This window comes from Ziziphus jujuba, chromosome 2 (assembly GCF_031755915.1).
Source record: "Ziziphus jujuba cultivar Dongzao chromosome 2, ASM3175591v1".
Classification (NCBI taxonomy): Eukaryota; Viridiplantae; Streptophyta; class Magnoliopsida; order Rosales; family Rhamnaceae; genus Ziziphus; species Ziziphus jujuba.
Window position 1 is genome coordinate 16,276,939 of NC_083380.1, and position 63,809 is coordinate 16,340,747.

A 63,809-nucleotide genomic window follows, 5' to 3' on the forward strand; every position below is an offset into this window, starting at 1 on the left:
GTCTGTGGGGGAATCAAAGCTTTGCCACAATACAGCATCCTCAGAATTCTTTAACACCAGGTTACAAGATTCCTTTAGGTGGAAGAAAGCAGATGATATTTAAAAACTCTATAGTCTGATGGGAATCTCAAACTGTAACAGTCAGAATCCTTTTTATTCTGATGGTGGTCTCAAACTATTTACATGACCATTTTAGTGGTGAAAGTGAGGATGCATTGGCCCTCTTTCTAGCATATTAAACATGGTCTATCGTGTTATGTATATGACAAATATTTACAAGAATAGTCAGCATTTTGTTTTAACTGAAAACACCAATTTTATATCTAAAAAACATGCTTGAATAATTGCTTTTACAAATTTTGTTTTTGACACTCCTATGGCTCTCCAATTAAATATTACTACCCACCATTATAATCCGACAGATTAAAAAAAAAAAAAAATATGAATAATGCTAACGGTATATAATAGAATGAAATACGTGACCACTCCTTATAAAACCCACATAGCTTGCTGGGATTTGTAATATTAGAACAAAAGCACCATGAGTGTATTGGAGAACTGGAATTCAAATAAGAGAAGAAAAAGTTTGATTATTAAATGATGGATTGGAAACGACAACAGTTGAGCTAATTAGTGTAGCAAGTAACAAATTTAGATTTGGACCATTTGGTATAATTTTGTGCTATACTGCAACTTTTGGTGATAATTCTGGGACCAAAGGATGTATGGATGTAGAAAGTGGAGGAACCTTTTGCAATAGATTTTCTATCATCAGAAGCTTTCAATTAAATGAATTTTTTTCCTTTTTAATTTTCGTTTCATAGCCAAGTCTCGAATAAGATTCAGCCAATTCACGAATATATTATTTTTAATTAAAAAGGAAAAGAGTTAAAATAAAATAAAATAGCACGTAAAAAAAAATAATATTCTTTTGTGGCCTAACTGCATCAAGTTATTGTTTAGTATCAGGCTGGGTCTCCTACAAGTAGGTCCAAGTTAAAAGCCCAATATTGTATGTAGGTGGAAAAGGCCAAGCCCATCTTGGAACAATAGCTCAGATTTGCCATATGCTGTGCAATCAAGAAAAGTTGATTTGATCCTATCCCAAGACTCAGCCCAAAATGTAAGCCCAGTGGTGAAAGCCCCGCAATCAAGTGATCAAATATAATTCTTTGCAAAAATAATAATAATTATTATTATTATTTTTAACAATAATTATTGTTATTTGTGAGAGTAGTTATATTATTGCTTTTTTTATTTTGTTAAAAAAAGAAAATAATTAATTGTTTAATTTTCAAATTACACAAAAATTCAATTAATGTTTATCATAAAAATCAATTAAATTTGAAAAATTTTGTTGCATAGAAAAAAGTAAAAAGTTTATTCAAATACCTTTTTCTATAATTCCTGCTAAATTTATCTCTATCAATTTAAAAATCTAGTTTATTGACCCAAAAAAGAAAAAAAAAAAAAAAAAAGAAATCTAGCTTTGTACACCATTGTCTATTTAGCACAATACTTTTTTATTCTTGAAATTACAACTAGCATCGTTTTCTGTGCGATGCATGGTATGTGTAACCATAATAGATTATTTAAAAAATAATATATAATAATTAATTATATTCAAATCTAATAATAACATATAAAAAAATTTCATACTAATTATTTTACTATTATATATAATTTAGGTAATATATATAATATTATAAATAATAATTAAATAATAATATTTAAGCTTTGATATTATTATATAATACATACACATTTACGTACTAAAATTTAAATTATATTATATGTATTATTTGTTATAAAAATATTTTAAAATAATCTGAAACAATAAATTGAAAATAAATAGAAATTAGATATACTCAAACAAAATAAGAATAATAATAATAATAATAATATGTAACAAAATTTTAAGGATAAAAATATTCATCGATTAAAACTATTTCAACACTATTAATTTCTGATTTATCATCAAAGCTTGAAACTTTTCAAAATCTTAGCACTTGAACTTTGAATATTCACTGTGTTTTGGTAGCATTGATCTGATTGATAAAATCAACCTATCTAGCCATATTTGAAAATTTATTTAATAGTTTTATTATTACTAAGTATGTTTGGATCTTAATTTGTTTTTAATCTATATTGAAATGTTTGGATCTTAATTTTTTTTTAATCTATATTGTAAAAGTTTGTTAAGAATAAAATGTTTAACTTCTATATTTATTATTATTCAGTTATAGAATTTAAATTCAAAAGTATTTACCTATCTAATTTTTTCTACCTATAAAATTTAAATTCAAATTCAAACGTATTTATATAATGTTTTTCATCTATATAATTCAAATTCAAATGTATTTTTTGATTCATTGTAATAAATAATTTTTTTTATATTAAATACTTATAATATAATTTAATTATATTCATTATTATTATTATTATTATTATTATTATTTGCCTAATGAACACTTTTTTACTTTATGAGATAATTTATTTATGGTTACATATATTTTAATAAGATTAAAATAAAAAGATCAATTTTATCATTGAAAAATATATATTATCCCAAAATGGTTCGAAAGTCACAGCAAACAATAATTTCTTCCCAACCCATTATACCATTTATAACAAAAAAAGAGAATATTATCTCTATTTTTTTTTTATCTAATTTTGGAGGTTGTTTTGTAAAACTTGAAAATTTAAATTAAAAAATTAAAAGAAAAAAGATTAACAATAATTTGGTGCATGAAAATGGTCAAAAAATGGTACACAATTTGAGCAAATTTTTACCAAATTTTAATTTTTTGTGCTAATATAATGCTTGACCGGAGATGCTCGTACCCTTCCATATGAGGAGGGACAACTAGCTTATATCAACATTTACTATGTTAAGACATAATCTATCGCTAATTTTAAGTCTTGCGTTATCCTAATACTGGAGGTTCTAAAATTCACCACCTTTTGATTCACCATATTCTCATGAGTTCTATATGACACATTTAAAGTCCATCAATCAAATAACCCACCCATCCTCATGGTCAATAAACCAATTTTGTCTAACAATGACTTTGATACAATTTGGATGGCCCATCAACCATGGCCCATTAATCTATTAGGTCCCTTCCAAAAGTATTAGCTAAGTTGCTTTTAAGGTCTTAAGCCTACACATCCCAAGGAACCCATATAACACTTTAATCATCCATCAATCTAAAAGCCTATTTACTTATTGGCCTATAAACTATTCCGATTCAACAATGATTTTAATACCATCTAAACAGTCAACCAACTTATTGTGTTGCTTGCCAAATTGTTAGCAAAGTAACTATTTAGCCTTTCCCAAAAGTATTGAGTATACATAGTATATGGTTAGTATAAAAATTTTTATTTCTTGAATTATCCCCATGCAAATTCTATAATCCATCTCCCTTTGCTAGATTGCACATTTATGGATCCTAAATGCACTTTTTTTTTTTATCAATTTAGGAGCTTGTTCACCTCATTTAGCCTACAAATTATTTTGATCTAACAATGGCTTTGATAGTTTGTAACGCCCCACTAGACTATTGGATCTCTTTCAAAGTGTTAGTAAAATTACTTTAAGATCCTAAGTCCACACTTATAAACCATATTAGGGTGTAATCCATGGCTAATATGGGATGTTTTTAAGTTTTGGATTATTCCTATACCCGAAGTTCTTCAAAAGTACTACCACATAAATTGATATTTAAAATTTTAAAAATTTATTGGAAAGGAATAATATTATATGCACCTAGATATTTACCAAATAATATAACAAAATGATGTGTGATTATTTTATTGTAATGGATTGGGATACCATTATCCTTTTAAGGTATCTACTATCATTTGGTAATTTATTAGTTTATACTTCTTTGTATCGATTTTTTTTCTACGTAATTGTGTGGAATCCACTTATATATTGATTTATACTCTCTTGTGTTTAATTTTATGTACGTAATTGTGTGGAATCCACTTATATATTGATTTATACTCTCTTGTGTTTAATTTTATGTACGTAATTGTGTGGGATCCATTTATCCTTTCAGGGGTCATTTGGTAATGTTAAGTTACAATTTGTGGAGTTTATTTATTATATTTTTACCTAATTGTATGTAATTTTTTCCTTTTAATGATTGATGGTAATTAAAGTGTTTTTTTTTTTTCATTTTATCATGTTACAATAATTTATATTCTAAAGTGAAGGAAGCATATCTATAGCTCACGATCTCGTAATGTGGTTGTGAGAGTTTACAACTAAACCAACCTCAAATAACTACAAACTTGAAAGAGAATTTTTTTATTTATTTTGTATATATATATATATATATATATATTTTGTGTCTCTCATCCACCCTCAACACCACTACTGTAACATCCCACATCGGTTGGAAAGGAGAACGAAGCATGCCATATAAGTGGGTGTGGATACCTTTCCCTTGAGACGCGTTTTGTGGACCCACAGTGTTTTCGGGGTCGCAGAGCAAAACCGTGCGGGCCGGGCCCAAAGCGAACAATATCTCATGCGGGTGGTCTGGGCTGTTACAACTACCATTTCCCCTCAGTTTGTAGTTGAATGGGATATCTATTAAACTCTAACACTGACTAGCAGTTGAAGTGAGCAAAATGCACCTAATTATATAAAAATAAATAAAAATAAAAAGCAATGAATTACAAAAGTATGCCTTAGGGTTCACATATTCATATTTAGTTTGTCTTAACTTTTCAATCAAAAAATTAATAATAGTGCTAGAGATAGTAAATTATTTACCAAATGATGTGATAAATTATGTGGCTATATATCAGTGATTAAAAAATTTGTACGACCTATGGATAAGTAAAATATTAAATGGATTAGTGAAACTTAATAATAAACCAATTAAAAATTTCCATATCATTTGGCATGACATTCGGTAAATAAATTTTGTAAACCATTTAGTATATTTATCATTATTGATAAAATAATAACAAACAATTTTTGCCACTTTACTTGTTAACCAATATTGAGGTTAGGGGAGAATGATGAAGCATGGCCTTACTTGAGGTATAGGCTCATTATAATGGTGAAGCATGGCCTCACTTGAAATATAGGCTAACCAAACCAAGACCACTACTCACGTGGACATAAAGACACTCACAAATGAGTGTTCTCATGGCCAGTATATGGAGGGAAGGAGTATAAGTTCACCATTTTTTTTCTATAAACAATGGCAAGGACTTAAGCTAGATTGCAACCAAGAACTCAAGCAAAATGCTGAGAGTTTTGGCAATGGAATTCGAGAAGAGACAAAGAGAAGAAAAGAAAGAAACAAAAAAATAGAGACAAAAAAAAATGATCCTTCTTTAGAAAGAGAAAAAGACAAAAAGATGGTCTTTCTTCTTAGCAAATAGTCATATACAATTGAATCCTCCTTTTGTATTATTATTACTTTCTCTTACTAGAACATACCATTTAAGTGAGAACCACTCTTTGAGTAATGTGTGAGAACCTTTAAAATTATTTATAGAGTTTATTGTACCCTATTAGTTTTAGTAGATGACTTGGACTAAAATCTCGTGGTTTTCTTCCTTTATTTTAAGTGTTTCTATGTAAAATGTTTTAGGGTGTGTTTGGTATGATGTATTAAGCTGTATTGGAATGTATTGTATTAACTAATACAACGTTTGGCATATGAAAACACAAGAAGGGTATTGTATTACATAATACCCTTCCGTGTTTTTTAACAGGGTAAAGGTGTATTATCTAATACACTGCTTTTCCTTTATATAACATAATACCGACCCACAACGCAGCTTTTCTTCTCTCATCTAACAACTACCCACAAGAGTTTAGGTTTCAAATCCTAATATTCCAGTTCTTTTCCTCATCTTATATTCTTTCTCACAAACCAAACAGAGCATAATCAGAGAACCACTAAATCAAAACCAAAAATCCAAATTCAGCTAAAATCTTGATTCCCCCAAGATTCAAAGTAAGAAACCACACACAAATCCACTATTCCAATTCTCTTTTTCTCATTACCAAAATTTTAGTTTTTTTCTAAAAAACCAAATTGGGGCTAAAGCAAAGCATTCCATCCTCCAACCCCACCAAACCCAACCCCCCAAAAAGACCATAAATAAACAACGTACCTGTGATGCTGAGAACGACGATGCCAATTGTGAATAGCAAAAATTGGACCCTTTTCTTCTGATAATCCATTCTTCAAAGTCCCTCGTGATTTATATTCCATTAGAATCTTTAACCCCTTTACTTCTCTACACGGTTTATGAAAAATTATAATAATTATGGCAATGACTAAGGGGGGATGATAATAATTGGATTGGATATTATTTTTTTCACCTTTACAGTATTTTTTGTTTAATTATTTTATTTATGATAAGAAGATTTTGTTGTGTTATGCATTAGTTGTTGGTGAGTTTTGGTAGACTTGGTCAAATTAGGTGGTTCATTTATGAGAAAAGAGTTGAGTGTTAATTGAGGATAATAAAGTGTTAGAACCAAACACATGTTTGGACTTGGAAAAGTGTTAGAAAAAACAAAAAAAGTGTTAATTGCATGTTAATTGAGTATAATATGTTTTTAGCAAAAAAACAAAAAGTATTAGAAACCCGCTAATGGGGCCTAGTATCACTTATGTTTTGGACTTGGAAAAGGCCTAGTATTACTTGGAAAATGCTTGGAAACAAAAAAGTGTTTGGACTTGGAAAATCTTTCTTATTGGGTGCATTGCAGAAGCAATAGTCATGAGCATAGTTACAAAATTATTAAACTAATAATATGTTGTTTGATATATAATATGTATTGGAGATAGTAGTTATTAAATATCAAGAAACACTTTTGTTTTTATTTAATTGCCAATTTAGTACTTTTTTATTTTTTTCAAATTTCTATTTTATTTATTCTAAAATGAAAATAATATGGAAGGAGAAATATAAAATATTTTTATGATGTTTATTTTTTTAATAGCAATAATTTAATAAATAATAAATAATAAATAATAATACAGTACAATACCAAGACATACCAAACACTGTATTATTTTATACAATCCAGCACCAAACACAGCATACGTATAATATAATATATTCCAATAAAATCCAATACAATTCAGTACTGCATACCAAACGAACCTTTAGTGTTATTCTATTCAATTTTATCTATATTATAATTTTGGTTATTGTTTACCCATTTAATTGCAAAAAGAAGGAAACTATATATACATATATATATATATATATACATATATATGTATGTATATATATACATACATATATATATATATATACATACATATATATATATATATACATACATATATATATATATATACATACATATATATATATATATATATATATATATGTATGTATGTATATATTATATTCTACTGCCTTAATTTATTATTGTTATTTATAATATTTTTCATAATAAGTGATATTAGAGCTCTGCTTATCATCCTGATATATTTCTTGTATAAGCTAAATGGAGGAATCAAGTGAATCCCATTTGATGACCAAACTAATTACTTCAAATTATACAATTTGGAAGTCCGAAAAAGAGGATTTATTATTTGAGTATGATTTTTATGAGCTCATAGAAGGAGATGCAGTCAGGCCAAGCTACATTGATAATGTCAAATGGGAAAACTTGAATAGAAATGTAGTCAGAAAAATCAAATAATGGTTTGGCAACAGTGTCTATGCTTCTATTGCACCGAAAAACAATGCCAATAATTTATTAAAATATTTGGAGATGTTTGAGATTAAAACTACTCAAAATAAAGTTGCCCTGATCAAAAAGCTTATAAAGCTAAAATATCAAGATCGAAGTCATAATTTGTGGAGCATCTAAGCAACTTTAAGGATCTGTTGAATTAGCTTGGGACATGGTAAATGACTTTTGATAATGAAATAGAAGCATTAATATTGATACGCATGTTGCCTAATAGATGGGAACCATTTGTTGTTTCATTAAGTAATTCTGCTCTGATGGCAAAATTACCATGAAGATGGTATCTGATAGCATGAGAAATGAAAAAAATAGGAGGAAAGAGCAAAGAATAAATCCATGGTATCAAGTACATGTTTCAAAGAAATAAAGAAGGAGGAAAAGTTGAAGCCTAAAATACCATGACAAACATTATAACAAGTCACAGGGAAGATACAAAATAGTAAGACTTTACATGCTTTCATTGTGGAAAGCCAGACTATAAGAAATATCAATGCAAATAATGGAAAAAGGAACAGAACAAAGAAAGAAGTGATGATAGAAAAGAAGATAATACTATTACAGCAACATCTAATAAAGACATCACTATCCTTTATGATAGCAGTCCTGTAAATCCAACTCATGACAATTCTCAGTGAGTTATTGATCCAGTGCCTCATATCACGTCACATCTTATCGATATTTTCTTCATATCATAGTCTAGCTAATTTGATTACGTGAATGCAAAATGCAACATTGTAAGCATTAGAATTGTATGTTTGGAGACCAACAATATGTACAAGATGCTGTTGAAAAATGTCAAACATGTTCCTAACGTCCCCCTCAGCCTAGTATACTTGATGATGAAGGCTATCAAAGTTTCTTTAGTAAAGGAAAGCAGAAGCTCTTTAGAGAATCTTTGGTGATGGCAAAAGATAGAAAATCTTGCTACTTATATACATTGCAAGCAAAATAACATAGAGGAATTGTGAATGCAATGGATGAATCTTCCACTAACTTATGGTACATGATAGGACCCATCCCTGGAACCTTCCCAGGATCCCCCAGGTGGCCCCGCCTAGTGAAATTCTACTGGACAATCCCTAGAAAATACCCAATGGAACCTCACCTTAAAACGTGGACAACAAACACAAGTGATAACAATAATACCTCAATATGTATATATAAAAATAAATAAATAAATCCACAACAGCGAAAAGTCTACAACCGGTCTACTATACTACAGGCCATAACTACACGCATAAGTACCATGGTCTCTACTGAGTTCCATATCTAAAATCAGAACATTCTAAGAGTATCAATGAAGGCCAGGAGTACAGAAACAATGAAGTCCAGGAGTACAAAAAAGTAGTACATAAATCAAAAAGATAACAGTAGATAAAGGAAAGATAAATACGGCTGCTGTCGTGGAAGGAACAAAACGATAAGCTGTGCACGAGGTAAACTGCTACTAGCTGCCTGGGTCTAGGGGAACGAATTTAAAACAATAAAACTTGAGATAAAGAAATTTCAGTGAGTAGCATAGTTTAATAGAAAAATAATAATTTATTTCTGAAAAATCTTTCTCTCAAGACCTTTCGTTCCACTCGTTTGAAAAGTTCTCCGTTTAAAGATCATTTCACAAAACCCAAACTTGTATCCCGATTTACTATATCATAAAACCGATACTCAAATATAAAATGAACGATGATTGTAATATTATAAAACGTCTCAAATCAAGATATAAATATTTGAGCATAAAATATAATAAATATAGTTCCACCAAATAAATATGAAAATACAGAAATCACCACAATATTTGTAAATCAACAATATGTTCAAACGTACACAATGTACCAAATGCTGTACCAATCTGTAAACCATGGGAGATACCCATCTCATAACCCTTAATATACGAAAGGTGTCGTGGAAATATCAATTAACCGTCGAGACGTACCCAACCTCATGGTCCATGGCAATAATAAACCGTTGGATGAGACCAACCTCACGGCACCATGGTAATAATAATAAACCATCGGATAAACCCGACCTCACAGTCCTTGGTAATAATAGATAACCGTTGGATGAAACCAACCTCACGGCACCGTGGTAATAATAATAATAAACTATCGGATAAACCATACCTCACAGTCCGTGGTAATAATAGATAACCGTTGGATGAAACCAACCTCACGGCATCGTGGTAAACCCAGCGCGCTGTAATATAATACTGAACCAAACTTTGGTACTATACGGTACATCAATTTAAAATAACTGATACAGTATTCTACCGTATCATAAATCATAATTTAATATTCACACTCAAACACTTGTCTAAATATTTCGAAAAAACTTCAAATCATGATTTTTTACTAAAATAAGAAAATACCACAATGAAATATATTCACCGTAAACCGATTTTAAGCATCCAAAAATTTATAAAATATTTGAACATCCCTAAAATCATATAATTTTTAATAAGCTTTCTCAAATCGATTAATTTCCAAAGTGATTTAAAATCTCAATTCAAATACCAAAATATTTAAATACCACAAGTTCATTCATCAACTCATTAGAATTGCCAAACGTTTAAAATATTAACAAAAGTCATATAAAATGATAACACATATATGTAAAAGCAGTTCCTCATGCATCCATAGAATGAACATTCAAATCAAACGATAGGTATAAGTAAAATACTCAAACCATATATATATATATATATATATATTATACTATATACCCAAAACATTTTTAAAACTAATAACCACTCACAGTACTGTAGATGCTCACGCCTGCTCCTCTACAGGATCGCCTCTAGGCTTAATTCGAGTACCTGTAATATAATAAAATATTTTTCAAGCTCCAAACAACTAAACCAGAGACACTTGTATAGCCCAAATGTCTCAAAATGATTTACAGTACTACAAAATTGCATAAATTGGACACCGGACAGTCCAATTATACTGCGTGTCCTTAGGACCCGGTACCTAAAATTGGAGATTTTCACCCGAAGCCTAATATTTCAAAATCAAACCACCTAATGGGTCTTAATAATATCCAATTTCACTAAATCAACTCCAATTTTAACTAATTTGACCCATTTTGTCCAAACACAGTCCCCAACTTATCCGAAAATTAACTAACTGACCAAAAAATGGAAAAATTATCAAACGACCTCCAAAATTCAAAAAATTTATATTGACGGAAAGCCCAAGAGACAAGGAACTTACTAGTATGCTCACCTTGGTCCAAAGTTTCCTCTAGTGGCTGGAAAACACTGTTGAATCATCAGCCGAATTTTCTATTGTCGGATCTTTCAAATGGTGAGGAATCTGGACAAAATAACCATGGAAATGCGCTCAGAGGGGTTGAAAATAGTGGAAAAGGTGTATGGATTAGCCTAAGATGGCCAAGAAATGAGAAAATCCGACGACCCACCTCGTTGGCCGCCACGGACTTCCCCGGCCCGATCTGAGCGCGTCCAACCGCTTCTTGCCGTGAAATTTCAGGGCTGAGCTTGCCTTCAAGTGACCTTTCTAGTTGGTTGGTGCGTGTAAGTGGTGGTTGGCCAAAAATGGGCAAAACGACGGTGACCCTGTTCGACGGTAAACGGGTCGAAACGACCCAGTTCGGACCTATGGGTCTGATGAGAGAATTTATCAGGTTTTGAGAAATAAATGGGTATTGTGGGCTTTGTTTACTGTTTGACACGCTTATCTAGTCTTATATAAAACCTTGGTTTACTAACAGACAAAAACCGAGGACTGGCTTGGATATTGATCTAAAACTTATACTTAAAACTTCTCAAAACCATAACTTTTTATCCATAGATCAGAATTTGGCGTGGCTCAAATATATGAACTCGTATCGACAAGATCTACTCAATGGTATCTCAGTAAAACCAAAAATATTGGCTATTGAAAAGGAAAACTTGAACCCATATATTGTTCAATTGGTCAAACTTGGTCAAACTCAGTCAATTTGGTCAAACTTGTTTAATCATGTATTATTATTTTTTTTTTTTTGGTACGGGATGTTACATACATGAGGATTGGCCGTTTAAGTGAAATAGGATATGGATATTATCCAAGAAGCATATAGTTCCTAGTCTAAAGAATACAAATTTTAAGGTATGTACACATTGTTTAACTAGCAAATGACATTGAGTTGCATTTAAAAGTTTTTCTTTTTCCAAAAAATCCAATATCTTGGATTTAGTGCATATTGATATCTATTCAATGGATATCAAAAGTTTGAATGGTGCTCAATAATATATCTCTTTTATTGATGACCACTCAAGAAAAGTTTGTGAAAGCTAAAAGCCAAATGTTAGATACTTTCAAACAGTTTTATACTAATGTTGAAAGAGAAACTAAAAAAAAAAAAAGTTAAAGTTTTTCTTGTAGATAATGTTGATGAACACAAAGATCTGTTTGATGAGTACTACAAAGTTCATGAAATTAGATTAACAAAGCCTATATGAAAAACACCACAAAACAACAGGTTCACAAAGAGAATGGGTCACACAATTAATGACAGGATCACATGCACACTTAATGAATTGAACAATTTATCTCTCATGCAAAGCTACATAAATCTTTTTGGGGTGAGATTATGAAAACTGTTGTACACCTTATTAATCCGTTACCTTCAACTCCTTTGGATGGTGATATATCTAAAAGGTTTGGACAAGTAAAGATGATTCCTACGACTACTTGAGTATTTTTTTTTTTTTTTTGGTAAAGCATTTGTTCATGTATCAAAGGACAAACAAACTAAGCTCGATAGTAAAGCAAAAGAATGCATCTTCATCAGATATGGACATGAAGCATTCATCGACAAATTTTGGGATCCTATTGACAAAAAGGTTCTTTGAAAATCAAATGATTGAAGACTTAAGAAGAATGAGGAACCAATGTTTGCCAATGAAGAAATATTTATTCCTTGTTTCTCCACCTGTGAGACATGATAGGGAAGATGTTCAATAAGTTAACGATAATGCCGATATAGATGATAATCCTATCATTGATGTGCCTACAAATAAGCAAAATCTTCTAAAGCCACCAGTTGAACCTCAGTTGAAAAGATCTACAAAGGTGACATGACCTTCTAGCTTATATCCATCTCATGAGTATGTGATGATCACTGATAAGAAAGAACTAAAAACCTATGAAAAAGCTATAAAGACTTAGCAGAAAAATAAATGGAAAGATGCCATGCAAGAACAGATGAAATTTTTGCATGAGATCACATATATGATTTAATAAAATTACCAAATAGTAAAAAAATCTCTGAGGAACAAATGGGTTTTCAAGTTGAAGACCTAAGAAAATTGCTTGCAATCAAGGTACAAGGCAAGACTACTTGGGAAAAGGTCTAACCAAAAACAGGAAATAGATTTTAAAGAAATTGTTTAATCTGTAGTAAAAATGTCTTCTATCAGAGTTGTGTTTAGCAGCAGTCAAAGTCTTTATATTGAACAACTCGATGTGAAGATTGCATTTCTCCATAGGAATTTGTGGGAAGAGATTTATATGGAGCAACATAAAGGATTCAAGTTAAAGGCAAAGAAAATATTGTTTTTAGGTTGAAGAAAAGATTATATGGGCTCAAACAAGTGCCAAGATAGTAGTACAGAAAATTAGACTCATTTATGGAAGATATGTGAAGACTACTTTAGATGCCTATATATCCGTAAAGAAATTTTCTGATGATGATCTCAATATTCTTCTACTTTATGTTAACAATATGTTAATTATGGATCATGATACAAGTAAAATGGAAATGTAGAAAAAGGACCTCAATAAATCCTTTACCATGAAGGATTTGGGACCATCGAAACAAATCCCTAACATGAAGATTACTTATGGCAAGAAAAACAAAGAACTTTGGTTATCTCAGGAGAATTACATTGAGAAATTTCTAGAAAGATTCAACATAAGCAAGGCAAAACTAGTTATATCTCCACTTGGACATCATTTCAAACTTAGTCAAAATCCTATAAGTGAGAAAGACAAGGAATTGATGAAGAAGATGCCTTATGCATCAGCAGTTGGTGGTTTGATATACACAACTGTATACACAAAGCCTAATATTACTCATGTCAGTTCTTTTCAAATCTAGGCAAAGAACATTGGGACACTATAAAATGCATTCCAAGATATCTAAGAGGTATTTCTAAAACCTATCTATATTTTGAAGATAGAAAATCTCTATTAAACGGATACACAAATGTAGACATGGCTGCCGATATCGATTCTATAAAGTCCATATTAGGATATATGATTACTTTTGCAAAAGGAGCTATATCATGACAATCAAAGTTGCAGATATATATTGCCCTACATGCCATTAAAGCTAAGTATATTGCAATTACTTAGGGCCATAAAGAAGTCTTGTTGATGAAGAGAATCCTACAAAAATTAGGCCAGAAGAAAACGAAGTTTATTCTCTACTGTGATAGTTAAACTATTATCTATCTTAGTAAGAATTCTACTTTAAATCAAAGCACATTAATGTGAGATATCACTGAATTGGCGACATACTAGAGAAGAAACTATTGTAGATTGAGAAGATCCTTACCCACAATAATGGCTTGAATATGATGACCAAAGCTTTTCCAAGACAAATGCTTAAGATTTGTAAACACATTATAGGTTCGAGAAGCCCTCCTCCATATGAGTCATAGGGGGGAGACTTGTCGAGGTATGGTGAGTGAGCTAAGGTAAGAAATGATGAAGCATGGCCACACTTGAGGCATGGGCTTACCATGCCATGACCACACCTCATGTGTAGAGAAAGACATTCACAAATGAGTGGTTCTCCTTTGTTCTTCTATATAAGTAGTGGTGGGGATTTTAGCTAGGTAAAGGTAACATCCAAGAACCCAAGTGAAGTGCTTGAGAGTTTCGAAATGTATCCAAGAAAGATGAATTATCTAATTCATGTGGATTTCACCTCAACATATAATTTTCAAAGTACAACTTAGAAATGAGGAAATAGGAGTATAGATGTGTCCAATAAAGAAAACAGGGGAGCAAGATAAAGAGAGAGGGAGAAGAAACAAAAAAATAAAATAAAATGAAATGCATGGCAGCTTAAAGTAACACTTTTGTTTTGCAATTTACTTATGTATTGCTGCTTGTTTTATTATATGAGCTAATATCTAATGCCAGATCTAGAATCTGTAAACTCGAGTAAGAAAGCTGTTCTCAATGTATTTTAAGAATAGTTAGAAAAGAAAATCCTAATCTTTTTGTTTTTGGGATGAATACTCTTAATTGCCAAAACTTAGAGCCTCCCAAACAAGTCAGCGGGCAATTGGCATCAATCTTTAAATTGCTGAAAGTATAATCTGTTGGTCTCTTTAGGTGGTCATAAGAAATTTGTAAGAAAATAGGAGATGCATCCATTATCTCTTTAGGTGGCCTTGATTCGAGTCAGCTTGTGGGGTCAAGCGTTATACCAAGAATTTTCCAACATTGGAAAAATAATTTAGAAAAAAAAAAAAAAGAAAAAAAACCAACAAATCATTTATGGAATGAAAATGAGACAGAGCTACAATTTTAAGTTGGGCCTTTCATTCCTAAAAGCCGTTGCAACTTAGGATACTAACGTATTGTTGGACCACTTTTTAAGAATATTCCAGCTTCCAATTAATTTGCCAATAAAACCATATAACTTGAATAGGATCCTTCCATACCCAATTATATATAAAAACAAAAATAAAATAAACCACTAAACAAAACAAAAACAAAAATGAAAACTTGTACAAAAGTTTTAAATACCAAAAAGATGAAAATACGACAACGTGGAGTTATTTTGTTTCCTTCATTTTTCCCTTTTTTTTTTTTCATTTCTTTGGCTTAGCATGTTGAAATAAAAGGCAACTGGGAAAATGGCCTTCAAAAGGCACACATTCTATTATACAGAAAACCGAAACACATTTGACATTGCAAAGGTTACTCCTAAATACTAAGTTGGATTTCCTTCCTATAATCCTATATTTATGGTACAATTGAATGCATCAGTGGATGCATCAAAGTTTCCATGTTCATGGAAGGCCATGGGGTGTTAAATCACCTTCAGAAGATGACTCTGACATGGTATGCTGGATCTGCAGTGCGGGGAAATTGTAAGGCGAATGTAACTGCCAATTATCACTGCATTCAATATGCGCATTGCTTGGTAAATACAGATTCTGCTCAAATGGTCTTATCATTCCCTGTTGATGGTTTGGATATTGATCCACCATTTCTTGAACTTGTGCTAATAAAGCAGTCCCATTCATATTCTCATCAATCTCTTTTACAGAATTCCAGTTTGAATATGCTTGTCTTATCAAATCCTGAATAAAGGCCTACAAAAATATATCAAAAAAATATATTAACATTGTAATTTAAATTCAATAAATCCTCGAATACTCTGATATTTGTCTTTATTAAACAGGACCTCCTCTGGTTTTGAAAATGTCAATCATGCTTCTATACAGAGTGCAATTGATAGAGATTGAAAATCTTTTGAAACCGTTGGGAGATAAATGATATTTTTGAATCCAAAAAATATCTAATTAAATTTAAAAGGATAGTAACTTATATTCTAAAATAAGAAAATATATTGTAAATACATACCCTATTCATGCCGCTTATTTCGCGATTAGTGTAGATTTGACCATTAATCTCTGCCCTAAGAACTTGGCAAATAGGATTCATGTAAATGATGAATTGATTTCCATTGAAAATGTACTGCTTGCTACCCATTTCACAAGTTCTTGCATGCTTCAGTGTTACTTCCCACATTTTTTCTGACATCCCAACACCTAAAGTCTGGTTTTTCAATGTCACAGAAGGCAAACAATATAGTGATATTAAAAATTAATCGAAGCAATTTTCTAAGAGAAATTTTTGTTAGCGAGGTAATAAAAAAAAAAATTAAAACAAAAAAAAATAGAGCAAAATATGATCAGAAGGTTGTTTTAATTACCGCTCTAAGTTTTGCTGGGTCAACAACAAACAACTTTAAGAAGTCTTGCACAGTCTTAATGCCTTGTGAGGCCAGCTTTCTGTGAAAAGCTCCTTCTTTCCCGATCTTCTCCAGCCTCCAAACTTCATCCTCCAACCTTGGTGGATAATGCTTCTTGTATACTTCACATGAGAAAAATCCAATAATAATTAATCTATAGTTAACTATGATAATAAAAAGAATATATATATATATATATATATATATACATATAACAGTTTCAAATAGTTTTCAATTTGGTATGCATTTTTATATTTAATCTTGTGGATAGTTTCTTTTAAGCTTGTAGTTAGGTAAAAAGCCTAACAACCAGTTAAAAAAAGCTAACTATACAAAACTAAACATGAATGTTACCAAACAAGCACTAAAATATTACTTATCTTATCCCTTAGGCATGATGAAATTTTGCTAGTTATATTTCCCACTTGGTGTTCAGAGAATAAAGTAGGAACTAAAAAATTCTTTAATTAAAAAAAGAAAAGAAAAAGATAACTAATTCAAAGATGAATCAATCATATTATAATAAAAATTTAAAATTGACTGGTAAACCAAAGAAAAATAAAAACTCCGATATATAGAGAGACTTCAAAAAAGGTAGGACAAATTTGTTTTTGTTTCGTGATAATTAAGTTCATGTATGCATTAAGAAAAAATCAAGCCGGCGAAGCGCGTGAAAGAAATAAAATTAAGTATGAGAGAAAGACAAAAAAAAAATTAAAAAGAAATGGTAAAAGTTAGTGCATTTAGGACCACATTTGATCAGGATATGGTACAAAGCCATTTAAGAAATTTGTTGACTGAAAATCAATTAATCGTTTGGTTTTGAGGCCTCAAGAAGATGAAAGTGAAAATGGGGCCTGTCTTTTGAAGCTCTAATGGACGTGGACATGGATGTGGATGTGGACTGTTCATGGTCTGCTTTTACTATTCAATGAAGTCAAACGTTTTTCTCACTTTAAATAGACAAAACTCTTTATTTTTCTAAATATAATTATGTATATGGCGATGAATTATAGTGATTATGGGGGTTAATTTGTGTAGTATAAAGGCCTCGAAGAAATAAAATTAAAACTATGATATTACTTTTAATGATCATCACCCAACTTGTCATGTAATTAATTTTCAAGCAAAAATTAAATAAAAATAATTAAACTGCCACGTAAGCAAATAACCAATAGTTATATTGCAGTTGATGACAAATAAAGTTACTTTTCTGGTTTTTTTTAGTTAATTAAATATTTGTTTAGTTTTTATTAATTATAACAAGTGGTTGTTTTAAAAGTTGACTTCAGTCTTTCAATAAAACTAGCTGCTGAGGCAACTTCTCTTTGACGAAAAGGATTTTTAATCATTAATTGCAGCATAAAATTATGGTGCAGATTCTCCCAACTCACTCTATGAATTAAAAACATTAATTGAAATATAATATAATATAAAATCATTTTTTATTCAAACATTTTGAAGGTAAACCATAAAAAACTCTTTTCTTAATTTTTGGTGGACTACATAAATCTAGTTAAATGCTAAAATTTTAAAGTTACAAAGAACAGTATATAGATTCAAAAAATCCATAATTAATACATAATAATCCCAATAAAGGAGGTTACTATCAAAATGGTCATTAACTTATAATTGTTCTATTAACCAAAAAAAAAAAAAAAAAAAGATGAACTTGATAATTTCTAAAATTATAGCATACCAATAACAAGAGTATGTTCATGATTGGTATTTTAAAGGGTTTTGACCGAAGACCATCTAGAATACTTGTCTACTTGCTTGGGAAGGTGATAAGATTCTTCATTCTTGTATTTTTTTGGATTCACTTAGTTGATTTATATTTATATATATTTTGTCTAAAACTAAATACAAGTAATAGTATTTGCAAAGAGCAGAGATTTTTAAAATAGGTTCTTCTTATGCTAAATGATACTGAAATATTAATTATGAATTGATAATAATATATGTAAGGTCAACCTACAAATTTCAATCCTAAATCATTGTTTCAAATTTAACTTGATTTCTTTTATTTAATTTGAAATGAAAATTATATATATAAGTTGAAAAAGGATGTCAATTGTCTATCTTACTATAAACACAAATCAATATAATTAAATAAGAGAGGTTAAGAATAACTTACATTCTCCGCGATGATCTTTAACAATGAAAGCATCGGTCATGGCTTCACGGACCCTTAAACCATGAGTGTTTGTCCCCGGAGTAATTCTTGCACCAAGCCTGAACTTCCTGCTCCTAATCCAGCTCGAGTTATCCGTAAACTCAATCTCTCCGATCATGGCAAACCCATCTCTCACCGTGACATTCAAGTCACCCGTGAGCAAAGGTCGTTTTCCGGTCCTCTCCTTAACAATGTTGCTTTCGAACTCTTCACTCGTCCAAGAATTGTTTTCTCTTGGTGGGAAATCGCCGTCTAAGACGACGACTTCCACTTTAATTGTGTGAGAGAGAGTTATTGGCATCATCATGTGCGGAGCACTACTTTTATCCACAACAAAGACTTGAAGTGGATTGTTTTCATTGTCTGATATTTTGCTTCCAGTGAATATTGGAAGTGAAAGCGGTTTGCTAAAAGCTAGTTGTAAGCTGGAAGGTTCGAGGGCTTGGATTCGCAAAGATGGTGATCTAGAAATAGACTGAGAGCATCGTCTAAGAACATGTTCCACCTCTTCATGAACCTAAAAGATGAGGAAGAGAAAAAACCATTAGGCTTTACATATTTAATCAAACTACTAATTCAATTAATGTTAATTAAGGTAAATTAAAAACAGTATATGACTATCATAATATACATATATACACATCAATGTAAGAATGAAAATTTGTATTTTAAGGATAACTAGGTGATGAACATTTAATCTCTCACTTTTAAGATCATGAAACATGCATGTCTTATCATTCAAATACTTTACAAGGAACATTAATAGTTTATGAGGATGAGAATACATATCTATATATATATATATATATATATAATTTTGTTATGATGAACATCACAATTATTTTATGGTATGTATCTAACATCTAATCATATATAAATTGTATAATATATCAAAAAAATTACATAAAATCATATGTTAAACATCTAACATAAGCCAAATGATATTGTCATGATATAGATAGTACTCTAGAAGCTTTGGTTTTGAAGAGCATATAACATACCACTCTTCTGAGTAAAGGTTCCAAGGATGAGAAAAGGTTTTGTAAGGAGTTCACCATGACTACTTCTCCAATCACACTGTAAATAAGACAATGATCAAACCTTACAAGAAAGCAATTAACTCTACTATATACATACATATATATATATATATATATATATAATCTTTGATCACATCAAGATATCTTTATAAAGTTTAGATATAAAACAAATCAATCATGATAGATTGATCATTTGAAGTGCATACTAACTTTATGTAAATGCATATGGCTAAAAAAACTTTTAAGCCGCTTCATGTAAGCTAAAGAACACAATTAGCAAGGAAAAAGACTGCATTAAAAATACATACGAAGCAAAACTAGGTCTGCGTTTCAAGCGTTTTTCAGCTGGTGGATCCTGGTCGTTGGATTCTTCATCATTTAAGAACCTTTTGGCAGCCATTTCTGTAGTTCTCAAAAACTACTTGAAAAAGAAACACAGGAACAGTGAGAAACGGAAAGAGGGATAGTGGTTTGGAGGTTGAAGAAGAGGGTTTCTGGGAAAGGCAAAAGCTGAAGTTGCCAAGATTGGCAAGGTGAAATATTTATATTGTTGTGAAATTGGTATTAAAAATGAACTTTCTTGGAACGGCAAAGGAAACATCTGAGCAGCAGTATAGCGTGATGATCTAGGAAACTATGATGCAAGACTTTGACATCAACAGCCTCCCAAAGTCAACCGAAAAGTTTTCTTTCTCTATTGTTGCTTGTCTGCATGGTTTTGTGGACCCTACCGAAAATATAATCGGACGGCTGAATTTAAAAGTTTTATATAGATGTGAATAGATTGAAACTACCGGGAACCACAAGATCAATAATATATATATTTGACTGCTTTATTTACAAATAGATATTATAGAATTTAGACTGTATATTCGTGTGCTTTACGAGCGGTAGCTTAAAAAGGTTCTAAGTCTGGTCTAGTACTACATTTCCTGGAAGGATCAGATTCATTTAATTAGTAGGACCATTGGAATATTTACCACCCTTTTTTAAGTTTAATTAACATGATAATCTATTTAATTTGTTTGTGATTCTTGCATATTTGTTTTCTCTCGTCCATTTTTTTAATTTTTTTTTTTTTTTATTTCCTGAATGTTGTTAATCTTACACATGCAATTGTATAATAATGCGGATAAACTAAATTTGCACTAATTAAACTCATAAAATAAATTTAGAAATTTACTTAATTGAAAAAAATAGTATAATTATAAATATAAACTTAGAGCACTTATTGTGAGCATTACTATTTATCATCACTAATTACCACTAATGAATATTACAATAAAATTTTTATTTTATTTATTAATTATATTTAAATTAATTTCAACTTTTAAAAACCTGAATTCCTATGAAAAAAGTGAATTCGTAGTATAAATTAATTAATAATTGACATTTAAATATAAATTTTATTAATGATATTTACCGATAATGATAAATATTAATTTTCATATTTTTATGATCATTAAAAAGGCCGAAAATTCAAGCATGTTGTCCAGCGTTAAATTTATTAGTCACTTCTAATGTAGGACTAAATTATACTGCAGTATAATAATTTAAATATAATTAGCTTAAATATACAATAAATTGGATTGAATTTAAATTAGTCCTGTCAAACATAGGTAGTTAAATCTTGTATTTCAATCGGATCAAAGGAACGGAGATGAGTCTATAAATGACAAAATTGATGCACAAGCAAGCAAAACAACTTTTTATTTTTTTTTTTAACATAATAAATCATATTGAAACAATATATATAGATTTTATGTAAAATCCACCTTATTCCCTTAATAAGTATATATAATACAAATTTCGAAACCTTTTTAAAGTTCAAAAGATGCTGCTACACCTAGCAAAACAAAAAGCGACAGTTCTCTTAAAATCATTTCTGTTAAGTAGTGCAGTAAATTCGCAAGGAATACAAAACATGACAATTAGCAAGCACGTTTTATTATACATATACACCCTATATCTACTATTTATACGTGTAAAACCCAGACCAAACCCACGCTACAAAACCCAAACTCAATCTCCACCACAAATACATACACAATTCTTTTAAAGCTGCCTTTAATTATATTATAGTTTCACACACTTTCACAGAATTAAACATGTCCCCCAAAACTCTCTCTCTCTCTGTCTCTTTCTCTCTCTCTCTCTCTCTCTCTCGCTGTGCCTACCTAACAACAACAAAACCCAATTACTGCTTTGCGGAATATTTTCCGTTTTATGCAGAAGGGCTTTAGATGTACTGGCCTACAAAAAGAAGACAATGACCATAATATATATACATATATATTATATGGGTGTGAAAGCGAAGAGATTAGGCCTCATTGGTCAGTGGAAGCTTGGCTGCACTTTCCCAAGCAGTGTGGGCTACCAACTCTAGATCTCACTCGGCAAATATTGATGTGAAATAATATGTTTCACCCCCTAATAGAATTCGACGCGTTGGTTTATATATATATATATATATACATATACGAAGAGTCAAACTTTCTTTTTTTTGGGTAAAATATACGAAGAGTCAAACTTACATAAAAAACGATCTGATATTTTTAATTGGGAAAAAAATTAGAAATTTTAGGTTATTGGGGACCAAAATTGATAGAAATTTTAAAAGATATATTATAAAAATCTACATATATAGATATCTACTATTATTTTGTAATTTTACTCATGTATCAACAATTACATAGCATTTATATAACTTAGTTTGAATTATGAATAAAAGCACTATTTAAACTAGTTTTCAAAATCAAATGTTTAATATAATAATAAAAAAAATTTAAAGTTTTTTTTTTTTCCTAAGGTTTAAGCATATAATAATACAAGTATGGTTTAAATTCGATGTTGCATATATCACCCAAAAAAAATAAAATAGATGTTGCATTTTTGGCAATAAGTATTTTTAAGATGGAGCATGTTTCATTAACTTTTTCTCTTTTTTGAAGATAGTTATAATTTTGACTTAAATTGGTGACTTGGAGGGGGTTGTATTTATGAAGGGTGTAGAATGAGATCTAGGAACGTTGATTGTGGTCTTAATTTTTCTTGTGGATTATGTTACGTTTTTTCAACCCAAAAAAAAAAAAAAAAATTATTGTTGAAATGAGAAAGAGAGTATTAATCCAATTTCATCAATACCGGTTAAAAAATATATATATAGAAAAAAAAAGATTTCTTAAAAAAATAACAATTATAATAATAATAAAGGTGATTTTTTTTTTTTTTTTACATTAGTAAAAGTTAATAAAAAAATTAAATACTATTAATTATCTTTATCATTTGTTGTATTCCATATATGGTGAATATGAGCAGTCTAAAAAGGAGGAATTTAAGACTCGTTTATAAATAAATAAATAAATAAAAATAAAAATTTTAAAAATACATTGATGTTGTTGACCTTCTTCAAGAACAAACTAAACTCGTGTGGGGGGCAAAATAATATAAATATAAAACTTTTATCATTAAATTAGTATACTATTAATGGGAATTCCAGGTTTAGTTTGGGGCAACTATTTTCACTGTCCTCATGCTAAATTTGCTCCTATTTTTAATATCATTTTTTTTTATTAATTATGAATCATATCAAAGATTATATTTTAAAATTCAAAAATAGTAAAATATAGATGTAACAACATACTGTAATCCTATTGAGTAAAAGTAAACATGTCAGGACTAAATGATTAATAAATGTAATTTTAAATAAATTTCAACTCTTGATACAATCTAAGAGATAAAAATGGAAATCCCGACATTAGTCCTTATATTAAGGACTTGATATTTGAATTATATGTGGACTAATATCAAAATTTCATTTTTCAGCCCTTAAATTGTATGAAAAGCTGAGGTTTAAAATCATTTTTATTAATCACCAGATTTTGATAAGATTCACTTTTCATAAATAGGATTTCAGTATATCACTAAACCTATATTTACCAAATTTTAAATTTTAAATTCTAACCATTTATATGATCTAATGGCTATTAAAGTTGAACCTTAATTTAATAAAATAATGTGGATCTAACTTGTAACTAATTATATATATATGTATTGCTCAATTCAGCTTTGTACCTTTTTTTATTCTAAAGAAACAAATTGTAAAGGGCCAAAACCCCCTTTTCTTGTTCAATTATATTAGACCAAGGATTTGATGGTTGCCAATTGGTATTCGATATATAGGGGTTTCAAAGAACATAATATATAATAAACAAATTTCATTATAGCCATATGGTCATAAAAGAAATGATATATATACAATTAGGTTTATATAAGGACAATCTGATATTTTTAACATTAAATTTTTCTTTATTAGTTCTTGGATAATATCAAAGATTAGGATTTAAAATTCAATAATGTTAAAATATAAATTTAGTAACTTATTAAAATTCTATTTAGGAAAAATAAACACTAACTGTACTTGTTGATTAATAAATATAATTTTAAATTTCAATATTTAATGCGATTTAGAGATCAATAAAGAAGTTCTTACGTTAGTGTTAATATTAAGGATTCGATTTGAACCTAATTGTACATATATATATATATATATTTGCTTGCTTATATGTAAAAGAAATAGACATATCTTTCTCAGTATAGATTTTTGACGATTTTGTTTTACTTCCTTTTCTTTATTTGTTACATTAATATTATATATGTCATTAATTGATTGATGAACCAAATTATTTAAGTTAGCCAACTTATATTTGGATTTGTTACTTGTTACTTTTATCATTGAATTTTTCTTAAGAGACAATTACTTCTTAATTAATTAGCAAGTATTGACTTAAGACATGTATTGTGTTGTTCTTTTTCTTCTTGATTGTAACCATCATTAATGCTACAGGGATAAAAAAATTTCATCAAAATTCTAAACTAAATGATATGGCATCTTACATGATCATTTATTACCGAATATAAATTAATAGTATTCTCTTATCATGGAAGGTAAAACCAAATAAACAATTACAACTTATTAGTGATTAAAATTTTAGTATATAAATTTGGTAAGTATAGAATTATTCTTATAACACCACCAAGGGTAGTAGCTTAACGGAAGGAAACCCCTTAACCTTCACACTTGCGAGTCCAAGAGTTGAGGTTCGAGTTTTGGCAAGCTCCGTTATTGTCTCGGATGGTCCCATACTGCAATGCCGTATGACGTAGGACTATAATTTGATGCCTATGATACTACTACGAGGCATCTTTTTACTTTAAGCAAAAAAGAAATAAAAAAGTAATAAATTCAAGATTTTTGGATCATTAATGCTTCAACTGATAATCCCCTCTCGTTAACAAATTCATATATTCTAAAGTGATTTAGTCATAAAATTCGCAAACCCTAAAAAGGTTAATGTTCATGTAATGGGATCTATGTTATCCCCGAGTGATTTAGTCATAAAATTCACCATCCCTGACAAGTTTAATGTTTATTTAAAAGGAATTATGTTTTTTTTTTTTTAAAGGGGAGAAATTATGTATAACTATATTATATGATTTGAATGCTGGTTAGACTTCTCATACTGGAATGCTGTTTGTAAAAATAAATAACAATAATATTAGGTACGAAAATATCTATCAAATTTATTTATTAACTTTATTTATCAAGTGATATGTATGAAGATATTATTTAAAAACCATTTTTATAATCTGTCTTTTTATTATTTACAACAATTTTTCCTTGTGTCTTGAATTCAAAATTTTCTAAATATGAGATGTAGAATGATATATTAACTGAACCAACCTCGTTTGACAATTAAAAACCATTTCAATTGTTTATAAATTGAGATTCATTTAGAAAAAGTTTGCTTTTTTTGTTTTCAATTATAAATAGCTATTACAAAAAGGAAAAACACAAAACAAAAATGTTATCAAATAAGCTCTAATAAAATTAACTTTCTAATTTTCAGTCAATTCCCAACAAAAACTCTACTTTATCCATTTTAAGCAGGCTTCCAATCTGCCAATCTTTTTATCATTATTCTATAATTACTATTGACCTTCATTTCTCGTTCACTTCATTTTTTCCCCTTTTAGTAAAAAGCCTTCATTTTGATAGGACAGCCACTATAGACAATAAGAAAACAAGGTATGGAAGAAGAAGATAAAGATACTATTAATAGTGTGGATAGGAAATTTATTAGTGCCTTGGATTGAAAATGGTCATATTCAGAGAGAGTAAAAACAGAGTATTGTCAACCACTCTGTTTTTATTTCTTTCTTCCTTTTTATTTTTATTTTTTTCTTTTTTCCTTCTCTAAAACATAAATAAGAAAAATTGCATTTGAAAACAAATTAAAGAGAAGGTAACGAAAGAAACTTGACATACATCTTCGAATATTCATTTATTTTTATCCTTCATTACATAGACACAAATTATGCTGAAGAATAAAACAAAATGGTTTTCTCAAATTAGTGTTGGAAAATGAAAATTACAAGAAAGAAACCATGGACGAAAAATCAGAAACTATGCTTGTATTTTTCTTTCACATGATGAAGTTTCAAGAAGATAAAAGGAATAAATGTCTCTCACTATGTTCCTCAAATTATCCGAAAAAAAAAAAAAGAAGTTACTTTTTGATTTCTATAAATTACGAATGGAATACAATAATGAACCAATTAACATGTAAAACTTTGTGTAAAAATAAAATTTAGTTATAAATGAACAACAAGAAGGCAAACTTTTTTTTTTTTTTTGGCAATAAATTTAGTGTACAAAATAAATGAATGGTAAAACAAAAACCTACTACCAATTCATACCACCTATTATATGGAATTCAATTGAATTGCATAATTTTTGGAGCAAACCTCAATAATCTGTCCAGAGCATTGGGCAAGAATTTCCTTGCAAATAAATGGCAAATATTGGTACTTATTCCATTGTACTCACATTTGGTTCCATGCCTCAGCCTCTCCAAAAATTCAATTGTCACATCATTTCTCATAAACCTGGCTGGATGAGCTCCACCCTTTGACCAGTCAACCCAAGTCAAACTCCTATTTGAATTTTTCCACCCAAATTTCATGCTCACAAATGTGGGCAAATAATGTTCATCTGAATAGCATGAGGGCTTACAGTAACTCCCAAACAGTGGAAAATATTTCCGGTCGGCCACCACCTCCAAGGCGAGGTCACGGTCCATCTCGAACCATTGTGATCCCTTTCGCCACTGATCGAGCTTTATATGAGGCCTCATTCGGGGGGTGTAACGGCCTCGACCTACAGGCCCTTGTAAGTCGTAGGCCTCCACAAAACTTTTGCTTGAGCCAATGAGATAGTTGTATATAGTGGAGAAATTGAATAAGGGAATGCAGGATTCGGAGAGAAGAACAAAACGTTGGTTAGAGAAGTCAAGCAGAGCATTGGCTAATAGTCTTCTCTCTGCTTCCATCATGTTTGGTTGCCCCCACCTCACATCCTGAACCCATTGAAGAATGTTATATAAAAGAAAATTAATATATATATATATATATATATATATATATATATATATTTATAAAAAATGTGAAAAGGTCCAATTTAAGAGCCCCATCCCTAGATGGATTGAGTTCAATTCCAATTGAATTTGATTAACCTTAATGTAAAGGTTATTATTTATTTATTCTTTTTTGTCTTATATTTTTGTTTGGTTTGCTAGAAAAGGGGACTTTTGCTTTTGTTCTTTCTTTCATTCTTTCTTTCATTCTTTGCTTTAATTGTTTACAAATGAGAGACAGAATAAAGAAAAGAATGTAAAAAGGTGATGATGAGGACCAATACGGAATTTTCTTCTAGTTACAAAAAGAGTAGAATCCAAGCAATGCATGAATAGATTGCCACCACCACTCAAACCAAAGATACTGCATCTTGATTATGAAATTAAACAATAAAAAAACATATATACGACAATTCTTTAATTATACAGTAATTATCGTATTTTTTTTTTCGTATTATTATTTGTGGCAGAAATTTTATAAAAATTATTCCAAAATCTATATTATAATTTGCATATGAAGATTGATATGGAAAGCTTTACTACTTCTACGAAAGTGAAAAGACGTGTGGAAAACATCCCAAATTACACTATCAATATGGTTGTTAGTTTTCCATGATAAGGACTTGAAAAAATTATTAATGTATAAAAATGGTGTTCTTTACTTCTAAAATCAACTTTGGAGAATGCACAGAAATAGGGAAGAAAAACAAATTATATAAAAACGATAACTTCTAGGAGCACACCTTTTTATTTTGCATCCAAAAGAGTTTAAAGAGACTATATATTTCAAAGACTTCAGGCCTAAGGAGTATAATACAATCACTTCAAAAGGACAAAATCAAAGTAAATTTGTCAGATAACTGTACCGAAAGAGAAAAGAATCTTCTAAATGCAATAATCCATAGATGTATTTAAGGGGGAAAAAAAAAAAAAAGGAACTTTCACCAATTATATTTTTTTCCAAAATATGGTTGTTATTCAAAGTTTCAATTCATAGGTGGTTTCTGTTTATTTGACCTTAATATTTTTTCTAACAAGTAATCTATTCATAGCTTTTGATCATGACTTCATGAACAACGCTGTTAAGCTCTAATTGGCACAAATTATATATGTTTTACATATTTTCAATTTGGTCCAATTAGAATTTGACACATATGGTGAAGATGTTAAGGTTCCATAGTAAGCAAGATGATAAAAGAGGCTACGTATGCCACTTAAAATGCATTGCAAGTGTTGTTCCAAAGTATATAATTATATAAATGCTTCATTTCAATAAATAATGTAAAATGTCAGACTCTCAAATTCTAGTATTATAATATATATCGAAGTTGTATTTAGCAAAAACTATTAAATTTCTAATATAGCTAGTTATTATATACAGAAAAAATAATTAGCAAAATTTTAATGTTGTATCCTAGTAAAGAAGACTTTTAAAGCCATACTTATATGCAATGCAACAATGTCACATGTCCTAATGAAAAATCCATGAAACTCTCCACTTTATTAGGCGAGTGGCCAGGTTCATACATACATATTACAGACATTAATATGTATATATATATATATATAATATAGATTGATATAATTAAATCACCTCCACGAAAACAAAATTTTAGTCCAATTCCCTTCTAAAATTGATATGAATCTAACCTAGAAAACAACTTATTGGTACCACCTTGAGAATTTTCAATAACTTGTTAAAAAGAAAAACTAGAAAGTCCATTTTTAATTGCGTTCAAGATAAGAAGTCAAATAATTAAAAGACTAGACCGACCCTTTATAATGAAGCCAAAAATGCATGACTTATAGCTCATGATTCAAGTTGTTAAAATATATTGTACTATCCCCATAAACAAAACCATTTTGTGTAAAATAAATTTCTGCTTTCAAATAGAATTCTGTTATTCTTAAAACAAAGACAAAAATAATGATAATGTCATGATTTGCAGTAATATGTTTCTAGTTTATTTGTTTAACATCTAATTACATGTAATTCCAGTAATATGACCACGAATTATAAACCGATAACGACGGAAGAAAAAAAAAATTTATTTGATATAAATACTGACCTTACTAGGGATCCTTCTGCCATGGAAAACAGAACTTTCAGGAACTGTTTCATTGAAAGAAGGATTGGAATGCACATAAATAGAGTAAAGTCCTTCATGCCCTTTAAAGAACATCTCCCAAAGAGGAGCCATAGCCACAGAGCCTCTTGTCAAGAACATGAAAGCAATCTTTGGTATCCGTTTGAAAGGAACTTCTTTTACTTTTGGAGCCATTGAAGCCCTCCATAGAAGCTCTTCATCGTTCATATCATGCATGACATTCGTAGGCGGTTTCAAGTATTCGCTTAATCCTATTCGATGGGGAATTTCTGTTTGGTTTGAAAAAGAAGATTGTATTGATGGTGAAGAAAAAGAAGGAGGAGGAGGAGGAGGAGGAGTTAATGGTTTCGATGGAAAAGGTGTAGGATTCCGGAATTGGAAATGGAATGAAAATTCTTTAAGATAGAAACTGAGAGTGATTCCAATTGCCAAACCAAACCCAAAGATGAGAAACTGAGAGATTAGTCTCTGGAGATGAACCGGACTATTCAAGGTATTGGGATATGAAGGTGGAAGATTTTCTTGCTTCTGCTTGGCCTTCATTGCAGCGAGAAAACAGAGGAGAAAACAGAGGAAAACAGAGAGAAACAGGGGGAGAGAAACAGAGATAATGGATTGGTCTGAAATTATATTTGGGTTTTTGAGAGTATATTAGTAAGGGAGAGAGATTGTGATAGAGCTTCAAGAAGCTTGTGCTTCTATACTGAAAAAGATTCTAAAATTCATAAATATTTTAAGTATTAAATGATTTTCGGCAAGTATTAAATGATTTTGGGCAACTCACATGGCATATACATTTAATAAGGAAAGAATAATATTGTACAAAAAAAAAAAGGGTCTTTTTTTTTCTTTTTTTTTTCTTTTTCTTTCAACTTTTTGAAGCCAGAAAGAGAGAAATTTCCATGACTATAATGGGAGAAAAGGGCTGCTATGGAATAAACGAGTTTTATTAGAAGATAGACCCAACAAAAATAAATAAATAAAAAATATTTAATCCCTTGAGCTGAGTCAATAAAAGTATTAGTTCGAAAATTAAATTGATAATATGGAATTACCATTTCTAAGTAATATTCGAAAGAGATATATTGAAGGGTATTTACCAAATATTTTTCTATGGATGATTTGGTTTCCAATTTTACCTTATTGATCTTATTCACTTATGAAAACAAAACATAGTAATAAATGTTTTTTTTTTTTTGGGTAAAATTTATTGGAAAAAAAAAGTAAAAAGTAAAGGGTATATATTGGCTATTGAATCTATCCAAAAAAATAAATAAATAAATTGAAAAATGAGCTGACTTATAGTTATAGGGCCATGTTCCCTTCCCCCTAACAATGAGGCAAAGGAAGAGAAACAAAATAATTATCCCATAGGACTGGTAATTTGCTTTTTTATTTTATATTTGTATTTTGTATGTTTTCTATTATCGAGATTAGCTATTGCAATGGAACCGATATTCCTTAATTTTTTTTTCCAAAATATAGTTATTTCTTTTTTTTTTATTTTTTTTGAAGATGCTCTTTTTTAAAATATAAGGAATGGCTAGTTTTTCATCCTACTGTAGAGAATAACTTTAAATAACCTTATCATTCTTTATAAATTTGAATTTTGATATATTATCTTATAATAAAATACGTATAATTAAAAATAAAAATTTAGCCTTCACTCACTTTTAAATCTTCAGAACAAAAAATTTGATAAAAGAATCTTCAAAAAAAGAAACTTATCGTCACTTTTAACCAAATTCGAAGGGGGAAAAAAAGCATAGAGATTTAATATTGAAATGGTATAAATCTAACGAATGACTAATCATCCCCAAAAAAAAAAAAAAAAACAACGAAAGACTATAAATAAATATTTCTTGTCCCCATTATTTTTTATAGAAATATTTATTTGTAAATTCATTTTAAAAAGAAACCTCAGGCATTAGATGATATTTGTTAAATTAATATTTAATTGAAAGCTAAAAATAAATATAAAATGTTCAAATCAGTTTGCCAATAATATTATTGATATTTAATTGTACACCATATAATATGGTGAAACCAAAGTTCAAAATTTTTGTATCAATGGAAATATCGAATGTTTAAAATATGAAAATTTTCATGTAAATATCAAAAAATATTGAATATCGATAAAAATTCATAAAAAAATTATGGAAATCTATTTTAAAAAATAAAATTTTTTGTTAAAATTTTAGCATTAGTTTATTTAAACAATCAATTATTAAATTTATTATAAAAATTGTAAAAATATTGAATAGATATTATATTTCTCTTAATTAATTTAATTTATAGTAAGCGGTAACGATCATAAATAAACTATTATTGATAAAATTTGCAAAAAAAAAAAAATTACATATTTGATAAATTATTTGTTTTACAATTACATTATCATTCATAAATATTATCTCAATATTTATAAAAAATTTTGATAATTGAAAATTATTAGTATATTTTTTATTTTCATTTTAAGACATGAAATGTGAAAAGTAATTATTAAAATATGCATCTCCTTAATAATTTTTTATGTAATTATTAATATGTCAACCATAAAGATCTTGTATTAAATATAGTTATATTTAATGTTTAGTATAATACATTCTATTTTTTTTTATTTACTTAATGTTATCAGTTTAAATGCTATCAATATCAATTCTATGTAATATTATATTTCCATATTATTATTTTATGTTATTATTTTTCATTTTTATATAATCAATTATTAATTTGTAATTATGGGATTCTAATGAATTTACCTTATACAAAATGTATAGCAAAGTATATATTTAATTAATGAACAAAACTTATTAAGACTATTGAATTCAATTCACTTTGTTTTATTTATATCATTAAATACTTGAAAAATAATTAAAATATTAAAAACAAACTATCACTAAAATTAATTTGTTAAAATAATTTACTAAACAGCAATAATATTTTTGAATTCTTTTTTAAAAAAATTTCATAAATAGTTTCAAAATTTTCATGGAAATTTTCAAAAATTTACATGAAAATTTTCAAAAATTTACATGGAAATTTCTAAAATTTCAATGGATATTATAGATTTTTTATCCAAATTGTTAAGAATTTGATGTAAATATTTTGACATAAATTTTCATGAAAATTTTGATGAAATTTCGAAAATTTCAATGGATATTATGAAAATTCTATATATTTTAATTTGCAATCTAAATTTTATTTCGACCCTTTAAAAAAATAAAAATTTTGAGAAAATTTCGAAAAAATATCGGATATTTTAAACCTTCAGTAAAACAACAAGTTATTATTTTATTGAATTATATCTAATTTCACTTATATATTTTTTTAAAAAAATTATTTGTAGAATATGTATTTGACGATTTATTTATTCATATTAGTTTATATTAATTTTCTACAAATAAAACAATAACATGTCTTTTTGTTTATTGACCGAGGGTTCTTGTTTTTTGTTTATTGGCTAAGGGTCCTTGTTTTTCTGCTTTCTAATTTTTCTTACAAGTTAAAGAGATTACACATCAAAAAAAAAAAAAAAAAAAAGGCATACACAAATGACAATTTAATTTCTTTTGTTATTAGGAAGTCAAGTCAAACAGAGATTTGCCAACATCAAGATGTGTTCAAATTGATGAAAATTGGTCAAAATGCCGTAATGAGAAGGTTACATATGCAGATAAAGTCAGCAAAACATGAGAAACAGATGCCAATATGAGCCCCAAAATTCTCCATTCAATTATGATGCTGTTTGTTTACCTATTTGGTATTTTTTTTTTTAAACTAAATTATGTGGTTTGCTTATTTAGTTAAATATTTCAATTAACTATAAATTTTTTGAAAAAAATTACAACCACGATTTAAAATTTATTTTTTAATTAATTGTTGTGTTGATAGATTGTATTGAAGGTGGATTTATCCACCAATAAAAGTTGCGAACGAAATATTTGTGCTAGAAATAACCACTTAGCAGCATACCAAAAAATTGTTCAACTACTTTATGTATTGAATTTACTTCTACTATTATTCATATTACAATTTCACCAATTAATACACAAATGGCATTATGCAAAACCAATTCATGCAATAAGACAATTACATAATGAGCAGATATTGAAATATCTTTGTTTTTTTTTTATAATTCTCTTTTAGACTCCAAATTTTCATTTTTTTCACTTTCTGTCTAAGTAACTTTGGAAGAAATTTTTGTTTTTTAAAATAAATAAATAAATAAAAAGATGAAACAAATGAAACTTAACAGATGCAGTAATATTAGAATCATCAAATTTTGACTATCAAATTATATGGCATTGTTTTATTAGGTTCATTTATTTATCATTTAAGTTATATTAATTTATTAATAATTTACATATTGATATTCAAAATTCGGCAATTCAAATAATACTCTATTAAAAATAATAGTATTCATAATAATAATAATAAAATACTCTATACGTGAAGAATGGCCTAGGGGTATGTGCCCTTCACCACACCCACCACATGTACAGGCTTTCTTATCGGAATGTATAATAGATGGTTGGGTTTTCCATCTGTTCAATGCCCAAGCCCACTGTAAAGCCCAATAATATTGGGTCCAGGACTACAATCCTATCGTCATTAGGTGGCCCAAATTGCCCTTCTGAAAGGTCACAATATGTGGGTTGGAGGCCTTCTTTCCAAAATAAATGAATAAACAAATAAATTTATTCTTCAAATCTATAAGCAAAAATAAAATAAAAGCTAATAAAATAATATTAATAATTCTCATACACGATCAATATGATATTTTCAAATTAGAAATTTTTTTTAATCTATTTTTAAAATTGTTTGAAAAGCTAAAACTAAAATTTAAAAAGGTCTTGTTTACTCCATCCATATAGAGTTCAACCTGCTTATACAAAGTTGTTTCAATATATTTTTTTTTCTTTACTTGAAAGTGGAGAATTCAAATTCTAAGATGTGTTTGATAGTGTTTTTTCATAAATATTTTTATTTATTAGTGCTTTTATTCTATTACACTTTTACCAAATAACTCCTCATAAAGTAGTTAGAGATTTTTTATTAATTATAAAAAAAAAAAAAAAAAAAAGATGTTCAATGATGAAAGTCACAGTTTGCTCGTACAAAATTTTCAATTTCGAATCAAGGAATTGCAAAATTTCTTATTTAATTCGGTCTTCATGGGATCCGTCCATAATGGTTGGGGATTTCCCTAATTAAATAGGGAACGAGGTAGGCAACCTTGCTCCGGGTCAGGGATGAAAATTGCATTCCTTGTCTTGTACTTGCCTTGTATGTATATAATCATATTTAAATATGTATTTATCTTATTTTCAATACATATTTAAACTTTTGTATAAAATTATTTTGTATAAATATTATATTTATATTCGACCTGGTAAAATTTTATACGACACGATAACATAACATAAATCCACATGATAATTTATGGATTTGGGTTGACGATATCATATCGGATCTATATTAGTATCATCAAATAAGACTTCATAAATTAACGGATTTTAATAGATGAAACACAATAAATACGTAAACCTATTAGACCCATTAAAAATGAGTATTTTGATAATTATATAAGTTTTATAATATGAAATTATTTAATTGATTGTTAAATATTCTTTTTTAATTTAATTTTTAAAAAATCTAAAAGCAAACAAAAACATTTATAATTTTTTTAAAAAAAATATTATTTTATTATTAAAAGCTAAGTAAAATTTAAATTTTTAAATTTATATTTATTATTAATGGGTTAACAAGTTGAGTGACGGATTATACAAAAATTTATCAAATAAGTTCGGATTTATTTATTTTCACACGAAAGCTTAACGAGTAGTGTTTGATTTATTTAATTCCACACAAACACGACAAAACACACCATAAACACGATTTAACATAATACGTTACCAGATTTAATTTATATAGCAAATTTGTATTAGTTACAATATATATTTGTAAGAAATATATTTTATGTTAAAAATTAAAATATATTTTAACATTATTTTTTTATTTTTTTAATGGGTAAATGAGGAATCCCACCCACTCCATTCCCTTATCGGGGGATCCCATCTCTGTTTGGTTTAAAATAAAGGGGAATGGGGCAAGAAAAAAAACATCGATATAGAGTCGGGATGGCCAATCCAGTCCCATTTTGTCTCGTTGTCATCCCTATTCAAATCTTTTATCTTCAATATAAATATATTAAGCATTTAATGCTTTAATTAAAACATAAAACACTCTTTGTTTTGGAAAACCACCTACTTGGAAATGTCTTCTTCTTCTTCTTTTTTTGGTTTTTTTTTTTTGTTTTTCACCATATACATCTTATTTTCTCAAATGTCTTTTAGCTCTAAAAAAAGCGTTATCAAAAGGGCACTAAAATCTTTGTAAAGATAAATAGTACCTCTCCCACCAAACACTAGACTGTCCCAAGCCAATGGAAAGAGCCACTAAATCCTATTTCTTTTTATATTTGCAACCACTGCATTTAAGTTGGTAAAATAAAATACTATTTAAAACTATGAGTTTGGTCTCAATTCTTGCCTTGTGTCTTGTTGAAACAAATATTATATAAATTGGTAAACAGATGTATTAAATGCGTATAAAATGAAAGAATTCTCAATGCTATCCACAAATACCGGTAGAATTCAGCAAAATTGGAGCAATCTGCAAGAGAGGTTGCAAAGTATCCGGCATGAACTTCCTAGCAAACAACAAGCACATACAATAATCCCCACCACTATTATTATTATTATTATTATAGGTGCAATTACCACCAAACCTTATCTCATTCAAAAACTCAGCCGAAACACTACTCCTTCCAAATCTACCAGGATGAGGACCACTCTTGGACCAATCGACCCAAGTGACAGTCCTATTCGAATTGTCACCAGGCGAAAGAATGTTAATCAAAGTGGGAATGTAGTGCTCGTCCATGTAACATGGAGGACTACAATGCCGTTGGAATACTGGGTAATATTTAGAATCCGAAACGATTTCGATGGCTAGCTTCCGATTGAGCTCGAACCATTGGGACCCTTTTCGCCAATCGGAGATGGAAATCGTCGGTGACATTTGTGGGTTGTATCGGCCTCGGCCTACTTTTCTGGGATCGTCGTAGGAGGCGATGAAGCTTAGGTTGGAATTGATGAGGTAGGAGTAGATGGTGGTGAAGTTGAAGAGAGGAATGCAGGTCTCGGAGAGAAGGACGAATCTTTTGTTTGAGAAATCGAGGAGTGCGTTTGCTAATAGCCTTCTTTCCGCATCTATCATTGATGGTCTTCCCCATTCCACTTCCTGCATTTCAGGGGAGGAAAGTGATTACATAATTTATTGGATTTTTTTTTTTTTTCTAAATCAACATAATTTCATGGATTTATGTATGTTACGTATAATAGTATTATTCCTAGATACCTAATCAATTAATATGATTGAATTTAGTTTATTTATAAATCTAAAAATATATTATTGTCCAAAATAAAATTATTTATCGGTCAAATAATAATGATCATTAATAAAATCTACATTGATGTAATAAATAATAATTAGTTCTTATTAAATAATTATTTGATATTTAATATTAAAATTCTATATTAAAAAATAAACTTTTAATGGAAATATTATTGGTCTTGTATACATGGCATAACAATGTTAATTTATTGTTACATTTCACAATATTTCTGTTCCAAGAGTTTGAATTTTTAAATTAAGAGGACTTGCTTGGATGTCGATTAAAAGTAGAATTGTCAACCCAAACTAACTCAATCATTGATGATTTTGATTTTGTTAAAACTTTTACATAAATAATTGAGATAGTTCAATTTCATATTAAAATTTTATTTTAATTTGATATTATTGACATCGAAATTTACCCCCCCCCCACCCCAAAAAAAAAAAAATAATAATAATAATAAATAAATAAATAAAAATCAAAACCACCCTTCTAAATTTGACAAAATTTCTGAATCAAAAAAGAAATTGAAGAAGGATCTAACCTTGCTTGGAATTCTTCTTCCATGGAAAACAGAATTCTGAGGAGTATTAGAATCATTATAAGAAGGATGAGAATGAACATAAATGGAATAAAGACCTTCATGACCTTTGAAGAAGATTTCCCAAAGCGGGCCCAAAGGTATGGGTCCTTTTGTCAAGAACATGAAAGCAACTTTATTTGGATGCTCTGCAACCATTGGCACCATTGAAGCTCTCCTCAAAAGCTCCTTATCTTCCATACCCAGCGTCAGATTTTCCACAACACCATGTTTAGCTGATGGTACTTCTGAAACTGATGCTTGAAACACTACTGGTGGGTTTGATGTGTAAGAGAATACAGATTTTTGAAACATGAAGGAGAAGTTTTTGAAGTATATACTTAGTGTGATTCCAATACACAAACCAATGATGAAAAAGACGAAATGAAAAACATGTTTCAAGTGGAAGTAGGAAGTGAAATTTTTGGTTCTTGTTTGAAATTTTTGGTCTTCAATTCCCATTGGCAAGAGTGCAAAGAGAGAAAGGGGGTGTTTGGGTAGGAACTGGGAAGAGGAAGAGGCCTTTTTGAGCAGATATTTTTGAAAAGTTAAAACCACCCCAAATTTTAATAAAACTTTGAGACGGCTTAAAGCGAAAGTTAAGATGGTGTCCATGTGTTGGGGGTGACTTTGGGTAAACAAAGTCTAATGTTTTGCTTTCACAGATTTCAATAAATTTCCAATAATAATCATAAAATACGGGAAAAAAGTAAATCTTAAGCATTTAGTCCCATAAAGAGGTTAGCAAACCCAATTTATTTGGTTGAAATCCATATACATATTGATTCAACTATCATGAGTCCAAACCCTTTAAAGAGTTGATCATGTTAACATAACGGTTTAAGTGTTATATAAGCATGTGCTCGTTTGATGATGTTTATGTTTTTCTATTTTTAGTTTTCAATTTTACTTAAGTTGTGCTTAATTGATGTGTTGAAAGTTAGGCTCCACTTCAAAATGTTTATCAATGATTTATTGTGTTTTAAAACTTTTTTATCATCTATAATTTAAGTATGCTTGATCTTTCAAACCAAAATAATCATACCCAGCAAAAAATAATAATAATATAAGTTTAAAACAAAGGGTGCTATCAATATTTTCTTTGAGAATAAATGATTTATAACCAAAAAGGCAACAATACCTTTTTTGACACACATACAAAAAAAAAAAAAAAAAAAAAAACCACTCTTTCTGAAAAACAATCTACCCATTGAAACTCTATATGGCAATCATGATGATGAATTAGAATATAGTTTGTGATACAATATTGGGTTTTTTTTTTTTTTTTTTTTTGGGAAGAAAAAAATGCATGCATAATATAAGACTTAAAGGTAATTTTTGGGCCTGCAATCTAGGCACTAATTCACAGCCAGACTTCTTTTAGTCTTCAGTATTGCCCCACCATTCCAATCCAGTTTGTGGTTTGACTTGAATTTCTTATTTTTTTATTTTTTTTTGAATAATTTGACTTGAAGTTTGTTTTTTATTTATTTGGTAAACACACATGATTCTTAAATCTACACACCAAATTACACAATCAATTGTCCTCGTTCCAAGGTACCAAGCCTTATGTTTTGGAGGCATCCCATTATTGCATGTTATCAGCACATGTAAAATCTAATCTATGAAGCAATTAAAACCCAAGAAAAAAAAGAAAAAAAAAAGTCAGAAAATTAATTCCAACATGATGGAAGATTCAGACTTTAGAATCATTGTTTAAAAAGAACGACAATAAAGTCCAAAAGGGCAATATGAAAATTGATTCACCATGTCTAAGTGTGCTGGTTTTTTTCGGTTGAAAATCCTTTATAAACCCTTATATTATACCAAATAAGGAGTCTCTTAAAAGAGCTTCCTTTGGTTAGCAGAGCAAGTTGCTCATAAGTCATAACCGGTGTACTATAGCACTAATCATCTACCTGTTTTAATCTACCTAAAATGGTTCAAAATTCAAGAAATGGTATTCATGAGCCTCCCTGCCATCGGTTTTAAACATAACGCAGCCCATCTTCTCGCAATTAAAGCAGGAATTAGAAAGAGTCAAAAGTTGCCCTGTTGGTGGGTTTGGTAAACAATCAAATACGTTAGCCCTGTTAGTGGGTTAGGGAACTTTCAAAGCCTTGGAAATTAGCTCAATTCTCTATGTGACAGTTCGGTGAAGTGGGAATCAGGCAAGTTCTACATATAGCATCAAGAGAAAAACTAATAAATAAATTCTACACAGTCAATTGTCCAGGAAAACAATGCAAATTCTTATTTTCCCCATGAGCTATGAAGAAAAATATTTGCAGGAAAATCTCCCAGAAACAGTTTGTCATTAATAAAGTGAAATACCATTTGCATTTCAACCAAAATGCTATGTCACGCTATTCCTGAAGGAACAGCTCGAATGGTAAATCCACTATTTTTCAGATAGGTCAAGTTGGATCGAATCAGATTTTTGGTACATCTAACCCAATTGGATTTGATATGGATATTCTTAATTAAATATCAGGTTAAATCAGGTTTTTAAATTTTATAACCTAATTTGGTCGGATTTGGAAAAACCCATCGAGTACCCAGACATGTTTGTAAAGAATAAAATAGATTTTTTTTTTTTTTTTTTTTGAGTTTTATGCACCTTCAAACCGGGTTGAGGCCGATAACCCGTCGAGCCGGGTCGATAAAACCCAACTAGCAAATGAATTGGGTCAGGTATAATTAAGATTGGTTTTTATTGGATCAGGTCGAGTTTATTCGAGTTCGAGTGAACCCGACCCAGTTGCTATTTCTGTTTTTCAAACAATGACCATGAGTTTGAATAAATGTACCCCATGTATAAAATAAAATAAAAAAGTTCTCAAGTTAACATTACTCATAAAGACAATTATATTGACCTAACTAGCTGCTATGAGTAGAAAAATGTTAGGAACATCCCAATTTAGCAGGCTCTGAAATAACACACTATAGATGCAGCGAACTTCACGGTATCTATATCTGTCTAGAAAAATGTGCCAAACTTGTTTGTGTAATTCGCCATAGTTATGTAATTTGAATTTGCACTGTATTTCAACCAACTGCACCATTTAAAGTGATGTAAAAATTTAATCCCATTTGGCAATTTAAGGAGAATGTTCTAATATTACAGCACAAGGAGAGAGGAAGTTCCAAAGAATGAAAAATTCTGTAACATGGAAAACCAATTCAAGAGTGTGTAAAAACAACCTAGCCGCGAAAAGGACAAAAAAAAAAAAAAAAAAATTGTATAAAATCTACAGCAGAGTTAACCTCAGCACTCAATGTGATTAAAGAAAAGCATGCAAGCCAGTCAACTTTTAAGCAATGATGATGACAAAAACGAATCCAAACCTTTAAATGTTATAGAAGGAAATCTGGAATCACTGGTGTCTGTGAAACCACATTCAAAGGCACATCTGCTCTTTGTCGAGCTTTGTGTTTTCCATGGCGATGACCAGTCTTTTCCTTCCCTTTCTGACTATTTTCACCCCCTTCGTCTAAAACATTTCCTGAAGTTTTGTGTCTTCTCTCTTTCCCATGTTTACGGTGTTTGTTTTTTCTTGAACTAGGGATTTCATCATCATGTTTTTTGACATCATCCAAGTTCTCTTTTGATTCAGAAGGAGAATCAAGATTTAGTTTTTCCTTACCTTTTCTCCTAGCTGAGGACCTATCAGATGGTTTACTTTGTGATAAACTGTCATTGGTGTCATTACCTAAAAGAACTTCTCGCACAGCACCTGACAACAAATCATCCTTGGGCTGTGCCTTGGCTGCAATAGACACTTGATCTCCTTCATCTAACTTAACCACCACAGGCCTAGTCTTTGCATTGCTTGGCTTTTTCTTTGGAACAAGTGATTGCTCTGTAAGTTTAACTAGATTTTCAGCATCATTATTGCGATCATTCTCTGATTTGAGATCATTGGCAGGTGGATAATCATTTGATATTTCTTTCTTCTCTGAAGGAAGATAATATAAACCATGCCTCTTGCGATGTTGTGCAAGTAGAGATGTGGATTCCTTTGATGGTTCTGACTCTACTTTGTTCTGGAGATCAGGGAGAGAATCACCATTCGTCTCCTCAGATTGAGGACTTCCAAAAGAAAATGAATTTAACAAGGGTAGTTGAACATCAGGACAGATTGTTTCCAAGTCCTCAAGATTCTCCTTCAGTAGCAAACCATCTGGTATAGGCACTCTTTCCTGAGCAGTTACTGAGACTGGGCCAAGCTCACTTGAAAATGCATCATGCATCAGTTTGATAATTTTGGAAACTTCTGTTTTATTCCTATCTAAACTTTCTTCCTTCTGAGCCAAACAATCAACCATTTCTTGCTTTATCAACTCAATGAAGCTACGTATGTTTCGTGCTCTCTCTTGTACTTCTACATCAAGGCTTCCTGATAGAGGACCCACAGCCAATTCTATTAGATTTATCATGTTCATAATAGATTCATCACTGAAACTATTTGTCCCCAATGAGTCAAAGGCTGATGCCTGACCATGACCAGCACTTATCTCCTCTCCATGTTCCACAGAAAGATCATCAAATGATTGATTTAAAACCCTAGGGTTGAATCCTTCCTCCTGATTGAGAGATGCAGAAGCATCATGTTGTGCATAATCAGAACCTTCCGCAAAATCCCTTTCAGTGATCCCCCTTTGCAAGAGATAAGAATGAAGACTATAGACTAATACTTTAAAAGCAGACTGTAAATAAACTGCTCTTATTAATGGTGGCAAGAGATATGTACGAGGTTGTAGAAGTGCCTCCATTAGTTCAAAAGGATTTTTTGAGAACTCCACATATGCCCCAGACACCCAGGCAGCAGCGGATAATGTTCTATATAGGAAAGAATTACCAAGTAAAGCAGGATCAATCAGCAGATCACGAGCAACCCGCACAAGCTCCAGTCTCACATCCTCGACCCTCATACCAATATCAATGAGTTGCTTCTCAATTTCGTCCCCCTTCTGGCAATGTGGGATCCTCGACATCTCTCCCAAAAGTGAAACATACCAATCGAAATCAACAATAATCTCATATACATTTCTACAACAAGTCGATAGAATTGATCCTAAAATCTCATTGCAAAAAAAGGGGTCGGATTTAAGGGCATAGTTGAGCAAAACCCTTGAAATTTCAACAATATTACTTTGAGATACCATCATCATCACAAGACGCAAGGACTCGAGTTTAATATTAGGATCCTCATCACTCAAAGACTTGATCACAATCTCCTTGTTCTCCACCACTACCCACACATGATTTGGTGCAACAGTGGAAAGAGCTTGCAATGCAAGATACTTAAGATTCGGATCATCGTCCATTAGCATTTCCCGAATCCTCACAGCTGCAAGTTTTACAGCTGACTCATAATCAGTCAAGCTAGTCACCACAGTCCTAATACACTCAAACACCAATGACTTAGCGTCAGTCCTCTTCATATGATCGCATATAGGTTCAACAACCTTATTGGCCAGCCTGGGCTCGAGAAGAGCCAACTTAGCAAAGATTTTCAACACCTTAATCAAAATCCAATTGTTCCTCGATTCAACCAATATCCTATAAAACTCAGGTGCTAATGGAAGATACGATCTGGGGTTTTTCAAAGCAAGCTCACAAAACACCCCAACAGCAACAGACACAACCTGCTGATCTGAACCTTCTAAATTCTCAACCAAGCGCTTAAAACACACCTTAACAGCATCTGGGTATTTCTCAAACACCCTCAAAACCACACCCACGGCCTTCTTCCTCACGAAAACTTTACCACTCGAAAGCAGAGTGAAAATCTCAGGGGTCAAATCTCTAGCAAGATCAACAGTAGCAATCCTAGATAAGCATTCGAGGGCAAGGCTTACCTCTAGCTCGTTTGTGCTGATGAGGTCCTTCCGAAGCTGGTTTGTGATTAGGACAAGAACAGGGGTGTTCTCATCGAACGACAGAGAAGCGGCCTGGTAAGCAATCCTCTTGTGGGCAAAGCGGGTCGATGACATGAGCTCGACGACATGGAAAGCAGCCCACGACATGTCGTAGAAATAGAGGGAGCTGAGGTAGGAGAGCTTCTGGAGAGCAGTGGACTTGGTGTGAGGATCGGTGGACTTGATCTCTTTGCGAATATCTTCCATGGCTTTGGAAATGAAGGCGGACTCACCGATGAGATGGAGACGAAGACCCTTTATGAGGTCCTCCAGTGTGCGCTGGAAGAGAGTGTCCATGAGAGAAGAACCCGCCATTAGTTTTGGTTTCCTTGGAAGAGAAACCCAAATCAATGGGATCGAGAAGAAGCAGTAAAATTTGGTTATTGTTTTGGGGTTAATGGGTTTCTGGGTTTTTACTGCAACGGAAGAAGAATTCCATGGTTGGACATGTTTGAAGGAGGATCTGAAAGGTATAATTGTGAGAGAAAGATTGAGAATTTTGGGATTCTTGTATTGGGGTTTTGATTATTTGGTTATACGGATCATTGCCACTGGTCATTGGTTTCTGTGCTTGGAATCAGGGATGGGGAAGGCAAGGTTTTGGGGTTGGGCTTTCTGTTTTCGGGTTGAAACGAAAGCATCATTTTTTTTTTTTTTTTTTTTAAAGGAAACACGTCTTAGGAAAAAACAAATATATATATATATATATATATATAAAACAATAGTTGGGGTTCTTTATTTCAAATATTTTTTAACTTATGATGAGGAAAATGAATAGAATTTTCCTTACTTTATAGTATTAAATTCTTATATCATGATATATGGTAATGTGTTTTTATTTATTTATTTTAACAATAATATATCTCATTATATATATTTCACAAACATTTTAATGTTTGTAACCCTAATCAAAAATTACAATTTCTAAAAAATATCAAAAAAAGAAGGAAAAGAATTTTAAGAGATCAACAATAGAGTTATTATCTTATTCATAGTATTAGGGTTTAGCTTGATCCATTATCAAGGTTGTTTTTATTGTTTTTTATAAATTAAAAAGATGAAATTTTAACTTTAAATTTTGAACCAGAATAATCATAAGCAGTCATTATCATTGTCATCTAAATTGTTTTTAAAAGACAATCTATATCAAATTAATAATTAGCTTATAACCATAAATGTTATTGATGCAATGGATATATATAATAAGAAACTATTATCAAATAGAGGAGAGTTGAATTCTTCGTTTGATTTTTCAAATATTTGTCTATGTTTGTTTTTAAATTTTAATAATTTTTTAACTTTATTTAATTTAATGGCAATTATTAACTCCACATCATTTAAATGACATATAATTTTTTACATGACCATTAAAATTCATCAAAAAAAGAAAAAAGTTCGTTTTCTTCTTCAATGAAATTCCCTCACTTAAGATTAGGACGTAGATAGTTCTCTTTTTTTTTTTTTTTTTTTTTTTTGACCTTTTTGGCTTCAAAGTACCTAAATGGTTAATCCATCTAAGTCTGCATCTTTTGCCGCACCTAAAAAACCTTTTAACATCGAACGAGAGAGTTCTGAAAATTTGCAGTGATGATTTTTGATATTGAACATTGCTTGGAACAAGCAACTTTTTTTCTTTTTTTTTTTTATGGATTTTTAGTGCTAATGTGAAATTTATGTGGTACTAAATGATATGGCATCAACAATGATCATTAGATTAAATGGAATTGAAGAATGTTTAAGATTTAAAAGCAAAGCATAAATGACCAAGCAAATGATGCAGATCCCAAATAAAGACGACCTTATTTGCAGGATGAATAACATTTTCTCCAAAAATTCCATTTAATAATTATTGAGAAATCCTGTTGGTGACATTCCTCTAAATTATGATCTTCTAGAGATCCCTCTCGCTAAAATAGTGTGCAATGGTGGTAGGAAAACTAGAACCTGATGTAAATTTCAGATGTTGTTTTGCAATTTATTCTTCTGTTGAGTTAATGACCTATCATTCTCCACTAATGGCTTATGATTAGTTACTTTTATTATTAGTTTTTTTATTCATTGGTTAAGATTTAAAATGTAATTTTAATGAGTATAGTAATATATTAAAATTTTAAAAGATAAAATAAACTATATATGGATTCATTTTAATCCCAAATTCATTTGTAAATCTCAATTATTAGGGCAATCCAATATTTGATTAAAAAAACTTTAATAGTTCTTATAGTTTTATTATTGAAATTTACTTTATAAACTATTTATTTCAAAGATTGAGATGTAAAATATTTATAGTTTTATGAGCCTTTATTGAGTTTATTTTGTCTAAATAGAATTTTAATATATTAATAGATTCATATTTAATCACTAATTAATTTTTAAATTTATTTTAATTTTTAATGTAATTAAAAAAGATAATAAAAAATAATTTGATGCTACTGGTTAACTTGTGAGATTGACTCTCTATATACATAATTTTGTACATAAAGGAGAATAAGACATCCTGATAGTTTTCCATTAAGATCTTGATTCTCAACCTTTAGATCATTTAAAAGGTTGATATTTAAAATTATTTTTAAAGTTTAAATTGGATTTACTTCACCATTTTAGGGTTGTAGTACATTATTTAATTCAATTAGACCACTAAAACATCTTTTAATATTAATCTTCAAAATAATCTAAAGACTAATAATAAAAGTTCTAATGATTTTTCCATAAAAATATCCTATTCTCATATGGAAATCCTATCTTGATGAAAGTACAATTTTGTGTGTGTACATATAAATACATCGTGCAAGATAACTCTAATAATATTTTATAATTTCATATTGGATTTCATTTATACGCAAGAATCATATGCCCTTTTTTTTTTTTTTTTTTTTTTTTTTGGTGAATAACTATATGCCTGAAAGTTGGATGTTAATATGAATGCTATTTGTTATATGTCTTATTACATAGCAAGGTTCTAAAACGCGTAAGATATGGCAAAGCAACGAGAGCAAACATAATAAGGCGTTTCACTTTTTTTAATATTATTTAATTACATAGAACAAATAAATAAATAAAATAGTTCATACTTTCAAAATCAAAATATATATAAGTCAATATCTTTATAATACATGCAATTAACATAAATTAGAATATATCTATTTATAATAAGTTGATAGAAACTTTGTAGGTTCTAAATTTCCAACAAAAAAATTAACAAATGTCTATTTATAATGAAAACTTATATCATTTTTAAGTTTTCAACAAAAAAAATTTAGTCTTATCTATGATACAATTATATAGTTACTTAATAATTCCTACAATATAGTATTTAAATATAATCATAGTCTAATCAATTTTTATCTATCTTTTTTTCTGAACTCCAATTCTTCCCTTTTAAAAATGTACACCTTAATATTTATTTATTTATTTATTTGATTATTTATTTTTTTAAAACATGTTAACCATGCAGTATAGGTGCTTAAGAATTTTGCCAAATGTTTTTTATGTTTATTTTTAACACTATTTTTTTTTTTTTCATTTTTCATGTTTTCTCATTTTTTTTTAATTCTTTTCTTTTACTTTTATTTTCTTTAAGAATTAATCTTAAAAAGATTTACATTTTATTTTACGGAGCGAAGGTGGACATTGAGGTGCGCTTTTTCTCAGTCTTGCTCTAAAATAAGATGGTTTCTCCAAACCTAATCCTAAAAGGGTAAAACAAAGCCTAGATAGGCCATTTAAGACAGTGTTAATTAGGAGGCCCATCGTTTTTTAGGTCATAGACCACTAACAAGAGGTATAGCTCCTGGACTCCTCGTGAGACAGTTAAATTTTCATGAGCATTCCAAAACTTTAGCTTTAACTGGTATTTTTTAACTCGATTTGTTGGGCCGCCATTGACTGCAAATGACACCATAGTATTTAGTAAGGCCCAATTTTGTTGTTGGCCTATTGGTTGGACTATACTCATGTATTATTGAGAAACACAGCCAAAGAATATTACTCTAGACTTTGATATCATTAATCCCTAATATAGAACTCTAATATGGGATTAGCTTTTAAAAGCATCAAATAATTACAATTCCTTTTAAGTTATTTAAAAGTCAAATAGAACTAGAAAAATTGTGGAAAGGTAAGGCAAATTAATTATTAGTTTTTAATTATACTAAATCCAGAGTTGTTGCCAAATTAGTTGTTACATACCAAAACCATCTTACTTATTGAAAATTTGTCAAAAAATGGCATTATTGAGTTGCATTATCTATTGAAATATGGATCGCAAAGATATTAGGAGTAGGATTAACGGAAAGTTAAACCATTGAGTAGGAAAACATTTCTAAAATAGATTTTTAGTTGTGAATTTTTTATTGAAGGCTTTATCATTAAAACTTAAGTGTTTTCCTTTATATTTGCTTCATTTGCCATTGTTCTTGACATTCTTCAATTATAACTCTTATCCAGTCCATAGGAAGCAAGGCTTGGGAAAGACAAATTTTCAATTTGCTATAAAGTTAGACTGGTAATTTTCTCAATCCACTTTTTTGTCTGCCTCTAATCTTTGAGCTACCAATTAGATTAACAAGTGAAATAAAAATAATGCAACTTTTGTAAGAGCCCTATGCATCATAATGCAAAGGTCATTGGAGATGTTTTGAAATTAAGAGACAAAAATGTTTGCCAAACCAGTATGACCAAATAAAATTGCCAGTTTACAGTAGGTGGCAAATAGAAGATAGAAGAATGAAAGAACATGTCTTTAAAGGAGTCTGACCATGATCAAATTGGAATGTGAATCTGCTTGCACTAGGGCATACTAGCTTGTAGGGACAAAGTTTAGTGATGATGATGAAGATGTGAACTCTGAAAATTGGTTTACTTATAATGGCTTACAAGATATAAAAAAAAATTAAAAAATAAAAAATAAAATAGACAATAGACAAACTCTACTGCTATACAAATCAACCCACATATAGTCCATATTTCCTACACCTATTATATATATATATATATATACATATATATTGGACACATGTGAAATTGGAGTTGGAGGAGGGGACTTATTTTTAGCTCTAGATGACCTAAATGACTCGGGACCTTGTCATTGTCGTATGAGCGGTATCAAAAGGGACATTTAGTTTAAATGACTACTTTGATGTCCCTAGCGCTAATGTTCAAACAATTTCATCGACTTTACCATATAAAATCATCTTAGCCTGCTTATATATGTATAATTACAATAACCCCTTCATCCACGATCATGTCCATACACAATCTATCACGTAAAAAGTCTAGCTTTCTTTGAAAATTTTCCCCCAAAAAAAATTTAAAAAAATGGCAGCTTTTCAAAAAAAAAAATTTGGCTAGTTTACCATACATTAGGCAAAAAAGAATAGATATTACCAACTTATTTTTATCCTATTTACCACAGAAAAATTATTAGTTAAAATAAGATAGTTTTGTATTAGTATAGTGGCATAGGTATCAAAGCATCAGTTTCACGACATGTTCAATATCCAACCAAAGATATTCATCCAAAAAAATAAAAAAATCCCACTGAGGAACAACTAGAGCAGTTGCAATGAATTCTACATGTTCTGCAGAAGTATTAATGTTTGGTAAACTTTAATAATATTATTAAAGTCCAATACCCATATGTAATTTTTCCATACCTCCCATTTGACAAGTTAGCTGCGTAATGATCATCTTAGCATGGCCAAGAAATTTATAATATTTATTTCATTTTAGTGACCAGAAAATGTGTCTGAAACTTGAAAAATGAATAAGATATTCTTCTGGTACCTTGTTTAATGCTTTATTCTAACGATGACCAGTTGAAGTACTCAATCCTATCCACTTTTTTTCGTTGCTACTTATGTAAAAAGAATCATATTGCTGTACTGTGCATCGTCCTTTTGTACGATTGTCTGTTTACAAAGTAATCTTAGTTGCTGAGCTACAGGATTATCACTTCATGTCATGATGAAGAAAAGAAATTATGACTTTCTGAATTACCAAAGGCTAAGATGCTCTTAACTTCAATTCAAAAATGTGAAATATCATATACAAAATAATGTTGAACTATCATTTATCTAAAAAATTTAAGCAAATAAAAAGCAAAACAATAATATATATATATATATATATATATACGTACGTATGTATGTATATACGTATATGTGTGTGTGTGTGTGTGTGTTTCAATAGGGCGGGAACACATTTTTACTTCCCATTTATTGGTATCTCACTCTATCGGAGTACCCTGAATGAACCAAAAAAAGTACCAAATTTCAAATTGACTTTATGATGTTATAAAACTCAGACAAGCTTGTAAGAAAAAGCAACTTGACAGAAATTTGGTGTGTTTGAAGCCTCTAAAAGATGTACATAATGTTCTTTAAACTTGTTGTATATGTACAAAATTTCTCTACAAATTTGCTTTGGAAGAGTGAATCTTTTGGTAAATTTTGTCCACAGAAATCTTTGCCGGGTAAATTAGAAGGTAGTGCTTTGTTCTTTTCTTAAATACCCCCAAAAGCTGTAATCTTATGCCAACATTGAATGATGGAGAGCAACATGGGAATCCATATTTGGCATGATAAAGCACTCTAAAATAAGTCCAGCCAAATGGTCAGCATGGTCCTCCTGACTCAACCAACCCCATTCGATATATACAGGACCCAGTTAGTTGTGGTGACCAAAAAGGAAGATATTGCTTCACTTTGGGTTACATAAGTGGGGTTAAATCAGACTTTTACCGGCACTCATAATAGGGAGTTAAAAAAAAGGTTTGGTTTATGGAAATTAAAAATGGGGTTTCTTTAGTGGATTTGCTTTGTCCATCTGTAATTTGTACTCTTTTGATCAATGGAGAAAGTCTTCAGTGCACCTGGTGCATGTGCACCCTCACTACCCTATGGGAGGTCCACATCCTATGTAAGGGTGTACATGCACGCTGTGTATTGAAGTTTTTTCATGGTCAATGAAAGCCACTTTCCCTTATTTTGGTTCACCGAGATTCTTGTGCATTTCTTAGTCACACTTATTAAGAATTTGGATGTCCATTCGAATCACACGTTACCGACTTACTTGTCCTTGATGGATTAAAGGAAGAAGTTCAAATTATCATTTCTACTGAAGATATAATTCTTGTGACAATAAGATAGGCTTTGGGTTTTAACTGGAGGAGGATGCAATCATTTTTTTCTAAAAGTTGCAACTGGTTAGAAGGTTACAATCAGATCTTTTTGATTATCTAGAATAAGATTTAAAAGAGCTATCTTTGAGATCGAGATTTGCCTATAATCAGGCTCATCTCCTGCGGTAAATCCCAATAGTCTATCTTAAAAAATGCAAATTCGGAATCCAACATAAGCCTGCCTTTGTGTTTAAGCAAGAAAAAGTAAAAAAAAAAAAACATATTGCATAGCTTAAGAAAATAGGTCTTACAAGGCTACAAATACCAAAATGCCAATATATTTTTGCTTTTATCGTGCTCATTTTTCTGTTGTTGCTAGATTACTTTCTTCCTAATTTTCTCTTTTCTTATTCACAATTAAATACAGTAATTCCCTTTATACTTTTCTTAAATGAAATTAAACAAAATATTTAATCCACAATTTACTTTATGCAAGAATTGACTGATCAAAAGGGTTTTGGAGAAATACCATTTAATTTATCCCACAAGCTACATTTTCTTCTATATAGGATAATTTACAGGTCAGCTAGGCCGTGCTTTCAGTCACCACTGTGATTAAAGTTGAGAATCTTGAAGTCATATGATATAGCAGTCCACAATGTTGTTCTACTAAATTTTTATTATTATGTGTCATCCACTTCGTAATTTTTTAAATGTCGTTTTCATAAATAATTGCTGATATATTTACTATTTGTCTGGTTATAATCTCAGATAACAGATATTAATGATTGCTTAAAAGCTTTTCTTTGAAATTAATACCTAATTTTCTTTTGGATGCATGATTATCCAATATCCATCCATAAATTTTGCTCCTGTTCACTTGGGAGCAATCAGGCATGCCAACAAGCTTGAGGTGAATATAATTTGATGGGGATTTGAATGAAAAACAGCCTGTCTGTTTGGGAAGTGAGAATTCAACCCTCTAAGTTTTCATTTTTTAATTTTTTAATTTTTATTTGGTTCCGAAATTTCATTGATTCTTATGTTGATGCAAGTGCACCCTGGAAGCAATAAAAAGAAAAAATAAAGAGCAGATACACACTGAATTGAAAGAACTTGATTTTTATTTGTTGATTCTGACATATGCAAGCTTTTAACCAACTTAACTTTGCAAGTCCCTTACTAAACCTTAAGGGAACCATCCTCATATTATAAAAAAAATAATAATAAAAAATAAAAAATAAAAATAAAGTTTGTCTAATTATTGGTGTATGATCACTGCTAATTTACCCTCCTCTATATACAAATTAAACTTAACATTGTATATTAAAGTGGAACTATTAAAATGAGATCATAAAAGCACTTAATGAATGTGTGCTAAGTTACTATCAAACATAAAAGCTTAATTGAGTAAGAAAATGGATTCCTAAACACACACTTTTATACTCCTTTGAAATGTAGGCTCAGGCAACAAAAAAGATAGATAGTGGAGGATCAAACCCAAGTTTGATTACCATTAGTCCCCCAAAGATTTGGGTGTTTGAATGCAAATATTCAAACTGTGCGGCTGGGAGCACATTGCAATCTTGTGTTGGAAACCATATATAAGACGTGTTAATATTAAAACCTGACACTTGCCAATTAGAGTTTTAGTTTTATATGATTAAATGATTTAGGATCTTTATCGTTTAACAAGTCAATACATTTTTACGTTATACTAAATAATAAAAGAAATATTATTTATCATGGTTGTGAATAATTATCAGTGAGATCTATAACCAAATGACAATTTAAATTATTACAATTAAATAATTCATTTTAGAGTTTTAAAATAAAAAATAATAAAATTAAATATTTCCAATTAATATTTGTCATAGGTGACTGTTATTGATAGTAACAAATAATACAACTCTAAAAAATAATACTGTACTTATCAAAATATTCATCAAATTTATTGATTAAATAATATAACAAATGATGTGATAATATTTAATTGATTTATTTTTTAATTCACTTTTCATTCAATAGTTCACTAATCTATATTGAAGTTATATGAATATGACAATTAATAATATTTTAACATGTGCCATTTGGTAAATATTTTGGTACCTGTAACAAATCATGACTCACATGTATAAACCACTAGATAAACCTTCATTAAGTACAATGGTAATACTAATGGCAATGCGCTTATTAGTAATTATTTACCTTAAAACCAATAGTTAAGATTAAGTACAATGCAAATTATATGACAAAGAAATTCAAAAAACAAGGGCCAGTTTTAAAAAATAAAATAAAATGTCAATGTCATAAGTCCATAATATCCATAACATTATTGTATTTAGTGGATTCATAAACTAAAATAATAATGGTGTTGGTGATCTAGTAGACAAACGAGGAAACACTCAACCCAAAAGCATTAATTTGTAACACTAATATACTATTAAAGAATAATTTTGAAAGTCTTACTCTTTTAGATATTTCTATAAGATTAAAGCATCTTCAATTATTTTGTCCATTAAAACTAATGTGTTAAGGAATTTGAAAAGTATTGAAGTTTGAATAGTATAATATTTATCAATAGACAATGTTTGTTTAATTTTTTTCTCCAATAGATCATTTTAAAATTTTAAATGAAATAAATTAAGACGCTTGATAAAGAGAGAAGAGAGAGAAAAGGCTATGAATTGATGAGGAGAGAGGAGAAAGAAAATGCTAATTTATGACTTATACTATCTAACAGATTCTCATTTTGTGAAAAATCTATTGTACAGCTTCTATTTTTTTGTTCTTTTTTTTTTGTTATCACATCATTTGAACAAATATCTGATGTGATAATTTTTTTTTTTTTCTAGATAGACAGAACTAATGAATATTCCATTAGAGATGCGCTTACTATCTATCTTTCTATCTATATATATTTCTTTACTAAGGAAATCTCCAGCTTTGTCTTTTATAGATTCTAATAAGAAAATTATCCATATATTTGGTAAAAATGATAAAAACAAAAACAAAAAAAGGAAGGAAAATAGAGGAAATAAATATAAACAAATAAATAAAGGCTATCCCTCATTGACTCTGTGTTTGATATATTTAGAAGGATTTAGCAATTCTATTATCTCCCTCGTTTTCCTCTTCCTACTATAAATAAGAAACTTGAATATGTATTTTCTCCAGCTCTCCTCTTTTTATATTTGTCTTTACTTTTGTACATGCCAAATATATTCTTCACAAAGAGAGTATCGTTACAAAATCACAATTTTGAAATGAAAACCATTATAATTTAATTACAATATATGATAAAAAGTAAGTGAGTAATTTTTTTGACCTATATATATAGTTACATTGATATTATAATGACATGCACGGTCGACACCGTTGGCCTGATTGACTTGTTATAAAGCCTTTGTGACTTGGGGGAAAGGCGAACCCAAAATCAGAAATTAAACACCAACAATTATTTTCATTTAGACTATTTTAAGCATGAATAATACTACAACACCAAATTTTTTTATCAAAATTTTAGTAACCAATTATATGACAGTTTTTTAATGATGTTAAATTGATATTGTTATATATATATGGAAAGGTAAACCATTCAAAAGATACCAAATTATAGATATCAAAATTTTTTATCACTCTAGATATATCCTTCAAGCATACCTTCTTTCTTTGCCTTTGGACTGGTTTTAGGTTTTACAAATAATATTCAATTACAATCTGCACACTTTTTTTTTTTTTTTTTTAATTACTCGTCTCTGAAGTTTTTAAATTTCTATAGGGCTGAAAGGTCATTAATTTTGTACAAATCATATATATATAAATAAAAAAAATTGCTCGTCTCTGAAGTTTTTAAATTTCTATAGGGCTGAAAGGTCATTAATTTTGTACAAATCATATATATATATATAAATATTATTCAACATACATGTAAAAATTCATATGAATGCATGCTTCATCTAATGAAAACGACAATGTGTTAGGAAAACCATGTTGTTAAATCAATATCTTTGGTCATGGTTATTATTCTTCCTCTCCTACTTTAATATTATACTGTCAATAGCCATGTAGACTTTAGTTTATGGTCTGGTACTGGGTCTGATATACAGTTAGGGGGCAATACATAACAAAAGATTTGAAGAGATGCATAAGAGTTTATAACCAACTCACCTTTCGGCATAAAATATCCACACTAGTGAAGCAGCAAGATGCATTAAGGGAAGTCAACCTTGGAATATGAAAGAGCGTAGTGTTGCTGCCTGCTCCAAAACATCCCTTCCACTAATTTTTCTCATTCCTATGATTGTTCTCTTCTGTTCTAAGAATTGGCCGAACCTCACAATCCTAAGTACACTAAACTCATTCGTATTAAGCTCGTCTGTATTGATAAGATAATCTGTATAAATTTATTTTACTTTCGTATGAATTATTAATTTTTTCTATTTTTTGATCAGAATCCAAACATCTTATTAAGATTGTGACTAGAAACTTAACCATGATTTGTGTGTAGCAACATATTTTGTCTTTATCTCAGCACAATAAGTTTCTAGTCACAAATTTTAAATTTGTGTTGCTTTAGATAGAAATGCTTGGCATCAAATTTGGGTTATTTTTTTGTTCTACAAATCCTACACGATCAATTAAAAATAGTTTGGACAAAAAAAAAGGTGATCAATTCTTTTGGGGACGTATTATTACTAATTTTTAGTCTTGGAACAACTTCATCAAAATACACAGTGGGTGTATATATCTTAAAAGATAATGAACGAATTGAAAATGAATAAAGGAATGGAAAATGGAAGATACAGTGGGAAAAGTGGGAAGAGAAATCAACTAAACAGGAAGAAAATATAAAGTAATGAATTGGTTAATAAAAGTGATGGACTGAAGAGGGGCTTGAGAAAGAATTTCCGACTAAAGAGGAAAAAGACTTTTAGGATAAATATAAGCTTAATTAGTTTGTAGTTGTACACTTAGTGGATCAATTTCATTTTCATTATTTTTGAGCAATTTAATGAATAGATGTGTGGCTTGCCAGAGCATTACACACTCGCCCAAACATAAATTCAAATAAGCTGATGATCAACATAATCAAATGTTTAATTTAGGACCATTAATTATTTTAGAGTTTATTTTCGTAGTATCAAGTATTGGGTCGTAATCAAGATTTAAGAAAAAAAAAATCAAAAAACAAAAAACAAAAGGAAAAAAGTATTTGGGTCATAGTGCTCCTTTTGCATACTTTTTTTTCTTTTTTTTTTTTTTGAATAATTCTTGCATATCTTTTATATATAAAAATTGATGTCAATTATAGCATCTATAAGGGCCAATCCTTAGCATGTATAAGTGGTGCGACCGCACGGGCCTCGTAATAATGGAGATATCATAGTATGTAATGAATTATACATGTTTTTGTTTTTTTTTATTACTATTTGAAAAGAAGAAATTTATTTTTGTTAAAGACGATAAATTAACGGATAAAAGGACCGCATAAAAAATTATAAATATTAGATAAATATTTTTTTAAAAAAAAATAGAACATATTTATGAACAAAATTATTTTTTATTATTCTTCAAACACATATCATAATTAAATGTGGCCGCATAATTAAGGCAAACTATAAGTATGCATAGTAAATGGCATCATCTGCAAAATTAACTAACAGAAATATATTATCTAATTTTATGAAAAATGATTTATTCAAAAAAGAAAACAGATGTTTTATTTACATGTAACTAGTCTTCCATACAAAACCAAAATCAATAGACATTGGTTGGAAAAAGAGAATAGATTTTTTATTTATATCTAACTAATCTATACCAAAATCAAAAAAAATTTGGAAGATTTATGGCTTATTAAAAGAAATAAAAAAAAAATTATCTTCTTCATAATTATGTGACCTATGCTCATGCGCTTTTGCTATTCTTCATTAACCCGACGATTCTTCTTGTTAACCCAATCATAAACCAATATTTTTCTTTACTGCTATGCGTATAATCCGACAAAAGAAGAAGTCAAGCAGTCAAGGCAGGTTGGAGTGAACCAATTTGTCATAGCCTGATATAACTTTTATAAAGAAGGAATTCGCTCTTTTAGGGATTGGATTACATAAATGGAAAGCACATCGAATAGGAAGCTTATGCATATAAACAAACCAGCCAAACAACTAAACACAACAAACTAAACTTATGCACATAGACAAACCAGCCAAACAACTAAATACAACAAATCAAAAAATATTAAAAACATTGTTTTTTCTTGCTTTATCTAGAAGACAGCTTGAACTGGCATTGTGATTACAGATTGAATCCATGCCCTTTCATTTTCAAAGTTGAGTCCCTTAGTGGCATACAGTTATAAAGTTTTTGCCAATATGCTTTTTTGATTTTGTTTTACCATAAATCAAATTCTATTATTTCGATCTTTTCTATTTATTTCTTTTTTTTTTTTTGTTTGCTTCTTTCTTACTTTTTTTTTTTTTTGGATTATTGCATCGTAGAAACAATTATCTAGATAAGAAAAATGAAAAAAAAAATGAAAAGAGAAAAAACAAAGAGTTTAATATAATCTGAAAAAGGTATTCTTAATAAATTCATTATTAAAAAATGACAAAATTTAAACTGAGTTTTTTTTTTTTTTTTTTTGGGGGGGGGGGGGGGGGAGAATTTAAACTAAGTTTGTTGTACTGGAATGACCTTGCCATCTATAGAAAGAATTAAAAATAAAATGAAAAAAAAAAACCATATGTTAGTATTATGGTTGTTATTTTTCAAACATATATATTAAATTAGGATAAAAAGATATAAATTCAGAAATATTGTTTAAAAAAATAGTAATTTTAGTATAAACAGATTATGAATCATTATGACACTGAGGTGGTTTTGTTTTACTCTATTTTTTTTTTTTTTGTTTGCAAATGTATATATATATATATATATAAACATGACCATTGCAATTGATCGTCGGCTTATTTGCTACGTACTATTCGATTAAGCCAGACGATTAGATATATAGTTGTAATAGTTATATATATATATATATAATATTTTTCTTATCTTTTAATTTATATTTTTCTTTTTTCTCTTTTTTGGGTTGGAAAACCTCGAAACTAGATGATTAGGTATTTCTGGTTTAGCAATTGAAGCTGGTATATTATAAGCTTTTTCTTCGAGTGTATAAGGGAGTCTAACATGGGGAGTCTAGACCTACTACTCTATGGTAATTGAAGAACGTCTTTCCACGTCTGCTTCCTTTGTCTCTCTCTTTCTTTATCTCCAAAAAAAGGAATCTTATTAATTTTCTTGTTTCGTCTTTTGACTTTAAAAAGAAGAATCATTTTCAAACCTACTTTTCTTACCATTTGTTTTTATTTGTCTCGCTTTCATTCTTCATTTCTAGTTTAAGTTACGTTGGTATGTCTTATATAGAATTTTGTTTTTGTTTTTTCCTTTTTTTTTTGTTTTTTTTTTCTTGTGTTTTGAATAAATGAGATTCATATATATATATATATATATATATATATATATAATTCATGTAAAATGATCTTCCACATTGATTATAAAATATTATATTCGTATTTTTAAAAATTTGTGACTAGCATCAAATGATGAAATAAGCTGGTCAGGGATGATGCATTTTTATTAGAGAAACTTGCTACAGTTACGTGTAAAGCCCAACTATATATATATATATATATATATGATTCCAAAAGAACTTTGGTCTCTCAACTCGATAGGGATTCTTCCTTTGTAAAACACGTAAGCATGCCTACTATTCGACGTGACACCAGCTCAAGAAATTAAGAATATGTTTAATTTATAAAATAAATATTTTTAAACGATGTAAAAAAGTATTTTCTTTTTCTATATCTATATTTTATTAAATATTTAATGACTTTCTTGACTTTTATTATCTTTGCCAAATTTAAGTTAAAAACAATAAAAAAATTAACTTTTATATTTATTTATATATTTTTTAAATGTGGTATACTATATAAATTTAAATATATTATAAATATGGTAAATATATATTTAAAGCTTATTTGAATAAAAATATAAAAATAACAATTCTGAGTTTTAAAAAATGAATAGCTATTATTTCAAATGAGGAGTCATCTATTTCTTTAAAATAGTTATTGTTTTATTTAAAAATATATCAAACATAGAAAAAATTTAATATTATAAAATAATTATTCTATTTTTACATTTATTCTATATTCCAAAACGTGTCCTAAATGAAAATAAAAAAGACTACTGACGCTACCAACTTTTTTAATAACACTTGAATATATCAACTAATATGATGTTATACGAACGTTTGATAAATTAATATAACTTAAATAATTTCAAACAAATAAACTAATAAAACAATATCATAAAAGTGGATAATAATGCCAACAAGATGCTGGTTCAATTGGTAGCATATTACAATCCAAATAATTTTATCTAGCAAAGTCAGAAATTCAACTTGAAGTAGTTAAAAAGGAAATACTTAAAAGGAGATACTTATTAATGCTCTAATCCTCAAACATAGTAGATGGATTAGATCTATTCCCAATCGGACATAGGGACACCTTTGTTTAAATATATATATATATATAAAAGAAAAAAAAAGTGCATACTAATTAAAAAGAAATTAATATAGACAAGCTAGGCTTGCATTAATTTTCTGAATTAAACGATAACCTTGCCGACAAATTTTGGTATTTTCACTTGAAAAGTGCATAAAACATGGATGTATGGATACCTCTAGATCCTTGGGATTGACGTGGCTAAAAAATGTATTTATTTCTAGCCAATTATAGTAATTTCAATACAAAGAATCCTACTAAAATTAATAACCCCAAATCCTGCTAAAATATGTAATTGTTAATTTATTGCTTTCTGCATAGCTGGGTTTCAGATGATAATAATAATTAATTAATTAGCAACTAATTAATCGACATCATTTGTAAATGGTTTCTTTAACTATTTTATATGCATTAAAATTTGTCTGAAAGTTATTCTGCTCATCTTCCTTCCTTTCTTTATTTTTGTGGATGACGAGTCATTAATTGGTTGCTACCATAACTCATGACCCTAAAATCCTAACGATGCAATTAATGAATGCATTTTTTCTTCTCGCTTTATTACTAATTAAGAACATACTAACACTTTATGATTAATATTTATTTTCTAAACACTATCTCTGAAACTATAATTGAAGATTGGTAATATTAACAAGCAAGAATTGTGGTTTCCCCTACTTGAATTCTTAGATGAACATATTCTTTTAACTATTATTTAAAAAACTATTATTGTTTAAGGTTTATTAAGATCTCAATAATTTAGTGACAAAACATTTATTTATTTTTTGAAAATATATTACAATTTGAATTTGTACTAGCCAAATGTCAAAAAAGCAGAAAAAAATTGTTGAAAAGGGACAATGACAAATATATCACCGAACTGACCTAAATGGAGCTGGCGGTTTAGAGTGACATTAGCCAATGGTTTTAGCAAGTTTTATGGTATATTAGTGGTTTTAGCAATTAAAACAAAGGAAGAGATGGGGCAGTTGGGAAATTCAAACCTAAATGTACAAAACTTTGAATACATATATATATATATATATATACACACACACACATACATATTTTGGTACAAGAAATTAAATAGGAATGAGGAATGTGTAGCTCTAAAGACAAAGGAATGGGGAGACTTGTGATGGCGTGGGCTGGTCACGTGCCTTCTCAGAGGTGGCACGCGCATCTTGTGTGCCTCCTTGATGCCCACCACCTTAATCCTTTGGCTTTATTTCTTCTTCTCTACGTCTTCCTGTCTATTCTCTAACCACCCGAAATTGACCAATTAAAAGGGAGATTTCCAATATTATAATATTTTATTATTATTATTTATCAAAGGCATGCATAATATACCATATTATTATTATTATTATTATTATTATTTTTTATCAAAGTCATGCATCAAATTCTAAAGTATATCAAGAACGGTTAATGATAATTAAACTGTCACATAATCAATTTTATCTTCATTGAATTTTTACGTTAATTTATATAGATAATATAAATAATGATTATTTTTTATATCATATTATTTAAATTTATACATACAACATATCTATCTATATATATATATATAACTAAAATAAAATCTACTATGAAAATAAAACATAAGTTTTTTAAATATATAATTTTTTAAGGGACACAAATTATTATATTCTCTCTCTCAATATATATATATATATATATGTATAAATAATGGATTTAAACTTGTAACATATTAGACTAATGTAGCATATACATTTGAATTTATAAGATAACTTTTTAGGAGACCGTGAACGCAAAAAAATAAAAAATGCTTGACTATAGAATAAAAACAAAATCTGTTAGGAATTATAAGTACTTATGAAACCTAAGAAAAAAAAAAAAAAAAAGTAGTAATGGTAAGAAGTAATATATGGACATGCACACATTTAGTAAAGTTTAAATTGCAGGCCAATAAAAATATATTTATTGCAAATTTACCACATTAATTTTTTTTGCTAAAGGCATTGGTTTTGGTTATTTTATGTGGTTTTAATTGATCAAGCTTTTCCTCATAATTTCAGGTATGTGTTTTTTTTTTTAAAGTAATATTGCATTATATGAATTCACTTTTATATATTAAGTAATTGTTCATTTTGACACAGTTTAGTTGTAAAACCACAGTTTCTTCATATAATTATTAAAGGTCTTTTTTTGAAAAAACAATTATTAAAGTTTCAGTCCCAACTCTAGATTATAAATAATAAAAGAACTAAATTAAAGTAATTATACTTATGAATTTCCATCATGAAAGAGCTCATACTTTTTATGATTTATGCCTATTTATTTTCTCATTTTTTTTTCACGTGATTTTCCAAAAGTTGCTTTTATAATTTTCATCTAGCAAAACTTTTGTTCAACTTCATACCTATCCCGAATGATAGTACTACACGTGAAATTGTTGGATATAATTTTTCTGTATTCATTCCAATAAAAGTATCTAAACTTTTTCTTTACCTTGTGCATATATAATTTAAATAACTTAAAATTGAAGACCATAACTTAAAATTTGGTTTTTTTTTTTCTAAAATATTTTGGTGTTTTTTTTCTAAAATATTTCCCCCTCTCATCATCTATGTACCTAACATTTTGTTTTACAAAAAGAAATCTCATTATATTTGATAGTCATCATCTATTTACATAACATTTTGTTTTACAAAAAAATCTCAGTATATTTGATATCCTAACTAGCCTCTTAGGCTTCTTTGCAATAACTTATAATGAAGTCCTTAATTAAAGGAAATTAAACATTCCAATTTACCACCTCGAAGTGTGACTCGTAATTTATATGGCATATTCCTATTGGCTAAAAAATAAAACTATTGTATGCTTTATTTATTTTTATGAAGTTGGAGATTAAAAAAAAAAAAAAAAAACTTGGATCATTGTTTGAAAAAAAAAAAAACAAGGTGACTATCTATGCAAAAACAATTAATGAAGTTGGTCTAGTGATAAGTTTCTCATATTTGGATCATGTTTCCCTTTTGTTTAGTTTATAAAAAATATTGTCATATGTTTCATTTCTTTTTTCTTTTTTTCTTTTTTTTTTTAATAAAATCTTTTTGTTAAGTTTATAATATATCGTTATCCTAATAAAAAAAAAAGCTATGATTTTATATTCTTAAAAACTTGATAAACACAACGTTCATGAAACGAAAATGTAAAAGAATAAATTAAAAATATGGCACCATATCAATACTGTCCAACATAAATTTAACAACTTTTCTTATAAATCATTAGCCAAAAAAAAAAAAAGGGGGAAATTTTCTTATATATTCTATATGAGTTTATTACAAAAACAAGATCCTATATGAGTTATGATTTGTGATCAAAATCCTATATATATATATATATATATATATATTGTATTACCCATTTTGTAATAGTATCTTTTAGTTTTAGGATATTAATCAAAGTGTCATCTTTTAGGACAGAAAAAACATGTAGTAATTTTTTTTTCTTAAAACACAAATTGTAATTGACTGGATTTTCTTATAAATCATTGGCAAGAAAGAAAAAAAATTTCCTTATAAATTCAAAATCTTATATATATATATATATATATACACACATGAAAATGCTGTTGTATGGAAACTCGTTCTCTACTAGGTAAGCAACAATGATGTACTACAAATTTCAAATCACACAGGTTATGCAAATTTGATGTTGTGAATATCTATCCTAGTATATGGTGTCTAACTTCGCCTATAGTAATTACTCTCTCTGTATAAATATACATATTGTACTATCTATTTTGCAATATAGCATCTTTCAGTTTTACGATAAAATGAAGTATCGCTAAATGTATTAAAATATTTATTAAATAATATATGTTTATGTATTATTAATCTATATATTCATATAATTTAAATATAAATAAATAAATTGAATAAAAAATAAATTAATTAAATATTATCATATCATTTATATATTATTTGATAAATATTTTATTAACTAGATCATTATTGGATTTAGAATATCATATTTTATAAAAAAATAAATTTAATAATTTTTAGGTAGACATATATTCTAAGTGGTAAAAACATTTGGTGTGTATAATTTAATACCAAAATCTTTGAATCTTTTAAAACAGTCTAAATCAGTGTCAAAATTAAAATTTATATGATTTTTTCACCATAGTGAACCACTGCTCACATGATGATTAATTATTTATGGATTGTTTTTAATATTATATATATATATATATAATTTTTTTATTTTAAAAATCTTATTTAGAAATACAAACTCTTTTGAACAACTATTATATGGATTATGGATTCTATTCATTATTGTTATTAACAGTGACAAATAATATTTTTAATATTATTGAGATTTCTCAATTCTATCCTAATTTATATTTAAATATTTCACATTTCATACTAATCTTTGAATATATATATATATATATATATATTTTATGTGGCTATCTTATCTTATCTCATACGTGGATTACATATTTCACAGATATAATAAACACATAATCACTATCTTACACAATTTGTCCATCTAAATTTCTATTTTTATTTATTTATTTATTTTTCTGGAATTATCCAAATAAGTTCAATGCGAAAAACGCAGCCGAAGCAGC

General features: G+C 29.1%; 4 protein-coding genes across 4 annotated transcripts; all 4 read right to left on the reverse strand.

Moving 5' to 3' along the window:
- Positions 1–15,487: 15,487 nt before the first annotated feature.
- On the reverse strand, positions 15,488–20,490 carry LOC107418789 (protein SAR DEFICIENT 1). Its single transcript, XM_048473034.2, has 6 exons — positions 20,278–20,490; positions 19,931–20,006; positions 18,891–19,446; positions 16,715–16,875; positions 16,363–16,557; positions 15,488–16,091 (listed from the first exon to the last, which is right to left on the reverse strand). The coding sequence occupies exons 1-6, from the start codon at positions 20,367–20,369 to the stop codon at positions 15,786–15,788; spliced, it is 1,386 nt and encodes a 461-aa protein (XP_048328991.2). The 5' UTR covers positions 20,370–20,490; the 3' UTR covers positions 15,488–15,785.
- A 6,034-nt stretch (positions 20,491–26,524) lies between these two features.
- LOC107418796 (glycosyltransferase BC10) lies at positions 26,525–30,423 on the reverse strand. Its single transcript, XM_016027491.4, has 2 exons — positions 29,514–30,423; positions 26,525–27,387 (listed from the first exon to the last, which is right to left on the reverse strand). Exons 1-2 carry the CDS (start codon positions 30,093–30,095, stop codon positions 26,746–26,748), a joined length of 1,224 nt encoding a protein of 407 aa, XP_015882977.3. The 5' UTR covers positions 30,096–30,423; the 3' UTR covers positions 26,525–26,745.
- Positions 30,424–36,115: 5,692 nt separating this feature from the next.
- LOC107418775 (glycosyltransferase BC10) lies at positions 36,116–38,161 on the reverse strand. The gene is made up of 2 exons (XM_016027473.4): positions 37,556–38,161; positions 36,116–36,857 (listed from the first exon to the last, which is right to left on the reverse strand). Exons 1-2 carry the CDS (start codon positions 38,051–38,053, stop codon positions 36,186–36,188), a joined length of 1,170 nt encoding a protein of 389 aa, XP_015882959.3. The 5' UTR covers positions 38,054–38,161; the 3' UTR covers positions 36,116–36,185.
- A 2,225-nt stretch (positions 38,162–40,386) lies between these two features.
- Positions 40,387–44,189, reverse strand: LOC107418802 (AP-3 complex subunit delta). Its single transcript, XM_025073862.3, has 2 exons — positions 40,940–44,189; positions 40,387–40,647 (listed from the first exon to the last, which is right to left on the reverse strand). Exon 1 carries the CDS (start codon positions 43,829–43,831, stop codon positions 40,949–40,951), a length of 2,883 nt encoding a protein of 960 aa, XP_024929630.3. The 5' UTR covers positions 43,832–44,189; the 3' UTR covers positions 40,387–40,647; positions 40,940–40,948.
- Positions 44,190–63,809: the final 19,620 nt, after the last annotated feature.

What these genes read in the sequence shown, in the direction of transcription:
- LOC107418789 (XM_048473034.2), bottom strand. Translation starts at nt 20,369, where the DNA reads ATGGCTGCCAAAAGGTTCTTAAATGATGAAGAATCCAACGACCAGGAT. An exon ending in CGCAGACCTAGTTTTGCTTC is followed by an intron (nt 20,007 to 20,277) that starts GTATGTATTTTT and finishes TCTTATTTACAG; the next exon opens with TGTGATTGGAGAAGTAGTCA. An exon ending in TAAAGATCATCGCGGAGAAT is followed by an intron (nt 16,876 to 18,890) that starts GTAAGTTATTCT and finishes TCTCATGTGAAG; the next exon opens with TATACAAGAAGCATTATCCA.
- LOC107418796 (XM_016027491.4), bottom strand. Translation starts at nt 30,095, where the DNA reads ATGAAGGCCAAGCAGAAGCAAGAAAATCTTCCACCTTCATATCCCAAT. An exon ending in GCAGAAGGATCCCTAGTAAG is followed by an intron (nt 27,388 to 29,513) that starts GTCAGTATTTAT and finishes CAATGGGTTCAG; the next exon opens with GATGTGAGGTGGGGGCAACC.
- LOC107418775 (XM_016027473.4), bottom strand. Translation starts at nt 38,053, where the DNA reads ATGGGAATTGAAGACCAAAAATTTCAAACAAGAACCAAAAATTTCACT. An exon ending in GAAGAAGAATTCCAAGCAAG is followed by an intron (nt 36,858 to 37,555) that starts GTTAGATCCTTC and finishes CCTGAAATGCAG; the next exon opens with GAAGTGGAATGGGGAAGACC.
- LOC107418802 (XM_025073862.3), bottom strand. Translation starts at nt 43,831, where the DNA reads ATGGCGGGTTCTTCTCTCATGGACACTCTCTTCCAGCGCACACTGGAG.